Below are 72,089 nucleotides of genomic sequence, written 5' to 3' on the forward strand. Positions count from 1 at the left end.
CAGATCTGAGAAGGACGATCTCACAAGGGTTTCCTCTCCTCTCTCTTTTTCTAGATACCCACTAGTGACTCCCCCTCTCCTCCCCCTGGTTTAACCAAGCCCAGCCTGGTGGTGCCCATCAGTGTGTCAGACCTCACAGCCCGTTCACCATTCGAGGGTGCAGCAGCTGAGTCCCAGTCTCTCTTTTCAGACAACAGTAACTTCAGACATCCTAATCCTCTCCCCGCAGGCCTGCCCCCCTTCCCTAACTCCCCCCGCGGCAGTTCTGATTGGCCCATGACTCCCGAACCACAGAGCCTCTTCACATCAGGTACAATGGAGATTTCATCATGTTTTGATGAGCTTCATTCATCCAAACTTGATGTATTTCTTAAGTGCCTGTTTGGTTGTGCTTTTTGTCTTTTTGTCAAACAATGAGTTGACCTACAGCTGCTTTATTTCATAATACTGCAACCATTTGCATTGTGCACCATAAAGTGAAAGTAATAATGGTTTATAATTAATGAAGGCATTTTCTGCTGTTGCAGTTATTGCAAATCACTGTGGTTAGTAAAACTAACAAAATGCAAAAGAGCAATAAGTCATTACTCATTATGGAATGACAAACCTCTGTCATGTCTGTAGTATTGAGTACTAGGTCTTCATCTAACGATTATTTTCATTGTCGATTTAATCTGTCGTTTATTTTCTCGAATAATCGATAGTTGTCTGGTCTATAAAATGTCAGAAAATGGTGGAACATTAGTCAATTAGTATTCCCCAAAGCCCAAGATGATGTCCTCAAATGTCTTGTAGTGAATTTGCACTTTTTTCCTTTTAAAAAACTTACTTTTACGATTAATCGATTATCAGAATAGTTGACGATTCATTTAATAGTTACTAACTGATTAATTGTGGCAGCTCTGTTGACAAATATGTGTCCGTAAGCTCAAGGTTTTAAAAGATCCTTCTATATTCATCTCTAATAGGAGACAGTTTGAGTGTTTAAGACTTTTTTTCTGAACAAAGTCATAAAAGGCTTTACAAGGATAAAGGGGGGGAAAAAAACACAACAATAAATCCAAAATAAATATAAAAACAACAATAAGATATTTAAACAGAAGAATGAAATCAAAACTTTTTGCTTGCAAGAATGGCAAGGTAAAACCATAAGAAACATATTATGTAATTACAAATGCTTTCATATAGAGGAATGCTTTAAGCCTCCCTGATCTCAGTGGCCCCTTTTTCACCAGCTGATAAGCTGACGAATTAGTCAAAGAAATGCTATGGCTAGTCGACTAAGAATTTCTCACGTTGAGAACAGCCCCAGTAACTTGTCTCTCTTCTTTCGTCACAGACACAATACCAGTGTCTTCTTCCACAGACTGGCAGGCGGCCTTTGGCTTCGGCTCGTCCAGCAAACAGCAGGACGACGATCTGGGCTTCGATCCTTTCGACGTCACTCGCAAGGCCTTGGCTGACCTGATAGAGAAGGAGCTGTCGGTGCAGGATCAGAGCCCCTTATCCCCAGGGCCCTTCTCCCAGGGGAGCAACCATGGTCCCAGCCTACTGCCCCCCAACCCTAACCCCAGCGCCTCTCACCACTTCCCCAGTGGCCTTCCCCGCCTCCCGCAGCTCCACCACAGAGCCATCTACAGCTCCTACAGTTTCCCCGGCAGTCAGAACAGCCAGGCCAGTCAGCAGCAGCCAGCCGCCAGACACCCCTGGATGGGCGTCCCCACACGAAATAACCTCACACACTTGAACCACTCAGCCAGTGCTGCCTCACACAGTAATTTCCTGGACCTGAATCTGCCCCCTCAGCACAACACAGGGCTGGGAGGCATCCCCATCTCAGGTACCAGACACCTGGGTCACTGTGGCACCTTTCTGTGTCCTGTGGAAGCAGTGCATGTTAAAACAGATGAGATTCATTACACAACAATGTTATTTGATGTCATGACATTCTGTATGTACCCTGCTATATAGCATTGTGATACTTGTTTTGATTAACTTTTATTGACCTTGCGGAAGAAACGGACTCACTGGTGGATGCAGTTATGCAGCTGACCACTGGTCTGTGATCAAAACACCCGACGATCTGACGTGTGTTTTTCTCTCCTCCTCTGCAGAGAACAGTGGCTCTATAGAGGGTTTAAATGTGAAAGAATGGCAAGACGGCCTGAGAGCTCTCCTGCCCAACATCAATATCAATTTCGGGGGCCTCCCAAACTCCTCATCCTCCTCATCCTCCTCATCCTCCAACAGTGTTAACCACATCGGTGGGCCAGCGGGGCCAGCAGGTATATCACACAGCCTGAGCTGGGACGGCACAGCCAGTTGGATGGACCCTGCTATCATCACAGGTACAAAGTAACTGAAATGATTAAGGAATTAGTGAGGTGATTGACGGAAAACATCATTTTGATATTCAAGTCATTCATCGAGGGAAAAGAAATCCCAAACATTTGTTTGTTCCAGCTACTATTTTAGACCCTCATAAACTGAATTAGGGCTGCAACTATTAATATTTAAGACAACAATTTCCTAAAGCCCAGCCCACAAAAAGACAAAGAAAATCAGCAAATTCTCACATTGGAGAAGCTGGCACCATCAAATGTTTTTAACATTTGTGAGAAATTACTTAAACAAGTAAATTAATCAACCCATCCTTTTGAGCTATAAATTTAATTTTATAACCAGTGTTTCCCCTATATGCATTCAGGAGCGGCGGTGCGCCGCTGCTGAATCATGACCACTGCTACTAAAATTTCCTACGATCATTAAACTATGCGCTTATGTTTTCAATCGCACACTGTGCAAGCACGGCAACACTCAATGCTTGGCTAGCTTCCTGTCATTGTTCTATACAAAACATCTACATGACAGATGCTGTTATAACAGCAGCGTAACTCCTGTAAGGAATCGGGAGGTGCGTAGCGAGTGTTTGTTTGTCTGAGCGGCAGAAAGTGACGGTGAATCTGAGCGGAGGAAAATATTTTGGCAGTAAATGTACGGTGTCTGTTGCAGTGTGTTAGCTTCTCAAGACCAAGAAAAGTCTGTTGTTTCCCCAACTGCTGGAAAAGTGAAGCCTGTTTGCTCTAGCTAACATTTCCCCCTTCTGACTGCGCAGCTGAGCAGGAAAGCTTCTACAGTAGCCTGCGTCTTTTGGCTGCTATGTAACTTAACATTAGCTCAATTTATAGAAAGGAACTGTTGCTATATTATTACTGCTTACTTTTCCAATGTTGAGAACATCAGGTACAAACTGAGAGTAAACTGGCATAGCCTACAGCTCTGTCCTGTACAGACTGATTCAATTATTTTTCAGATGAGTCTGTAAAAGTGGTTGTTAGGAAAGGAAAGGATGTAGGTGACTGAAGGAGCTGAGGTTAGTAATGCTAATTAGTGATGCTGTGCCATAAATGTTAAATCACTGTCGAGAGCATCATAACCAAACAAATTACTTTACCCAAATTTAATGGTTGTAGTTCCTCCCCAGTAGACTGATTTTTATTTATTATCTGCTCTAGCTTTTCCAGTTCTTTGTTCAGAGATATGGTGAAAATAATGGCCCAATATGATGTGAAATTACATATTTTTCATTGGAAAAATTTTTCTTGGGGAAACCCAAACCCAACCAAACCCCCACACTCCCCTGACCACAACCAACAACAAAACATTAATCTAAACCTCACATTAAACTGGGAAAACTGCCATTTTTTTCTAATGTGCAGCACATGCTCATGGACACAAGAGCAATGTTGCTGAGACATGTTGTGTTGGGGTTTTATATTCAGACAAAACTTTTGCTTCACCTCCACTGCTACAACTCCATCCTAAGGGAAACACTGATAACGTTAAAAATGTTCACTTTGTCCTCTGGGCAAGTGTGATGGGCGTTTTCACTATTTTCTGACCTATTTATCAACTTAAATCATACGTTAAATCTAACAAAAAATAAATTCTCAGTTGCAGCCTCGTTTACACAAGTTCTTCATTCATGACGATAGTAGGAAGCTGAGACAAAATACCAGAAACTTCTTATAATACAAAAGCCATTGGGATTGTAGTAGTAGTTTTGATACTCTATTACATAATTTAGCTGTTTCTGTAAATGCACCTGCATTTCAAGCATTAGTTAATCACAATTTAAAGATCCAGCAGCTCTGCAACTATTATTTTCATTATTGATTAATCTGCCAATAAATCCATTCAATTAATGGATTAATTATTTTGTCTTGAATGTATATGTATTTATATTTATATGATGGTTATTTCCCACCAACAGTCCAGACAACTAAAGACATTTAGTTTACTGCGGCAAAAGGCTGGAACCAGTGAATGTTTTGCTTTAAAAACAGATGCAGATTAATTTTCTCTTGATTGATTAATCCTTTCAGCTCTAAAGTCAGTTATGTGAATCTCATCAAGTTAAATATTAACAGTATTTGTCGGCTTTCAATCAGTTGTTTTGAATAAGTTGAAAAGTAACTTATAGTACAAGAACACCAGATTGTGTCAAAAACACTAAATAAAATTATCACACTATTTGTGTCTACTGCAGTGTCTTATTTGTCACCCAATGTATTTTTGTCATCACTCATCTAATCCATAACCCTCCCCCCAGGCATCCCGGCCTCAACAGGAAACAGTTTAGACTGTCTCCAGGACGACAATCCCCCACACTGGCTCAAGTCCCTGCAGGCGCTCACAGAGATGGACGGACCGGCCGGCTCAGCCGTGCCCACTCCCCAGCCCCTCCACACCAGCCTCCTTGACGCCCACCTCCCCCTCCACCACAGAGCCGCCGGCGGCTGGGCTCCCTACCTGCCCCCTCCCACAGTCAACCCCGCCAGCCAGTTCCACTCCCCTCCACCCGGCTTCCAGAGCGCCTTCAGAAATCCGGGACAGCCCACCACAGAGCTGCTACAGAGTGCCGCTGTGGATCGCCACTGAACACAGACTGCAGCAGACACCCATCCATTCCCCCTCTACCACTTTATACCCACTCATCCTGTACCCTGCCCCCCCTCCCCCAATGCAATACACACCAATCTGCAGAGTATGAAAAATTATTAACAAAGTAACAAACATGCTTTCTTCTTTTTCTCTTCCTCCTTCCTTTTTGTCCAAAGGCCTTTCTGTTTTTGTTTGTGGTACACAAGTTATCAGTACCCTCTCTCTGCAACCATCACCACTCCTTACATTCTGGGCAAAACATGGGATTCATTGTGTAGCTCACTGTTAACGGAGAGCAGAAGAAATAGTATAGCATCGAGCGCCCAGTGGTGACATAAGAGTTTAACTCTACAAACTGGCAAGAAACAAATTAGCTGAAGTGAGGTCTTTTTAAAAAGTAACTAATGATTAAGCATGAACAACATTTGTGTTTTTTGAAAGTTGAAGTCACGGTTAGTTTTCGAGGAATGAAGAAAGCTGTGAATCTGCTCTTGAAGCTTTGCCCCAAAGACCCTCATCCTCCCCACTTTAACAGGAGACTGTGAAACGGTTAACCCTTACAGCTAAGTTGTGAATAAGGTGCAATGAGACAGAGGAAAAAGGAGTTGGTACTTAGCTTTTTTTTTTTTTTTTTTTGTTTTTTTTTTTAAAGAAATGTTTAAAAAAGAAGCTGAGATTTGGTTTGTAGAGCGTGAATGGAGATGACACAGGGGAGTTGAGGGCACAGGCTATGCATGGGCTCCCTGTTAGGTAGGGACACTTGGCCCACATCCCGTTTTTAGTGGAGGGCCCTCACTGGCCCTGTCCTGCTGGAGGGAAAATTTTGCTGAACCTCTGTATCAGAGGATAGAGCACTGCCTAACCGCGGGGAGCCAGGGCTTTGGGAGATCGTGGCACACATCCTGAGCACTAGGGTTAGACTCTTACTCACAGTGCCACTGTGTGGTACCTTCAGTAGCTAGCCCTAACATGGACAGCCACCAAGTAGGATGCAACAGATGAGTAGATGGATGAGGAAATGTCAACAGTACTAATGAGGGTAGCACTAGGGTTAACAGGTCCCTTTGTGCGACCCACGGGGGCTTAAATGAGGCCTTAAAATGGACAGCTGAGATAAAGATGCTCAAGTGACTGGAAAGACAAGTATAGATGCAATGATTGCTGAAAAATATGCAATATTGTATGTGACTTCAGCAACTGTATGTGAGTGTGTGTCACAATGGAAGGCACTGCAAGACAAACCGAGTGCTGTTGTAGTGATTGTAGTAGTGAGCTCTCAGCCTTTTAGGATTTGAGATCGACCTCTCTGACCACCGCCTTTTTTTTTTTCTTTTTGAAGTCTTAATTCTGATCTGTGTTTGCGCTCTCTCTTTCACCCCTCTCTTACCACCCACCCCACCCCACCCCACCCCCCTTCCTCTTGCTGTTCCCTATTTAACAGTATTCACAAAAATGAACAAACTCATCCAGGAGAAACCAACACAGTCATACAGTGAGTTTTAACATGATGTTGCGAGAAAAAAACAAAACAAAATTGAGGCGCTTAAAGGAAGTGAACTGTCCTCTGCAGGTCTGGAAAAATGAACCTTAAATAAAACTGAAAACTCAGCTGGTGTTTGTCTGCTGTTGTGTTCTCAACACCCTGATTCAAACATGTCACCACCATACTGTACATAACTCCTCCTCAGGAAGGTCACTATTAATCACTTTTTTTTTTTTTTTTTTTTTTTTTTTTTTTTTTTTTTGGTCATTCCAATGCCTTCCACTAGGGGGCAGATCACTTTCTGTCAGTGATTAAGCTCTGCAGTCAAACTTGAGTACACACAAGGTTACACAAAATGACACTCTGATACTACAGTTTTTCAGTTACACCAGGTTTTTTTTTTTTCTACTAAACAATTTCAATAGTTCTAAGTGTTTGTTAGTATATAAATGCAGATAAGACATTTTTCAGTGCCATATGTTTGTCTTTTCAGTTGCACTGCTGGGAGCAGAGCATGCGAGGATATTGCAGCCTCTCATTTTGCAGCTATGCACTCTTCCCCAGCCAATGCAGCAGTAGATACCTGCAACAGAGAGTCTTTTTTTTCTTGTCCTTTTGGACTTTAGATAGACACAGGGAAGAACACAGTCACACAGGCTTCACTATTTCTACTGTTAGATTTCTGAATCCCGTGCCATAAAATGTATGAGACTGTCAATAGACATATGAGTAAACTTATCCACAGTTAGTCCTTTTCATTATTAAGTCAGCTGCAGTTTATCTTTTTAATAAATAATTTTGTCCAGGGGTTTTTGAAATTAAATGGCTTTGGGAGGTGATGAATAATGTTGCCATGGACTCCGTTAGCTGTTGCCTACAGGTTGGGCCCCGGGCCCCATTGTTTCAGTCTGTTTGTTTACATTTTGCCAAATTAACGCCACTGAAAGTAAGCTATGAGCAGTACCTGTTTGCAGTATGCCATGGATGTACAGACAACTATCACTGGAATACTTTGATACTGAAGAAAACTTTAAAATGTAATGATTCTCAGGCAGGTTCTGAGAGTTATAAGAAGCATCTTAAAAGTGTATTTATTAATAACATTATAGTGTAGTTATATATAGATATGTAAGGACAGTTATTAAGTAATTTAAAGGATTTGCCAAAAATGATGACTTCCTATGTAGACATATTTTATATTATTAAAACTGTGTGTACTACATTATTACTAGCCTTTATTAAAGTTGGTGTATAGCAATATAATATCCGTTATACATCAGCCTCCACTAATTGTTGCCCACAAAAGGAGTTACAGCTGTTACAAAATAGGCTACATTAATAAACACTTAATTCTCCTGTATATCTGCTTAAAGCTTCATTATAGTGTGTTATAAACCATTCGTTAACTGTAATATACAGATAATAAATGCTAAGTAGGGAGGTTTAAAGTAATGTTAAATCTGTCAGACAAACAGGAAAGAAGCAAATCCTCAAATTGGAGAAAACTACAACCAGGAAATTTGTGGAATTTTATTTTCACTGTTTTTGTTTGTTAACTCTCCAGAGTTCAAGTTAATTTTGGTAAATTCTTCCCGACTTTCTGTGTGTTCAGTTTAACTTTGTTTTGCAAATTTTAAACTGTCCTTACCCCACATGCACAGTATCCTTTTTCAGCACAAACTCAGCTGACTTCTCATTTTATAATTTATCAAAAATACAAGAAAAACGATCATCATCATAACTGAGTAATGTGTGAAAGCCCTACAGCAGCACTTTCAACCTCAGCTTGTCTAAGTTATATTACTAAAAATAAAACATGTTCACAAATGTATTTGATTATCAAAATAGTTAACAATCTTTTTTTTGATTGGTTAATAGTTTCAGCTCCTGGTGTAACTGGACGTGTGGGTGAAACATAGCTGCCCCCATTTGATTTCAGACTCCAGGTGCTGAAGAGGCACTAGCAGAGGAAGGTAAGTGTGTGAATAACGCAGGCAGGCAGCAGATTCAGGGGCAGTGACAATGAGTCAGCAGCAACACAGGAGGGGGGCTGTGCTGAGAGTGTTCCCGACCAAACACATTCATGCAGACACTGCACTGAAACATAATGGCGGTATCTTTGTGATGATGTATACCTGACATATTCAAGAATAGCATCTGTTTATTTTCTACAGCTATAGAAAATGATGTTGGGCTTTTTTTTACTGCTCTAGTGGGAAAAGACAGAACTGCCTAAAAGCGTGCCCGGATTTAATTATTAAGTGCTCTGTGACAGACAGCGTTGCCTATAACGAATGATTAGTTTATTGATTTGCTTGCTTTGCTGAAACTGCATATTCATGCTCATTATCATAAAGAGAAGGGGAGGACTGGGGAGTGAGGGTGAATGATGAAGCAAAAGAGGTTTAAAGTAATTCACCTTTAAATTGGATATTGAAAAAGATATGGGTCAAATAGGAGCAGTAAATTATTCTTTCTGGAAAGCAACAGATTTGGGATTTTTACAGCAGTATGGTGTCTATGTCAAATGTCTAACTTAAGTATGCTGAGTGTCTGCAAATAAATGTCCGCAAACAGCATTTAACGATGGTCAGGTGTTAAGGACAAGCAGAAAAAGCCCTGATTTTTCATTCTCTTTTCCACAGAGCTGTCCTCTGCGGGGGATTCAGTCTGTCAAACTGCTGAAATCTCGCTTTCCTTGCAGCTATAAGGGCATGTGTAGAGGGCACAGTAGCTGCAGTGATATACTGTTAGGAATACGCTGTCTGTACTGAGAGGCGTGGATGGATTATCAGACAACATACAATAACATATCAGAACAGCCCATATACTGAAATAGTCGCATAATGACTACAAACGATGTGTCTCAGTGACATTTTGCAGGTGAACCAGAACTCTCAGGTGCTGCTGTTGCACCTGCACTTCAGTATTGCTGAGCTTCAGCAATACCCACTCAATCAGTACATGCTCTGCTGCAATGCCACAGTCTGTCATACTACCATCTGGCCAGAGATAAAGAACTTTAAAATGAAGAAGAGCTTGCTTCAGCAGGGATTTTGTCTGTGAACTGCCTCGCTGACACTGTTGTGAGCATGAAGATTGTATGTATTGTCTATTTCTGTACGTTGCTGTGAAAACAAATCTCCTTCTGGGTCAACAAAAATCTAAGTCTAATCTAATTTACAAAGACTAGAGAGACTCCAAAGGTGCCCAGCAGTACTACAGGGGAAAGTTGAGAAAAGGTCAACTTTAATCGTCCAATCAGCATCCATAGCAAATTGCACTCATTTTGATTCCCGCATAAACTGAGGCACAGAATTGTTTACTACTTGCTCCAGCACAGACAAAGGACCACAAGTCTTGGGTGTCATTGTATAAAAAAGGTAAACTGCAGAACTATTGTTCAACAACTGTTCTGTTCAGTTCAGTGATCTTAGTCTGTTCTGTCTTATGGAGTTGCCTGTGTTACTTTGTCTAGCTTGTCTGTTCTGGTGTTTTTGAGAAAGACATTTAAATTTTCCAAAAAAGTAATATTTAGAGAGACTCAATACGAGATTGAATGACTGAATAATGTGGATATTTTTTGCAGTGTGCTCTCAACTGACCCACACAAGCCTTTACTGTAAATTCCACCAGCAGTCCAGTTAATGTGTCCTGGGCAGGAAAGCTGACATGCTCCTCCATCATCCAACAAAATGTAATGGCTCTACTGCATGGGGTCTATATGTAGTGCTATACGGACAGAGGTTGATGTCCAACAACGTCTCTGTGTCCCTTCCTGTAAACCTCAATCAAAGGACATGTCCCATGCATGTTCTATATTCCTTGTTTGGCCTTTTATCCAGAAGACATGTTGACTATTTAAGAGTTGTCAATATTTAACCTCAACATCAAAATGCCACAATTGTCATGTAAGGTTATTGTTTTCAAAAGCACTGTGATGCAGACATTTAACAAGCAATACCAAATCAATGGAGTATAGTAGTGTATTGGAGGAGAGACCTTAGATGAGTGACATTCAGGATGTAGGTGAGTTAAATAAATGTGTCTGGGCTTCGAGTATGGATGGTAGAGGAGACGGCTGGCCCATTGAATGAATCTATTATATTTAAAGGAATAGCTCAACATTTTGGGAAATATGTTTTCTTTCTGGGAATTAAATTAGAAGATCCATACCTTCTTAAATCTGTGCGGTAAATATGAAGCTACAGCTAGCAGCCAGTTAGCTTAGCTCAAAGATTAGAAACAGGGATACAGCTAGCCTGGCTCTGTCCACGTGTGACAAAATCAGCTTACCAGCACCTCTGAAGCTCACTAATGAACAGGTTATTTATTGTTTCTTTAATTCGTACAAAAAATGAAGTGTAACAATGGCAAGTTATGTTTACCCACATTTTTAAAAAACATGCCTATTTAAACGTGATTTTTGTGTAAAAAGTTGGTGTTAATCAGCTCTTTACACAGAGCCAGGCTAGCTGTTATCCGGTTTCAAGTCTTTGTGCTAAGCTAAGCGACTGCTGACTCTAGCTTAATATTTAACGCACAGATATCAATAGTTTCATTTAACTCTTGACAAGAAAAGTATTCTTTTAACTACTTTCCCCACCAGTACGCCTGAAGGTATCAACTACTAAACCCCCTTCCAAGCATTACAGTGAACTAGCAAGCACAAACGATGGTCAGGTTGTGTGCATCTCAGCACAGTTCTCATGCCTCCTTTTGTGGTTTTGTTTTTTTCCAGCCTCCTTGAGCGCTGAGCAGTGATGTAATTGAAGCGGGAAGGTCACAGCGCCGGTTTTGTTGATGTTAAGTTTTGAATTTTCTCCCCCAGACAAGCACGCTGACACTGCACACTGGACAGGGGGAGCATGTAAACTGAGATCCACAACGCCTGATACCACAAGGACACATCCAGACTGGGAGCAATATAACAGATTCTACAATGGCTGGATAGATTACATTGCAAAGAAAATGTCTATATTGATAAGCAATTCACTATCAGTATTTAAATCTTAAACTAACTGAACACATCTACCACGTTTTTTAGCAACTGTTGGATGGATTTTCGTGACATTTTGTACAGACAATTGTGGTCCCTAGAGGATGAATTTCAATTTGACAAAATTTCAGTTTGTCCAATACTTTGATTTATAATCACATATTCACAAGATGAATGACTTTCCCATCAGCCTCATCTGCACTTTGTGTTTAAAGCTAATTTGCTAATGTTCGCTAACACACTAAACTAAGATGATGAACATGGTAATCATTATACTTGCTAAACATCACCATGTTAGCATTGTCATTATAAACATGTTAGCATGCTGATGTTAGCATTTAGCATGAAGCAATGCTACACTAATGTACAGCCTCACAGAGCTGCATCAGACTCTTAGTCTTGTCCCACTACTGTTACTTTACATGGATGGGTGGATGAACAGATTGTTTAATTATTACATAGTTTATTGATTTATTGTTTTATGGGCACATGGAGGGATGGCAAGCAAACAGACACATTGATGCTTAATAGTCAATGTTCTCCATCATGCACTATTCCTAGAACATGGTTTGATGGTAGACACTGCACTACATGATGTGTGAGTGTGTCTACGTCAATGGAAATTGGATGAAGTGATAAAAAGATCAGTGGGAAATTCATGATGAACTCATTCCTTCTGATCCTGTCATCACTGGATTGTATCGGTTCTTCCATATGGCCACAGTGATGTAGGGCTGTCAGTGGCCCGAGGTAAAGAGGTACATTTAACTGGCCCGACTTTCACAGAGACCATTTGTGGACTTCCACAAGGACGAGGAAATTATGGACGTGCCCTTAATTATTAAACAAGTGTGTCAGCAGCCCGGCCTGATGGAGGTAATGCAAAAAGGAAGTGGGCCAGAGAGAGGGCCTCGGGGATCAGGGGAGATAAGAGAGGCTGGTGGGCTTGGACCTGGGGGTGGGGGTGGGGGTGTGGTGGTGTTAGACCCAAGGGCTTTGGCTCAAGCATGGGAGATCCAATAATGCTGTCAAAGCTATTTTGCACATTGTTAACATTCAGAACTTACTGGCTGTTAGAGGTTGACTACTTTGCACAGGCATCTCTGTGATTTGGTTTTACATAGCAATAAAGCCAATACCAGAGGACACTTGTGATTTGATATAGAGTATTCATCTGATACCATGCAGGAACAGCTGATTGGGCCACAATGAAAAGGCCCTTGAGAAACTTTTTGGATGACGTCAGCAGGAATGGCATGGCATTTTTGGTCAAGGGATATGGGATGAGTGTCTGTCTTCAAAGAGATCGATTGGGGAATATCAAGTGAGCCAGAGGCCTGACTCAGGCAAACCGGTCATCCTTTGTATGTGTGTATGAGAAACAGAAAGCCAGAGGCAGTGAGGGGATGAGCACATGCTGCCACAGGACAATTGCATGCTGTGACCACTCATTCCTCGATAAGAACACATTTTCTAACAGCTGACAGACAATTTTTCATTCAAGGAAATGTGTTCAGGCAGTTGTAAGATAGAGCATAAGGGGGGGGGGGGGGGCATTAAGCTCGATGGAGGTCTACTACACCACTGACCGACAGTGTCCCAATTAGTCCAACAAGCTGATCAGGGATTACAAAGACAGTGGCTTAAACCACAGTTTCAATTACATGCTTCTCATTTGCATGTGGAGGTTTACACCTAGCTGCATGTGTTGACCTGAGATGTAAGTGAGTAAAGTGGCTTTTGCAAAGGATGATATTCTATATTTTTCAAAACCAACAATTAGCTGATCCTACTAACAAGTATTGCCTGTGTAGGCAAAAGCGTATATATCCTATTCCTCTGTGCCATAGAGCTCCATCCTTGTCCAACATTTTAAAACAAATCAGTGAGCCAAGTCACTGGACAGGATAACATGATGCTTTCTTACCATAAACATGCATGTCGTTAATTTTTTATTTAAGTCCTGCATACACCATCCTGCTGTTGTAAATACGCACTAGAGTGCCAAATCCTCTGCTGAAAATAGTCAGCAGGAAATGCACAATTTACTGAGTAAAACTGTTTGCTGAAAACTGTGTCTAGCTGTTTTAATAAATTATTCAGCCTTTTATAAAAATGAAACTGTAAATTTGTGACTCATTTGTAGATTATGTCTTCGGTAGGAATTAATGGGCTTGGTGGTACCAAGTCAGAAAGTATTTTGTTTGTTTTTTTGTGGAATTTGGTGACAACAAGAAACATACAGAATATCAGCAACCTTGCCCTTTAAACATCACTGACCCACAGGTGGTGCACTCAGTACAAACTAACCCTCTGCAGCAAAACATTGTTCAAAGCCAAAGGACTTTATTTCCAATTCTAGTGTAGATCCTAAATATTCCAGAGATACAAAATATGTCACGTTGCCTGTTGGGAAAATAGGTCTGAAATGATGCAAAAGACATTTAGAATATTTGGGATAACATGTTAGCAAACAGTTGCCTGTCACAGTTACGGAGCTACATTAGCTTAGTCATGTTTCAGTCCAGTATTCACTCTCTTTTACCTCTGTTTTGATCTCAACAAACTCCTGAGGGAAATATCTGACTTCGGTTGTTCCACTGTGTTCACCAGCTACTGGCCAACTGTGGCCAGTAGTTGATGCTGGGCAGGTAGCGTACAGTGGGTTTATATCAGAGCTGTAATGAAAATTGCTGCCTGCTTCTGCCGGGCATGGGGTTGATGAGAGCAGTGAGACTAAACCAAAACAGTAAAGTTTAAATCAAAACAATGAGCTGAAAGACCATAAAATGCTTCTAAGCTGAGGTGAACTGCAGAGTCGGGTGTTAACTCTCTGCGGGTTCATTACTGCAAGCAAAATCTTTCACATTACATAGTGATTTATTCCATTGGTAATGTGAAAATATTGATTGGTGTGGCTTTAAAAAAAACGCTCACTATAAATGGTGATGGATGACATGGAAAAAGTAAACATGAGCACGTAGGCTGTGAGTTGTTTGGATCTTTGAATCCCTATGTGTGCACATGTAAGTACTGAAACAAGAGAGAGAAAACTAACAAAAGCAGGTGTGATATTCTTTGCTGTGACTGAGCTCCTCTTCTGTGTGATGCTCTGTGCTACTACAGTTCAGTGGAGCCTCACAGCACTCAGGAGAGGAGGAAAGAGAGAGAGAGGGAGAGAGAGAGACAAAGCCAGACAGAAAGAGAGAGTATGTGTGTGCAGGAAGAGTGGGACCAGCGCCAACTCACCCCACCCTTACTGCTGCTGCCTGCAGAGTGAGGAGTGCTGCATTTCCTGAGGGCAATGCAGAGGACAAGGAAGAAGAAGCGCATTTCTAGTTAGGGTCACCATACAGAAAAACAGAGCAGGGCTGCAGACACAGACAGCCTGTGGCGGACAGAGAAACTGAGAGGAACAGAGACACAAAGAGAGAGAGAGCTAGAGAAACCAATGGACAGAAAGGGACAGATGAGCTGTAGCATTCAGCGTGATGTCTAATGTTCTCCACAAATATTCAGCTTCACGCCATCAGAAGTGGAAATGAATCATCTCCACACGCCAAAGATTGCGCCCACATCTTTCAGTTTCATGTCTTGATTTGTCCTGTGACAGTTCTAGGATTGGATGAGTTTGTTTGTTGGCTGTTTTAGGGGCTACTGCCCTCGACAGCTGCACGTATTAGATGTACAAAGACCTTTTCATTATGAGGTTTCATCTCACATGTAGTCAAAATCACAATCTCAGAAACAAGTTGTTTGAGAGTATGCTTAAAAGGGTTATTATTCTAAGTAAATAGATGGTTAAACCTTTTTTTAAAGTTTAGTTGAGACAGAAAATTATTCTGCAACTATTTTGATAACTAATTCATATTTTTATAAATTTTTCAAGCAAAACTACCAAACATTCCCTTGCTGTTCTTTGTCTTACGTGATAGTACAATCAGGATGGACAAATAGAGCAATTTGAAGACATTTCCTTTGGCTTTAGGAAATTGAGGTGGGCATTTTTCACTATTTTCTGACGTTTTAGAGATCACTAATAAAAATAATTTTTTGTTGCAGCCCTCATAACCTTATAATTCCACAATAATTCCACACTCAGCAAATGCACAACACCTCAGAGTCATGCTCAGATGGTCTTGATGATGTGTCCATGTGAATACAAGAACAAAGAGAGTGAGGAGGGGAGCTCTTCAGGCCCCTGAGGTGTGTAAAAACTTGGAGGGAATGACAGAGGTAAGCGGGCTTCTCTTGGGACAGGAGGATTAGTGTGGAACCATTACCTTAGCCCTGTGAATCACTGCTAATGGCTTCAGTGAGTACAGAGTTAGGACACATTTCAGATTGAGACCTCGAGTTCTGTAACAACACACACTGCAGCATATTTCTCCTGTTAGCGCAGTGCAGAACAGGCTGTGACAACTTAGTGTACAAGATGGTTTTATTTATGTAGCTTTTTGTGCAGGTCCACATTGCAGATAAACACCCCAAACCCCAAGCCATAATGATCATACACCAGCAGATCCTTAAAAATTTATTGAAGTTAATGTAAATTATAAGTGATAGAAGAAAAACAAAAACAAATAACCCTTGCATAGATCACAGACCATGCCTTTGTCATCATCTGACAAACTGAACACATTGCAGCATAATCCTTTGGAAACATAACATGACAATGACGGCTGGATTGGATAACACAATCAGAGTTTGGTTGGCTTGTGGATGAAAAGAAGAGCAAAAGAGTTCAACAGTCCTTTTTGCGCTTTGCTCCAAAACTTTCCTGCTAACGATTAAATGTGCATTCTTGACAGAAAAAAACAAACTCATGGCCATCACACTTCTAACGTCATATCAACAATCACCTTTGGCGAGTGAGGTACACAACATCCCAACATTTGATCTTGTCAGTGCCTCCTCAGCAGGCAGAAAGCAGTCCGAGACCTTCAGCAAACAAGAATGCCTTAAAACCAATGTAGTACAGAGGAGGGTGTGTGGCACAGGCCCTGCTTAGACATGATGGGCATGGTTCCCACAACACAGTATCACTACAGTCTAGACTGAGATGACAATAGGCAAAATGTCAGTTGAAAGAGCGTTTCAGTCCTAGAATAGAGATAAAGTTTGAGAAACTAGCCCTTAATGTCCTTGCTCACATTCAGAGCCTAGCAAGCACAACCTGAAAATCACAAACAGACGCTGAGTGCGGCTCGGATACCCAACATCGACTTAGTGATGAGGTCAGCGCTAAGGTGCTTTTAAGAAATCCAGCAGAGGACACGTTTCACGACAACTTCTGAACAGGGCCTTCCAGGAAGCCTTGGTACAGATGAAAGCAAGGGTTTCTTTTTTTTTTAATGATGCAACTGTATTATAGTTGATCCACTGTTTGAAAGGCAAAACTCATGCAGTCGACCATGCAGTTTTTTGCGATAAGTAGATTTCTGTAGAGATACATTATAGCAGTAGGTTCAGCAGTGGAGATTGGAAAAATGTGAATATGGTGTTTGAATGAATCCAAACCATATGTTGTTTTTGTTTTTTTTTATAATAGTACACTTCTTGACCATATCATTTAGTGTATAGCAATGGATCATAATACAGTAGTTTCAACATCATGACTTGCCAAAGGGACATATTGTCTTTGATATTCCATTATATGGCATGTTCTTCCTAAATCAGTCATGTTACAGTGACAAAAAATAAAACAGGAAAATAAAAACACACATTAAAATAGTTTTTCATACGTCATTGCAGTATATAGTGGTTACTTTTCTTTATCTTATTGTAGCTAAATTGCATTTTGTTCCCATGACATTTCATGTTTTTTCTCATACTTTAATTAGGTTAATGTCATTCTTTAGATCTTGTCTCTCATGTTTGTTTGCAGAAGCATAACATCTAACAGTAAGCTAAACAAAGGAATATGTAAAACATTTTAGGCACCTTCTCTGACTTTCTCTCACACAGCTGATCAGTCCGACAGACAGAACTGATGATGGATGCTCTCTCTAAGTGAATTATGGGCTCTTCCTTTGGGACTGTGTTGTACGTTCAACTGAACACTTCAGCAGCCTTTGTTCCTGACTGCAAAACAACTCCAGTCCAACCTGGGTGGTTAATGGGGACTGCCACTATTACAAAGCCTATATTTGTATTTTTCACGGGGTTCTCTCAGTAAAATATCAGCCTCCATGTTTGACCCCACTGACCTTACAAAATCACATAACAGAGGGTGAGACATTAGTACATAAACAGCCCTGTTGCAAGTTCTCTGTCAAGTGATAGCAGTTTCTCTTACATTCAAAATACATTTGTTTTCCTATTTTTACAAAAGCATCTAAGAAGCAGGCGATCTGTTATTCTATTGCTGTTAAGAATGCATGTTTCTTTTGTGTAATTGAATGCATAGCACCATCCATACATACCTTTACAGCAAGAGTAGCAGAAGCACTGCTAACATGAGGGATACCATTTGTATTTTCTTCACCTCACTATCGGCTGTTTCCTGCATGACATGTTACACACATCAAGCATCAGTTGTACGAGAAACTTGTGACTAAAGCAAACAATTTCCTGATAGCTGCATTTATGAGACTTCTATAATTACCTTGTATCTCTCTATATAGTAATATAATGTATGGTATTGGGTATTATTTGTGTCCTTCTGCATGAGAGACCATATACAAATTTTAGATCCCTGACACAAATGTGTATCTTTTTTGCTCTCACGTTAAGCTACTGACAACTAGCAAGGCTCTTGAAATTGTACCTCACCTGAGGCAGACACTCTTCAGCAGTACAGTACAAAGATCAGTTCCAAATAAAATGACAAACGTCATTACGATTGGTCGTAACCAACCAGCCACCAAAAACAAAACAGGAGCAAGGATTACAAAATGAAAAAAGTTTTGTCCAAAACAATTAACAAAGGCTTACATCAGCTGATGCTTCAGATAACGTGTGATGGAACAATACATCAATGGTAGTCCTTTACTAGCACCACAAAGGATAGCCATTGCACCAACAGAAATAACTATGACATTCAAGACAAGTACAGGACCTTGTCAGGGGAGTGCTAAATTAAAAAAGAGCATACAGTACAGTACAAAATCTTACTATCATTTGGGTGAATTCATCTCAATGCTGAGTGTAAATTAGTGTACAGTAGCTAGAGATGTTCAAGTACTTATTACAGTTTCCAAATCTATCTGCAGTTAGCCTGTCTGGAACAATATGCTGAGAAGCAATGCACTAGTTATGAGCACAGTGAAAAAGTAAAACAAATTCACAAGCAAAATAATTCAGGCTACAGAACAAAATCCTTGTGCAAAAAGACGGGCGTGTGTGTGTGTGTGTGTGTGTGTGTGTGTGTGTGTGTGTGTGTGTGTGTGTGTGTGTGTGTGTGTGTGTTTATGTGTGTGTGGTGTGTTGAAACACATTCAGGTGTGTTTCTGTGACTCAACAGTAACTTTGATACCACTGATTCAAAGAAACTAACATATAAAACAGTCGATCTCATCCCGTTAAGAGAGTCAAGCAATCTCTACAAATGAATGTTCTGATTGTGCGTAGCTTTAAGTGAAAAAAAGGAGCAGGATTGTACACTATTTGCCTAAGTGCTTGTGTAAAGGCTATGCTTGGGACTCTCACATTCAATGTTGCATGAATGCAGTTTACACTTAAGGTTCCATTTTGCATTATGGTATTGGAAGCCCTGCATTGAAGCTTGCAGCTCTGCAGCAAGTTTGCAATGACCTCACTGAGGTAGAGACCCTGAAAGGATGCATGGTGCACGAAAAAAAAAAACAACAAACATAAATAAAATATGTTTAAGACCTATGGATATTCCCTTTTGAATTGAACTGGTAAACATGCAGAGTACAATACATTGCTGCTTAAGGGCATAATTAAGTGCGTGACAGCATGAAAACTGTGTTGTGCATAACAGCCATGGATCATCTTTTCTTTTTTTGACCACAATCACCTACTGTTTCAACCTTGCTCATCTGGCATTATTAACATCAAAACCAACTGTGTATCAACGCTAGAACAGAAGGTACACCTGCTCAGCTCAACCTCACAAATCCCCTTGTACACAGAGGCACTATCACTGGTCCTGTTGGTGAAAGGATAAAGGCACTAGCAACTAATGTCAGAATAATCCTCTCTAATATGAAGTGAAATTTGGTATTGATCCTTTTTTTTGTAGATTCCAAACCAATATGTATTCAAATTGACGTGTAAATGGATGCATGACTAGCGAAATGTGTAACTTTTCTTGTTCAAAGAAGGTCCATGCACTGCACTATTGACATAATACTGTAATTGGTGCTTATTATGATTATATGCATTTTTGATAATATTTATTCAGTTTCTTTGACTACTTTTTAATTAGAAACTCTGCATCCTCCAAGGTGGGTTTGGATATATTTGATCGCAATTCAGAAACATCCAGAGTTTGATTTCCTTAGTTTCCCTGACAATAGGGCACTGCAGAGTGCCTGAATTGCAACAAGCTGTATACTCGTGTCATGCATTAAATATACCAGGATACAAAAGTACCTTAGTCAGTAGACCATAATGCAGGTTACTTTTTTCATGCTATGATCTCATTTATGTACTGTTCCCTTAAGATTTAACATTCAATGTCTATACTTCTAAATGATTAACATTTCAAATTAAAAACTCATCCAGTGCACTCAGTATGAAAACAGATGAGAACGGGGGATGGAGGTAGATATCCAAAAGAACATCCTTTCCATTGTGTGTGATATGTCTCATGCATGCCGTTATCAAAATGGAAAGTCTCTAATCATGCTCATGTGAAGCTCACTTTATCATTGTGCTGTGTTGCATCTAAAGGGCATGGCATTGAATCACTTGGTGATATCACAATTATAGCATCTGCTAGAAAACAGCAGCATTGCGGATGTCCGTGAAGCGTGTAGATCACCATCTCTTTACATCCAAACAAGAGAGATCAGTCTTCCTCCTATAAGGTGCTTTGCTGAACAGTAGATCCTTTGTAGGGAGAGAGGAGAAAGGAGGAGGGGTGGCGGGGGTCACCTAACATCTTGGCGCTTACCACTTGGCTGCAGATGCTTGCATGTCTCTGCAGACTTTTCTGGTGCATTGTGCAACTTGCTGAAATGTTATCTGTACTCCATGCATAAGATTTTAATTATCACGCGGTCATCTGATAAGACAGTGTGTGCTCTGCGTCCTCCAGGGAACCGTGTGTATGTGTAATAATTGATGTTTTCTTTTTGATGTACCTATATATTTGTAGGATCAGAAGAATTAATTATTCTATCTACCTGTCACATACCCTAAGAGCTTTTTTCTGTTTCCTTTCTATATAGCTGAGCATAGCTGTAGGCCTATTGCCACAGAGCGCTTTGGGGTGGTAGATTAAGCATTCCTAACTGATGGTCTACTCCATATATGACAGTCCCATAGAGATCCCAAAGTTCCTAACTAGTGTCTAAACATCTGTAAGTAGCTTGCTTTTATTTACACAGTTTTGGTTGGCTATAGTGCAATTGCCAGTTCTGAGGTTAGCCTCCCTAAAGTTGTCGATGCTATTGTTTATGTCTCCATCAATCTCCATGTACTCTGACTTGCTGACGGTGGATGAACTACGGCGACTGGAGTTGGTTTCAGAGGGGATGTTGGGATTGCTGACATTGAGCAACTGGGCCTGCTCTTCTCCCTCAGTCTCCCTGTGGTAGAAGTAGTTGAAGTTGGACACAATGACAGGCACTGGGAGCGCAATTGTCAACACTCCAGCAATGGCACACAGAGATCCTACTATCTTGCCTCCTATAGTGACCGGGACCATGTCCCCATAGCCCACAGTTGTCATAGACACAACCGCCCACCAAAATGCATCGGGGATGCTGCCAAAGTAGGATCCTTGCTCCTCTGCCTCAGCAAAGTAGACAGCACTGGAGAACAAGATGACTCCAATGAATAGAAAGAAGATCAGCAATCCAAGCTCTCGCATGCTGGCTTTGAGGGTCTGCCCCAAAATCTGCAGTCCTTTGGAGTGGCGTGACAGTTTGAAGATCCTGAACACCCTGACCAGGCGGATCACCCTGAGTATGGCCAGAGATGTTGCCTGCTCCCCCACTCCCTCTTTTTCTGGGTCTTCAGCCAGCTCTGTGCCGAGTGTAATGAAGTAAGGGATGATAGCCACTATGTCGATTGTGTTCATCATGTTCTTGAAGAAGGCCGGTTTGCTTGGGCACGCCAGAAAGCGTACTATCAACTCAAAGGAGAACCAGATTATACAGAGTGTCTCAATGACAAAGAAGGGGTCAGTGAGGATATTTGGCTTGTAATACATAGTAGTGTTCCCAACTCTCACTATTCGACCTGCTGGGTCCTCTTTCAGCTGTGGTAAAGTCTCTAAACAAAATATGACTATTGAAATCAGGATTACCATCACAGACACTATGGCAATCCCTCTTGCAGGGCCTGAGCTTTCTGGGTGCTCGAAGAGGAGCCAAATCTGACGCTGGAACTCCTTCTCTGGTAAAGGACGCTCTTCCTCCCTGATGAAACCCTCATCCTCACGAAACTTCTCCATGGCATCCACTCCCAGCTCATAAAATTTTATTTCTTCTGAGAACATATCCAAAGGGACATTCACTGGTCTTCTCAGCCGACCCCCAGACTGGTAGTAGTATAGGATGGCATCGAAGCTGGGGCGGTTTCTGTCGAAGAAGTACTCGTTTCTCAGAGGATCAAAGTACCGCATCCGCTTTTTAGGGTTGCCCAGCAAGGTTTCTGGGAACTGGGAGAGAGTTTTCAACTGTGTCTCAAACCGGAGACCAGCTATGTTGATTACCACCCTCTCGCAGCATTCATGGTCATTGTGGTCTGGGGGGTAGGTGTCCTGAGGGTGGCCAGGGACAGCCGAGGTCTCGTCCATGTTATCGCCTGCTACCACGGTCATTTTGGGAGGAGGAGGAGGTAGAGGAGGAAGTCCAGGAGAAGTTGTGTTGGGATGTCGGTTAGTCTGACTGAGTGGGCATTCAGGTTTGGGGGAAATTTTCCACTCCTCAGCTTCCCACACCCCTTAAACTGTTGGAGACGTCCCCAGAAACGAGGGGGCTGGCTGGCTGCTTTGCCTCAGTGCGGCTCCACTGCGGTTCTCGCTGACTTGACCATTGCTGCTCTCCAGTGCATCTGCTGCTGTTGTTACTGCTGCCTCTGTCACCCAGAGAGAGAAAGAGAAAGAGAAAGAGAGAGAAGGAGAGGGAGAGAGGGAGAGGAGGAAATAATGGGATCAAACAGCCCAGATATTTGCTGGCTCAGCATTTTCTGCAGTTTATTTATTTATTTACTTCTCTCAGCCTGCAATTAGTGCAGTTATCCAGTAGTAAAGGTAAAAAACATTACCCCAAGGAGAAATTTATGACATTTCTGTAATATAGGGATTTACAGTGTCTCTGTAGTACTCAGTACTGAGTAAATGATCATTTCTGCATTATCTTAAAATTCCTATTGGTGTTTTTCTGTTGCACTTTCATCTTTACAGATGTTGTCTTTAGTTTAACACTGAAATACCATGGCTCTGTGCATGGTGCATGTGATCTATCCTATGCCACTATAACCAGCCTGAATTATAATGTGACGCATAACATCTGATACTGATATTATACCAAATCATGTTTCTACATGCACAAAGCCTGAAGGCCTATTGCAAAAGATGCAAAAATATAACTGAGAAATAGAAAAACAACACAATAGTTGTCTGTTATTTTTACATCAACAGCAGTTGTTGATAAACAAATAATCTAACCGATATCTATTGTACAACACAGCAGTTTCGAATCTTACCGTGAGTTGCTCTTGAAAGGTCTTGAATGCGTCTTATCCTCGAGTAAAATCATCCAACGGCAGGGCACCAGCGGGTGTCATGTGGCAACTTTACATTGCACCTACCCAGAAAAAAGCTTAGAGCCTTACAGTGTTCATCCCAACAGAGTCCGCCACAAAGCGCCCTCAAACATGTGTAAACGTCTTTAGACGGTGAAGCAAGATGAGGTAAAGCAATGCAGGTGAGTCTAATGAGGAAAGCCTGAGGTGGAAAAGGAGCGAAAAGATAGGATGGCAAAGCTGCAGCGGCGGCACCGTGGTGTGAACAGCTTACAGTATACCGCAGGAGAAAATCTTGCTCTGCAATTCAGGGGGGGAGATACAGTACGGGGCAATAAGCGAGCCGTTGACATTTCCAGACATCGCTGCATCAGCAGGAATCTGCTGCTTTTGCGAGGAGACAAGATGACGGGCAGATGTGTTTCAGCGCGAGAGAGTAGAATAAAAAAATCTAAATGGATAGTTGAGAGACAATCAAGTGCAGCGGCGAGGTCCCAATGTTTCCTCCACAATGTCAAGCAAGTTTTGTTGTGCATTTTACATGCAAGTGCCGGAGAGTTGAGGGAAAGCGAGGAGCGGAGGATAGGGGAGGGAGGGAGGGAAGACAGCAGCAGGAGGAGGAGTTGGAGTGTTTCGACGCAATGCAGACCGGCTCTACTAAAGCACGCCGCCAGAACTTCTCCATACACCACAAAAACAAGAGCGCTTGTGTGCCAGCACTGGCGCAATCAGTCTGCAAACACGGGCAGTGGGTAACAAAACCTCTAAATTTACACTGTGTAACATTTGAGATCGTCTATCATTAACTAGCCCATCATCAATTGGTGGGAGATGAAATCACCTTTTCATTCGATCACTTTTAGGGATTGCACGGGCGTTAGTTGGACGTGTCACGGTTTCAAGTCAGAGGCTATGTGACACCAAATTTCATTTAACAGTTTTCATAATGTTACTAGTGTGTTTGCCCTGCTATATGAAACATCACTTCAAGGGGAGTTTGCATCCAGGATGTGCACATCTCACATCCAATATCTCGTACTTTATGACACTGACTAAGTTATAATGTCTTGTCAGTCTCCACTCATCGCTAAATATGGCTCTAAAAGCCAATCGGTTTTGAGACAAATGCAGGAAATGTGGCATAAAGCAAGTATAACGCTCTGCAGAGGATGGAGGATCCGTTTCAGCACCACGGACAGCGCAGATGATGTATTCCCTTCATGGGAAACGACTACAAATCCCCAACACAAACAAATTCAACTGATTGCAATAAAGTATCATGACAAATAAGCAATAGTATAACCTATATTTGTCCATTGCTTTCTTTGAGGGCCTGTATGTATATGGGTGTTTTTAAGGGGCCTAAAAACACAGTGAGGGGCAGAGCTGAACGTACTCAAAACAACGTATCATCTAACTTTCTAAAAACTCACATTCAACACAAAATCATGTCATCAGACGTCATCAGTATAATTTGTTAAAATGTGCCTCCAGCCAAATAACCCCGCTTAATTTGTCACTATGACTTTTTATTAAGTTAATTGGTTTTGTGGCGAGACAATCCATTGTCTGGTTCTGCGCCTTTCCCCCATCATTCAGCACCACTCCTGATAAAGTGTATTGAACTAATTAATGGGCATGGATTTGAAATGTTCTCACAAACGACGTGCTGTTTGCCTTCTGTGAGTCTGATCTGTAGCATGCTTAGAGTGAAAAATAACGAGTGGCAGGCTACAATTTTCTGATTCATAATTTATTTATAAAAAAAACGATTAAGTTAAGTTAACATACATGTTTAAATTAGAAAAATAAATATTTTATTACACTTAAAATTCACTATGAATCAATGTCATGCAGACGTTGCATCGTAATGTGCTGGGCTATGTTGTTGTCTACAGCGAGCTCCAATAAAGTTTGAATGTTTGTAACAACACAGAGGTAAGTTGCGATTTCAACTTGGCATAATAAGCTGCATAAGAAAATGGAAAATTCAGAATTTCTAAAAAAAACGCAGTATACACAAGCTTTTATACAAATAAAGCGTGGTCATTCATAAAGCCTACACAAAAGAATGTTGTTGTTTCTTCTACTGATTATAGCCTACACACAATTTCCATTAAGTCAGACTGAACCTTTTCCAAGCGTTTCCACCGTGAGGTCTCTGTAGGCTACAACACTGGCAATGCACGAATATCCCATGAGAAATGTATCCAATTTTTTGGGAGAAGAAGAGAATCCCACACACGCTTCACTTAATCGTCTGTGTCCTGCAAGTAAGCAGAAAACAAAACTCACTATGTAAACATGAGGAGGTATGAGAGAGCAGTCAGGCTTCTGGTGAGCTTAGTTAACCATCACAAGCATCCGGATGCATACTGAGTCAAAGTGCATAATCTCAGGGGCTTATTACTAAATCAGACCAGGCCAGCTGCAACAGTGCAGAGATACTCAAGCTGAAGTATTCATTTTGCACACAGTAGAGCCTGAACAGAAGTGTTGTCTGCAGGAGTATTTATCATCCACGGAGTGGCGCTCAGAGCTCACTTGTTCTGGCCACTCTGATCAAATTCACAAGAAGCATTTTCCAAGTTCCAAAGAAAAATAAAAAAAAAAGTCAAAAATGTTTTCTCCGATGTTGCATTTTCAAAATTGTGAGAGTTTTATTTATTTATTTATTTTTAAATAATAGGCTATCATAATTATGAAAAACTATCCTGTGATTACATTAACGAATACTGAACCCCTTATTTTGAAAAACATGCAAAACTCATGATACAGTACCGCAGTACCCTGAGGGATAGAGCCTCAGTTAAATGCTTTACGCTGTACCCGTCTCAAAATAATCTAGACCTGACGACAACCAGTCTCCACAGTGAAGCGCATGGCGAACGCCAGACACACACACAGTGACACACACAGAGACACACACAAAGCCTCTATAAACCCACAGTCTGTCTAACTCTACTGCGAAAGAGAGATTCATGTCTTGGTTTGTGTGTCTGTGTCGGTCTTTCGCCGTGCACTCCTCCTGCACAGAGCTGGTGCGTCATGGGCGCTTTGACGCACAGCTGAGCTCTCCTCATTTAGTTTATTCAAAGCTTTGGTGCTTTGAGAATAGGCTACATGCTTTTCTTAACAGAAGAAAGGCAAAGTTGGTTCGTGCTTCTCGTTTCCCTGTGTAAACACCACTTAAGAGCTTCTTTTTATTTGCCTTAACTGAGAAAATAACTAGAAAACTCCAAAATGATTTTCTCTTTGGTTATTGTTGTCATATGGCTCAGTTACTGCTGATGGTATTTCAAATATTCCAAAAGTATTGCATGTACCCCAGGGGTTCCCAAATGTTTTCATGTGGGGCTCACTAGTGCACAGTTCCCCACCAACTGATTTTATTTAGCCTGCATATCAGAAAGTAAAAAATGTTGCAGCAGTGGGAGGAATCATGATCGCTTGTCATTTAGTGCATTAAATTGCAATGAAATTAAGCCAATGGTCATTTTAGTGGGGGTTATAGCATGAATATCTGAGGCTCCACATTTGGGAACCACTGTAGGAAGGGGCCTAAATTGTATGTCCAATGGAAGACAACTCACCAGAAATAAAAGCAACCTCCAACTGTTTTATACATCTGTCAGTTTCCCTGTGTATGTCTCCGGTGGGTCTACGTTTGGAAGTGTCAAGGTTTCCAAGTCGTCGCTTTCCTGATAGGACTCAGTCTTGGAGAGCGACTGGTTACTTTTGTTTGAATCACATTCACCAAAGGAGAGCTGCTGCTGTCCGCAAGTCACGTGTATGTACTGAACATTTTCCTCGTCCTCGTTCTCTCGGTGGTAGAAATAATTGAAATTTGACACTATAACTGGGACAGGTAAAGCTATGGTTAGCACTCCGGCAATGGCACACAAAGATCCAACAACTTTCCCCCAGATGGTGGAGGGATACATGTCTCCATATCCAACGGTGGTCATTGTCACCACAGCCCACCAAAACGCATCAGGTATACTTGAAAATCCAGAGTCGGGGTCTTCTGCTTCTGCAAAATAAACAGAACTGGAGAACAAAACAACTCCAATAATTAGGAAGAATATGAGCAGTCCCAGCTCCCTGAGGCTTGCGTGAAGCGTTTGGCCGAGAATCTGGAGACCCTTGGAGTGTCTAGAAAGTTTAAAAATCCTGAAAACACGGACCAGACGGATGACCCTCAGTATGGCCAATGACGCAGCCTGCTGACTGCTGCCCTGATGCTCTGCGAGATCAAGGCCCAGGGTGATAAAATAAGGAGCTATGGCCACAACGTCGATCAGGTTCATGATGTTTTTAAAGAAAGCTGCTTTACTGGGACAGGAGAGGAATCTCATGGTGAATTCAAAAGAGAACCACACAATGCAAAGTGTCTCCACCATGAAAAACGGATCTGTGAACGGACTGTGCGCTTTGCCGTGAGCACTCCCATTGGCGGGATTGTCGTACACTACAGAGACTTCCCTAAACTCGGGTAACGTCTCCAAGCAGAATATAATAATAGATATTAAAATAACCATGACTGACACAATGGCAATTATCCGTGCAGGTCCTGAACTCTCTGGATACTCAAACAGGAGCCAAAACTGGCGTTGAAACTCGTTAGTAGGCAGCGGGCGTTCCTCTTCCCTCGCCAAGCCCTCATCGTCTTGGAAACTCTCTATGGTCTCTTCCTCAAGTTCATAAAACTTAATTTCTTCAAGGAAAATATCCACAGGTACGCTTACGGGCCTCCGAAGCCGCCCTCCTGACTGGTAATAATAGAGAATAGCATCAAAGCTCGGCCTGTTCCTGTCAAAGAAGTACTCATTTCTCAGCGGGTCAAAGAAGCGCATCCTTTTACGCGGATCTCCCAAAAGCGTGGTCGGAAAGCGGGAGAGTGTTTTTAACTGCGTCTCAAAACGCAGACCCGAGATGTTGATGACCACCCTTTCGCTGCACTCCTGGTCCGCTGGTTCCAAGTCAGCAGCATCTTGTAACAAAGGAGTTACGACCACAGTGTCGTCGTGGTTCTCCTGGGACACCACAGTCATCTTTTTACCCCTCCGAGGGTAAATCCGCCACTCACCTCCTTGGTGCGTTCCTCTTGCCCTTTTGCCTGTGTGTCCTCCCAACTCTCTTTCTCATGCAGCCGCCTGAGATTCAGGCAAAGTTCCCTTTTTGCTCCCCAAGTCCCAACAGTTTTAGTTGCAGTTATCCAAAATCGTTGTGCTGTTGTTGATTTACACCGTCCTTTTGTCAGATTAGTGCCTCTGAACTGTCAACTTTCAATGGTGCAGACAGATCTCCACTTGCATAAGCTATACCGATGGCTATCATATTCACACCATTTTAAACTCCAAAGCCCTCCCCAAGTTGGAAGACCAGATGACACTTGCTGCTGCTGCTGCTGCTGTCCCTCTCACACTCACTGTGGCAGTGCGGTGATTTCAAAGTAAACGTGCAGCCTTCCAAATGTAATCTTTTAAGTTTTAATCACAAGTTAATGTTTAAATGATCCAGCACCAGTCTTGTTTTGTTCAGAGCAAGGTCCAATGAGATTCCCAGATCCAGAGTCAACTCAGAAAGGGAGCCTCTCACCCTGCAGGTCCCTCATTCATGAAATCATGGGGCTATTCTTGTCACAAGGGGAACCTCCAGCCCGTGTCTACTTTGGGTCATAGCCCACAGTTTTCAAAACCAAGAGTACAGACAAAGGTGACAAATAGATCCATCTGCAGCTATTAAATGTGCCTTGAAATAAATAAGACAAAATAACATGAATGCTTTGAAGCACAGAGCCTCATAACCACGGGCCCTCCTGGACCCAGCCAGTGGAAACTGCTGGCTTGACTGACACTTGAGTAGCCAGAGAAGATAGCGTCTTCAGGAAGCCACAGCCAAAATAACACTCACCGTTCATAGCACTTACACGGCTCAATTGTACAACTTGGAACACGGAGACCCCCAGAAGACAAGTGACCATAGTCACAGGGTCACTGAGATACTGAGGTGTAAAAAAAAAGAAACCTCAGCTGCAAGTACTTCCACTCTTATTAGTTCCTTATCAGACCCTGCAAATCCTCTGCAGTCAGGATAAAACGAGTGTTTTATCCAACACAAACTTAAAGTCTACTTTCTTTCACATTAGAGTTGAATAATTCTGTTACTCTAAGTTTAAAATATGTGGCCGGGTGTATAGAGTGAAGTTATGTGCAGTGCAGCATTGTGATCTATTTATAGCTTAGTTTTGTTCCACTTTTATTGCCTTCATTAAGCTGTATTGTTATGTCAGTCACTGCCGTTGTAGACACAGGAGCACAACAATAATAGCACAGGGGTGCTAATCAGTGTTACTAAAACCAACCTGGAAAGGTTGGCATTATTACGTAGATGCGGACAATATTTGATGCGGGTATAACATTCCATCGCAAACCTTTATGTCAGAGTGTTTGTTTTTTAAGTCAGGTTAACAAGCACGGGTTCCCAGAGGAGCATCATTTTGTTGGCCTTCCCATTATTGAACAAAGGGTTGGATTTCAGAGTCAAATGTCAGTGTCAGGACACGGTGCCGCCTGCTGCTAATGTGTTAGCATATAGCTTTCACCAAATGACTGTCTGGGTCAAGCCAAGGTGTCAGGCCTTGAGCATATCCAAGGAAACAAACAATAACAAACAAGCTGAGGAATGGACACATGGCTATATATATATATATATATATATATATATATATATATATCAGACAATAAAAAAAACATTTAAGCTTCATATAACTATCAACATCTGCAATAACCTCCATGTGTCACCTTAATTCTTAATTAAGTGTTATTTCTCTTTCATCTTTGTGGGATCAAAAATCTTATTTAAGCATATTAACTCTTGATTATTTAATATAATAACATGTATACTGGGTTGTCATGCGTGTTTGTGGTGGGTTGTGCCATCTATAAAAAAAATCCATACATTTTTATGTGAATATAGACATGCATGTATGTGCATACTTAACAGTGACTGCATGTAATGAGACATAGTCTGGGAGACACACCACAAAGCCTGCAGGGTGCATGAATGTTGACAGCAAGGAACTTCCCATTGAAGGGCTCAACCTATGAATGCAGGAGACCCCCACTGTAACAGGATACTGTGGATTCACTCACACCGAGAAAACATCTGCTTTCTCAGAATTTGTCCCAAAACATGTTTTGTGAAAATAAGTGATCTCGACTAACATTTATATCATCATGATTTAATAACTATGATAATATGATGATGAATACATTTAACAATCTCTAATTGTCACAATAGTATGATGAATACATTAGTTATGACTGGATTCTTTTTTAATTTCATAATAGATAATTATGATGCCAATATTAGATAATTATATATTTCAAATTGTGCTATAATGCATCGTTTGAGGAATGCTCAGATATCTGGAAACAGTTAATTTATTTCTTTTAAAGGAGACAACATTTATTTGCATTTTCATAAATTGCTCTTCATCCTCTTAAACTTGTCTTTGTCTAAATATAGACAGAATGAGGTTTCTTCCTAACCAATTACACACATGAGGTAATCACAGTAGCAACTTGTGTGAGTGGCTGTCCTTGGCTTTCCTCCTTCCGAACCCCTATGCCAAGTATTTACAAAGTGTGCGTGAGTGTGTATTTCTGTAAGTGTGTATCCGGCGTCGCTATTAGTACGATCGGTGAATGAATGTGTGCGTGTGAGAGTTTGTTATAAATTGAAAGAGGGGTTTTAAGAAGGTCAGCCGTGCTAGTCAACAGCTCCTTTGGATCACGTCGTTCTAGTTCCAACTACTCTGCTCGAAATCAAATAGGGGGCATTTGACCCAGTCTGACGTATGCTCTGTAGGGCTGGGGATGACAGCGTCTCAGACATGGAATGACTCTATAAAGGTAGCGCTGTATCTGGGAAGCCACTGATTCACGCTGCTTTACTTTTTAAGTCTACTGACTTTCTACAACACACGCCTTTGGTGTGAGAGACCCGGGTTCAGTTCCCCACTGTGACCCATACACCATTGTGTTCCTGAGCAAGACACTTAACCCCTAGTTGCTCCAGAGGTGTGCGACCTCTGACATGTATAGCAATTGTAAGTCACTTTGGAGCGTCAGGTTAATGTAATTACTTCTATACAGCTACTGGTTCAAAATGGGTTTGCACAAAAGAATAGTACTGTATGTAACATGAGATGATATAAATCCATCTACCACCAGAGATTTTTCCATAATGTTTAACTGTGGTAACTATCACACAAATATCTCTGGATGTATCAGAGCTCTTCTGTGGACATGTACATATGTTACTCAGTGAGTCTACTCACGCAGCGAGACTGCTTTATGACAGTATTGAATTTTACATGATTTTTGCATTAATGTGATGAAATTCTTTGATTCAACAGATAATTTATCCATTAAAAAATTTCTCAACTGATTATTCAGAAGAATCTTGACATCATGACATGTGCAGATGAGATAAATTAAGGAAAAACAGGCCTGCAGCTTCAGTGCTCCTTGCCAAATCTGTGAAACTGAACTTGGACTGATAGACACCGTTTTTCCACAAGATATTCCCTCAATTATTTACACTACCTTTATTTAATCAGGTAGTTTCTTATGCAAGTATACTTGTACTTATACTTATGTATCTCTTTTGCAAGAGAGACCTCTTGAGAGTACAGCAGATGGAAAGAAAAACAAACATAGCCAGACCATAAAGACCATAGTATTTTAGTCATCATTTCATATTCACCAAAACATTCAGTGAGCCCTTGTACAGGAAGCATCTTCATTTGATATGTTTCTCCACTCATTTATTAATGTTTTCCATTTAATTTGCCCTTGACTGTATATGGATATTGTGCACCAGCTGCATGCACTGCATCACATTTTCTCCACTTAAATGCACCCTAGAGTTTTTTTAATCTATATTCCTTACCTCCAGTCAAACCTGGGTTAAATTTGGTTGATAAACGAAAGTTTTTAGACAGCTGTTGTTGAAATGCTGTCAAAACAATGGTTATAAGTAACCCAAACATCTATCAACATTTATCTTTTAACAGAATGTGGTTGAAAATGTAATATTTCCCGTCTAGCCAGTACTGAATTTACAGATACCAATATCTATATTTAACAGTTTTTTAAAAATCCAAAATTGATATCAGCTGATTTTGTTTATAAATGCATGGCATTAACAAATGTTAAAATCTTAAATTTTGACCTTGATACACTATATTGCCAAAGGTTTTGGGACGCCTGACTTTAAATGTACATGAAGGTTAATTACATCCCATTCTTAATCTGTAGGGTTTAATATGGAGTTGGCCCACCATATGCAGCCACAACAACTTCAACTCTGCTGTGAAGGCTGTTCACAAAGTTTAGGAGTGTGTTCATGGGAGTTTTTAAACCATTCTTCTAGAAATCCATTGTGAGGTCAGGCACAGATGTTGACGAGAAGGCCTGGCTTGCAGTCTCCGCTCTAATTCATCCCAAAGGTTTTGGGTCAGGACTTAGTGCAGGCCAGTCAAGTTCCAATCCAAACTCGCTCATCCATGTCTTTATGGACCTTGTTATTATTATTTTATTATTAAGTGTTTATTTCATATATATATGTAAAACAGAAACATCCGACAAGAAAATGCAATCAAATTGCAAATCAAAATGATTAAATAACACAATAATAAATTAATTAATAATAATAATAGTTACAGCCAAAGAAATTTTTTGAGACGCTTGTCAATTTCTTTACATATTCAAAAAAGAGATGGAAGAAGAAAAAAAACTTGCTCTTGTGCACTGATGTCATGTTGGAACAGGAAGGGGCCATCCCAAAACTGTTTCCACAAAGTTGGAAGCATGAAATTGTACAATTTCCTCTTACTGGAACTAAGGGGCCATGCCCAACCCAACTCGTCTATCGGATTGCCAGACAGAGAAGCGTGATTCGTCACTCCAGAGAGCGCGTCTCCACTGCCCTAGTGGCGGCGTGCTTTACACCAATGCATCGCTTCCACTTTGTTATAATACCACTAACAATTGACCGTGGAATATATTAGCCTTCGTCAATTTATCAGATAAATAATTCAGTGACAATAATAGCATCTTATCATAAAGATGACTTTGTAAGGGTTACCTTATACATTTTAGTCTTCACTCATCAGTCAGTGTATATGGCTGAGATATGAGGAGTGTGTGCAGCTGCATCTAATTAATAGTGTGAAAGTTTCTGACTAATAGAGCCTAAGCTGTGTTTATGCCGTCCGCATCACCCGATCTGCAAGTGAGCGGAGCACACAGTCTCCTCACCCTTAGGTGTCTGAACCCAGGGCTTCCACTATAGCAAGTGGATACCCCAGCCAAGCTCCTTGCCAGTTCCTGGGTTTTGATAGCCACCAATTTTAGCCTGCTGTCATCTGAAGTTGATGTTCATGTTTTTGCTGATAGGTAACCAGGCATGTAGCGAGAGATGAAACTAGATACCTCAGATCCGGAGGGTAGGGCTCCTTGGAATTACCTCTGCATGTCCCATACCACGCCTACCTTGGATTATCATTGCACTCCTTGATCGAGCCTTTCCCTTTTTTAGTAGAGAGTGTCGTCCAAAATCCAGACCGGGGGCAACTGTGGGGAGATCAGTTCACAGGAGAACCACACGTGGGTTATTAATCAAGGATGACTTCAAAGGTTGCAGAGTTAAATTTTTATTGGTAACTTTATGTTTATATGATTCTAATCTCTCTCTCTCTCTCTCTCACTCTCGCTCTCTCTCTCTCTCTCTCTCTCTCTCGCTCTCTCGCTCTCTCTCTAAGCATTTGGTTTCATATCCACCTCCAGGCTGAGTGAGCTCCTGTTGATTTCTATCAGTATAATTTATTTAAGCCCTCTTCATTCTCAGTGGGCGGTGCCTCTACCAGAATATTATAACAATTTAACATTTAACAGTACACAGTATCCTGACTACAGCTGAAACACTCAATTAATTACTCAATTAACTGACATTTCTCAGATTTTATAGTATTATAGAGTAAACGAATATAGATACAATCATTTTTATAAATAATAATCCTTAGTTGCTGCCCTAACCCCTACACCCTTACGCTGCTTTGGATCAGACACTGATCAGAGCTAAAGTCAAAAAAAAGATATAAAAATAAATTACACCACCCTTTAAATAACATGGTGCTAATCTGCACATGAATGTTTTTCCAACGCCACTTGTGGAGGGGTTTCCCTGTTGGATGAAAACTGTTTAGTTTAAGAAACCCAGTCAGACCAAAGCGACCTAGTGATGTTGGTGCCTCTTACACCTGCACCAGCAAAGGGTTGTGCCAAATTGATAATGTCAAACACAGGAACTCCTTCTCTACAGATAGAATGAAATAGATTTCCATGCTCTACTATACAACCTGTCTGGCTTCTTCACTTGGCATGCTGCTGAAGACTCTACCGCCAAATCATCAAAAAACATTCTGCTGTGCAAATAATTTCAAGAATCATTTGAAGTGAGTGCAGGTTTCCCTTTTTGGGATTATTTTCTTTATAGGATGAACCATATTTACACTGGCACTTACAGGGCCTCACTTGTTCAGAAGCTCAAAGGTTTACTCAGTGTTAACTCAAACATTTTCCTCTTTTGCACCTCACCTGCCATGTCCTTTACATGTTACAGTGAGGTCTACAACGTAAACAGACTGCTGAACCGTAACATTAGGTCAGGCCGAGGCCGACCCTGAGCATCTGGACTGCAAGATGCTGCCATGTGTCTGATAGCATTTCTAAATCCATAGCTTCCTTGAAATCTTCTAACTTGTGCCTGCTCATTAATAAGTATTTCATTGCATCCTCATACTCACAAACAAGGCCAATTCAGAGCATGGGGGCTGATTTCCCTCCTTGTTTAGAATTTTGCTTTTTTTTCTCAATTGTTGCTGCTGGAGACATGTTTGTTCATTTTTGTTGTGTTTGCATTGTGCATCTAATGTTAACATGGCAGTATGTTTTTGACTGCAGAGGACTTGTGGGTTCCTCATATAGCCACTGGTTAACTGGTTTTGGGATGATGACAGCACATTCTGAGTTGAAATGATTACGGGTTCTTCAACTACTGTAAATACAGCACAATAAACTAGGCCTATAGATTCATATTAAGAATTTATACACATGTCTGTGTCTGCATAGATTATGTATTTTCAGCTTTCACCAGAGCTGTAATTGAATCCAGCTCAAAAAGCAACCCTCTGCTGTGGAACCTTAGAGACTCCTATAAATAAACAGGCAACACTCCTTCAACACTTGCCTATATGGCACATGGAATGATTAGCTCATGGCAAGAGCCCTCTGATCTTGCAGTGTGTAGCCACAACTATTTTCTGTCAGCTATGTGCATTGCTTAGCTCTTGGAGCGTGTCAAGAATGTGGTCTCTTAGGAATTCACAAAATTGAGTTAGCCTACACTGTACGTTGCCACACATGGATGTTGTAACAGGGTAATTTGTAAAGAAACACTAATCCTAACCTTTATGTAAACGGAATATGTAGGTAGGTTAATATGGGTTCAATATTACTGTATAATACCACAAAATAAGAGGTTTAACTCAACCAGTGGTGGTGGTGTACTGAAAGGTGGAGTAAGTGATTCTGGAGAAATCCAACAGCATGACAAATACCATGATGTAGACCAGGTGTTTTGTGAGGTGGGCCTCCCCAGGGGGGCTCCAAACAGTTTCAGGGGAGGCTCAGTGAATGGAAGTGAAACAATATTACATTACTTATTGCATTAGTTATCAAAAGATGATCACATAGTATACAGTAGTTTTGGGGTATTATTTTCTCCCCATCAGAGTCAGAAACTAATAAATGCCTTAGGAGTGACCTTTTTTTAAACTATTTGGTGAAATCAGGAATTATGTCAAACAGCAATATTAGGCCAATGGCTAAAATGCTGAGTGTCTTTGGGATCTGATAATATAATCATTATCTGGGCGTTTCCCTAGCTTTGTCTGAGGAGAGGCCCGCAGTCTCTGACTTTGAAAACCCCTGATATAGACTGAACAATGACACAGCAAGTTATGTAAGTAACGTTAGCTTAGTTGTGGGTTAGCCTACTGTGGCTACAGTTGCTGCTGCAAAGCTATCATTCAGAGAGGATGACATGGTTCCAGAGCAAGCACACCAGCTCCATACAGTGATACTCGCAACTCTCCTGCTACTATAGCTAACATTACAACAACAGCATGTCTTGGCAAACAAGAATAGTGTTCTGTATTCTGTTCGAATAGGCTAGAAAATAATGTTGAAATAACCCCCCAAAATTACATATTTACTTCAGAAAGCATAGGAGTCTGAGGTTTTATTAAAGAGGTGGTATTATTCTCATTTTCAGGTTCATAATCTTATTGAGGGGTTGTAGCAGAACAGGTTTACATGGTTTAATTTTTAAAAAAACACCATATTTTTTGTCATACTGCACATTGCTGTAGCTCCTCTTTTCACCCTGTGTGCTGAAGGAGTGTCGGACTAGCCGCTTGACGAGCATTATGACGCGCATTTTGCTGTGTCATCGCAGTGATCAAAGGGAAATGGCTGGACTACAAAGCCATTTTCAGGCACATGCACAAAAAAGATATATAACTCAATAAAGGAGAGGGGAAGCTAAAAAGCATAATACCACCTCTTTAAGCAATATTCGACCACTAAGAGTCAGACATCTGACACACTGCCTTGATGTGGTATCATTTGCTTATAGTTGTCATGTAATCTGTTAGCAAACAATTGCCTACTTAGCTACATACTTAAACCTTAAGCTCCTGGCCACTTGATGAATATTGTCCGATATTCACTTACCTTTTAGTTTTTTCTGCAACTCCTAATAATAATATCTAGGTTTTTGGGGTGCACTTAACAGCCACTTCTTTCTTGACGTTTTGCAGCTACTGGTAATGTAGAGTCTATTGGCAGACCGAAGAGCAAAAATACATACATATGATACATACTAAAAGAGACCAGAGGTAAGAGGTAGGTTGTAATGCGTACAATAAGGATAATTTGAACATTCTGTCAACATTCATGGAAACTTAATAAATAGCCATTGACCCTTCTCAAGTATAAATCCAGCTGTTAATGGCTGCTGCTAACTCAATAATTAACATTATTCTCCGTTATGTAACCTTTACTATATTTGTGTATTCCCCAGTTTTAATTGGGTGAAACAGCAACCCTCTGGAAAGCAATTCGATTGTTTGGTATTGTGCAACAATGTAAGTAGCAAATAATTTCAAGTCTACCACAAAGAGGCCAGGTGAAGGTGGCAGCCCTTCGTTCATTATGAGAGAAAAAGTTAATGGTCGACGGTACTGTGGCTTTCTAAATAACTAATGAAACCACTAAAAATTGACTATCAGCTTAATATAAATAAAACAACCAGTTACAACTTAGTTTTGTCAACTAATGTCGTTATAACGTCGTTGGGACTGGTGTTCTTCAGATGTCTGTAGGTGAAGCAAACACTCCCTCTCCTCTCTCTCTGCTGGCTTCCTTGCTTTCCTTTGGCATAATGTCTTGTCTGTATGGCATAATGTTACTGTGCAACAGTTGGGACAATTTAGTACAGTAAAAGTAGCAAGCGCAGTGTAGCAATAGTAAAGTACCATAAGTAAAAGTCCTTAATTCAACATTTTACATTTTTATTTTAAAAGTACAGACGTATAGAAATCAACATATACTTAAATTACCCAAAGTAAAAGTAGGCTACTCATTATGCTGTCTGACACATTATATTGTTGGATTATACTCATTGACACACTCATGTGTAAGCATTTCTAATATTGCTGCTTGGCTAATGGTGGAGCTAATTGTTACTAACCTAAACTGCTGGTTAGCTTAATCTATAATACATAATTGTTTATTAGTCTATAAAAGTAACCAGCAACTACTTGTCAAATAAATGTGGCGGAGTTTGAAGAACATTATTTCACTCTGAAATGTAGTGGAGTAGAAGTATAAAGTAGCATAAAATTGAAATACTCAAGTAGTAGATAGTAGATACACTGAGTTACATTCTGCCACTGCTGTGCAATTGCTAATGTGGTTATGTTGCTTGTAGTTGGTCAAATGTAAGTTACCTCGTTTTGCCTTAATGTTTGTGATAACTAATAGTCATCACTGATGAAGTTTGTTATTGTGTGCTGTTTGCACACTATACTCAGCACTATGGACAGGGCTTTCAAATCTCAAATTCACTTAATTCATATTATTAGTTGTCAATGCAGTGGTCTAGTCTAGTTGTCACATGTTGGAATGTTTTAATCATTTGCTTGATTTCAAGATGTGATTTATAATACATAGTCTTTATTGTCTCTAGAGGAAATTGGTATATATAATAGGCTATTTTGCATATCATGTCATGTATTTGATATATACAAATAGAGAAGTGCGTCCCTGAAGTTGGCCGAGCATGGTGTTCAGAGCCAAATTGGCAAAGGGGCCAAGACTCTTACAAACACTTGCGCTTTTCCATTTCAGGGTCAATGTTTAATGGCATTTTTGTAATTCACTGCACTGCAGGTGATTTCCACAGTTTTTACCAACCATAGGAATAGGAAACTGTAACTTTTAAAAACATATTTTGTGGCATCAGTGTTGTTGCAGTCCTCTTGCAGTACAGGACCTTGCAGACACAAACGTATGTAGTTGTACCAATTTGTAAAGTCAGGTGCAGGTATTTAAATCTTAAACACTTTTTTTTTTTTTACATTTAATGCATTCATTAGAAGGAGAGGAACACTATTATATGGTAATTTCCCTAAATGCATACTGTTTAGCTTTTAGAAGACAGTGCGTAGGTAGAGCCAACATTATGTCTATAAAACCATAAAAACAAATTGACTCTTTACATTGAGCAGGTTTGTGATTATGCTGTACCAACATTCTTGAAACAGACTAGATTGTACACTCTTGCTTATCCGATGATACTGTATATGATAATGATAAACAAGAAAATGTGGTGGCTGTCATGTTTATACACTTGTAGATGTGTCTGGAAAGGCTGCTTCTAGTACATAGATGCATAGTGACCATGGCAGGGAGTTTTGAGTGACAGGGTAATTGAATTACATTCTGGCAGCAGCTCCAGCGTGGATGTTCTGGAAATAGGCCCTCCAACCATTAAAGAAATTGTTTAACTGTGGGCTTTGCTGGGTTTTCCTGACTCAAAGGTTTTGCTGGTAAAAGACTGTCATAGTATCAACGTAATAAAACTCTCCTGAGGAACATGCTGACTCGAGAAACTGAGGGTGTGCAGGCCCAAAGAACAGAATATTTTGTACCTGATAGTTCGATGGAAATGTGAGGATGATATGTCACCAGGGGACATCAGAGATAGTAACTGCATTCCTTTATTTTAATTAGGGCTGAACAATTAATCCTTTTCAAATCGAAATTGCGATTTGAAAGAACGCGATTAGCTAATCGTGAAGATGGCGATTAAGATGTAGGTAAATTATTTTTAAACAGTCGTGCAGTTACAGAAGTATGTCGTTGTCATCCTTGTGTGACAGATCTGCCAATCACAAGTGCCATGCGCCTCCTGTTACGGTCCTACTCACCAATCAGAGCGGGCACAGGATGTGTACATTTTACAACAACAAAAGAAACTAGATGGAAACGTGTGTTATAATGGCACCAGCGTGCAGTTTTGCATTTATTTAGAAAATCGACCTGATTCTCTATGCCTTTCTGTCTGACTTCCTGCCCAGTAGTCTTCTCTGTGCTGCTTGACGCGACTTCTGTCAAAAATAGACCTGCAGTGAATGTTGAACTTTAGCTAAACTTTAGAAAACAATTGCAAATCGAATCACAATCGCAATATCTGGCAGAAAAATCGCAATTAGATGTTTTCCCCCAAATTGTTCAGCCCTAATTTTAATTAGTATAAAAGGTATGCAGGGAATTTACACACCAAGCCATTACGAGTGGCTCTGTCAAAACAGAAACAGCAACAAGAGCATTCAGACCCAAGAAGGATTGTTATTACCTGATTATGAGTTGAGTTAAACAGAATAAATAGTAAAACTAGACAAAATATCAGCCTTTCCCAAAGCTAATCTTATGTTATCAGTTGAGTTTCAAGAAATGTTTATTCACAAGTTGAGGGTTAGAAAGCTATAGGGGAAAACCGTGGATGTAGACTATGTCCTGTTAAAGGTTTCTGAATGGACGTTTTGAAGCCCAGTTTTGGGTTCAGTGCTGACAGCCGCGTTAGACTGTAGTTGATAGTTAGGAGGTGCCTGCCAACAAAGCAAAAGCCCCCAAAACAAACTTACTTTTAAGCCTTTTACATTTATGTTTGTTCATTTGGCAGATGCTTTTTTCCAAAGCGACTTACATTTGAGAAACAACATACAAACATCAGTAAAGTAAAAAATCTACATGTGACAATAGATACTAAGAGCAGGAATAAATGCTAGTAAGAGCTATTAGCACATACGGCATTAATGATACCTAGGAGAAGAAGTAAGAGATGAAGAGTTTTAGGGTAGTGCCGGATCGAGGTGGCAGAGCCCCTGCCTCTGATTGATTTTCTATGAGAAGCAGGCTAGTTTCATTTTGTTTTGTCCAACCAACAATCCAAAAAAGATCTTCCATTCACTTTCATAGAAGACCGAAAATACCATAAAATTGCCACACATAAGAAGCTGGAACTAGTAAGCTTTATGTGATTTTTGCTTTAAAAAATTAGGCCTATTCATATATTTCTTGATTTTTAAAATGCTTGTCATTCAAAATTATTTCAATTGGTTAAATGACTACTCAATCTGCTGTACATTAAGTATATTATCTTTGTTCTGACATAGAATATTATTTAAAAGCATCTTCTGCATTGATGTATATTACATGTATCAAATCTGCAACAACAATTGAAGCAAACACAAAACTTAATTTCGATTGACAAACACGGATCTGCCCACAAGCAGCTGTTTCTGCGTGATGTTGTTGTCTCCTAGCAAACTCTGGTTACCTCATCACATTGAGTCTCCAGTAGAGCTGAAACAATTAATTATTAGATGATAATCAGTTAATTATTTTAGTAATTTCCAGCAAAATTGCTGAACATTACGTGGTTCTAGCTTCTCGCTTGTGAGCATTTGCTGCTTTTCTTTGTCGTATGTGATTAAAATGAATATGTTTTGTTTTGTCACCTTGGGCTATGGAAAATTGTGATGAACATTTTTCACTATTTTACGCATTTTCCACTATATTAAATTTTAAAGTAAGCAGTTAATTGGCTAATACATAAAATAATGGGCAGATCAATCAATCATGACAATAATTGTTAGTTGTAGCCCTAGTCTTTGGGATGGTGGTTATTATTTGGTTAATCTTTGCTTAGTGGTTGGCTCGAGTGCTAATGGTAGCTTGTGATTGTCAGAGGATGTGGTGCATTAACAGTGGACATGTTAAGCTGAGCAAAATATTGACATTTGTAAAATTCAACTAATAGTCTGTTGATAATGAACTGATAATTAGCAGTGTACAGTCCAAATTAGGTGACTGAAAAACATGGTAAGTGGGCATGAGAACTAATTAACTAAGGGACTAAGGGCAGGCAACTGAAAATCGAGGGTGCATTTCGCAGAGCAATTTGCTTTTCTTTAATTGTTTATGGATACTCCTGATTTGTTCCGAGGTTGCAGAGCAATCTCTACACTCTGACATACATTCAGTAGTTTTACTTGAAGCGCTTCAGCATGTGCTCTTTATTACTTCATCATATCTGACATGCTGATGGTCTACATATGACGGTCTGTATATGAGTCAGGCCAGCTGCCCTTGCAGTACACTAAATAGAAGGCCAAAAGTCAGGGGGTGAGCTGACTGAGGGAGGGGCAGGTTGTCTCCTATTACAGCAGTGGCCACCAGAGCTCAGCCAGACTCATCATTCCCTTCCACAGTCCCTTTGCTTTCTCTATAACTACAACACCTGCTGCATGGCCCTCTGCTTACTCGTCTCCCACTACAAACTTTTGGCCTGTAGCTGCATGGGAAAAAAGGGAACACAGGTGTTTTTATCTGATGTGTGAAGAGAATTAAGCTGCTGGCATTACTGTTGATCCACCCAGCAGAAAGCTAACAGATACTTGATTGGAATTAAGCAAATATTTTAAAGAAGCAGTCATCCCTAAAACCCTCAACATTAGTGTTGGTAATGCGCCTTCCATTTGTGGGTTTTGGGTTTTTTTCTTCCATTGTGTAATAAGATCGGGATTAACCCCATGTCAATATCTGACTGGATAGTGTTATGACACATCAGGATACAGCCAGTGCAGCAACAGTGCAGAAAAAGTATTGAATTGTATTTGAATTGTAACAGTAGTTGGAAAAAATATAAGTAAAATAAAACAGTAACACACCTGTATTTACAAAATCACAGCCCAGTGAAAGTACAACTGTATGAAACGATTACCGGTTTAACGGTAAACCATGGTAAAATTCCCGACGTTTATTATTACCGTACACATTTTAATTACCATGATAACCGGGTACGGTTAACCGCGCTATTATAATCTCACGGCAAACACTGTCCAGCGTCTACCAGAAGCAGGCGCGCACGCGCAGAATGCAACGTGGGTTTGTTTGGGTCAATGACTACATGGCGGAAGACAACGCTGCGGAGATTTATAGTGAACGCAGGGTGAGTTAATTTGTAGATTTGGTTTGTCTGTCTGACTTGCTAACAGCGTGCAAACTGAAGCTTTGAGTGTTAGCTGCTCTTGTAGAAACGCTACTCTTGTTGTGTGCGTCGTGTGTCGGCAGAGTCTATTCGTCCACTGCACATGATAACACGTTATGCAGTTTAGTAAACCAACCAGCATATCTAGAAACGCTACAGACTCCTCTGTATTTATGTCAGGTTTTGGGCTCTGCAGTTACTATCACTGTCTTCTAAAGTCTTGTAATTGTAACGGGGTCATTGTATTACCTATATAATATAAAATATAAAATCTTGATAATGCACACTTGGAATAATTTCATATGTTTACAAAAGGTATTTGCTGTTATTTTATTGTTCTAAATAGAACACCTGATTTTAAATGTACAGTTGACATGAAATAGAAATAAAATAAATGGAGAACCACTTCACTCTGGAGTAGGAATATGTTAGTAAACTTTTTTACTGTAAATTAGCATGTCAGATAGACCTGCTATCCTGTCCAGGATTTTGTCTTGGTGTTACTGGTGAAGAGACAGCCTGACTGCTCCCCATACCTACTCAAAAATAATGAATAAAAAGTTTCAGTTTCTTGCTATAAAAATAACATTCTCCTGTGTCATTCAGGACACTGTTAAAGGACTACAGCATAAATTACAATCAATCATTACTACATTATTTTTGTTAAGTTATCAAGCTACAATTTTCTCAGAAGACTAAAAACATGTCTTAAGATAGATGTTTGCAATGAAGAAGAAATGATCCTGTGACAAAAGTGGTGCACAAGTGGCATACAGATACTACACAAAATGCATCTTATAAGGCTTATTGTCATTTTACTAGGATCTGAAACAAAACAAAAAGTGGGCCAAAACAGTAAGTGAAGTGTAGGGCACAGACACATTTGATACATCTGAAGCAATGAAAAGTAACAAATCAACAGGACTATGATGTGTTTTCCAGTTCTGCATTATTAATGTGGTAGTAATGGAATAATTACAATGGGCTTACATCATTTCAGCCTCAGTTATTATTTTTTTCTAATCATCTTATTTGTACATTTGTACCTCAAATATGGAAAGGAAATCTGAAAGTAATTACAAAACATACATTTTATTGCTCACAAAAGTAGTTGAATTTTATTAACACTAACTTCTGAAAAGTCCCTGAATGTCACCATCCCATTGCTTGCTGTTTGAACAAATGAGGTGTATTTAAAAGCTGTCTGTGGAGACGCTGACGACCTGCGGCTGCACTCTGTTCCTGTTACAGTTAAAGAGCCAGGCCGCCCTCCTGTGGCAGTAGCGCTTTGACAGCAGCACATAGAGTACAGGGTTGATACAGGGGTGCAGGTACTGCAGCACTGTACAGATAAAGTAAAACGTCTCCCATGCCTGTCCATGGCGATACCGCCCCAGGTACACACACAGCTCCAGCACATAACCAGGCAGCCAGCACATTGAGAAAGTAGCAGCAGCCAAGAACACCATGACAGAGGCACGGCGGGTGTTCCTGGCACTGGACAATGACATTACAGGACTCTTGTGGAGAAAGAGAGCCAGCCGGACATAGTTGAAGGCGATGATTAGCATTGGAATAAAGTAGAAAAGTACAAACTGGCTTAGGACCACTTGGTAGTGGTGCTCATGAATGGTTGGAAGGCAGAAAGTGAAGTTTGCCAGGCTTGAGCCCACGCTGTCTTTGGTGGCAAACATACGCAGCGGCAGGCTGATGAAGAAGCTGAGAGCCCAGACCAGGATAAACATGAGGATGACCAGGTCCAGGGTGGGCGGCTGATACGGGTTGGTGATGATCATGGCACGGGTCATGGATACGGCACACAATGAGTAGGTGCTGGCGGCCAGGCTGAAGGCCAGCAAGAACTGGTAGACCTTGCAGGAGATGTCCCCCAGAGGCCAGGAGTGGCTGACGGCAGAGTGCAAGGTGAAGGGGATGAGTACGAGGGTGAGGAAGTCGGCCAAAGTCATGCTGAATAGGAGGATGTCGAGGCGGTTCTTACGTAACGAGTTGTACTTAGCAAACAGAGAGAAGACCAGCAGGTTGGCACAGAGCCCAATGCCCAGGATCACTCCACAGGTGCAGGCAAAGATCAGCCCATAGGTATTGGGAACAGCCATATTATCCCCGATTTGACATCACCTTATAAATAAAATATATTCATCATTTATATTTAGGAGATTAGTTGATTGACAGATTGACAGTGACTTTTTTTTGTAATCTCTTAAATGTTCAGTCATCTTTCAAGCAAAAGCTGGTTCAAGCTTTTCAGGATTTTATGCTTGTCTTTGTTGGTTATGTAAAATTAACATCTTTATGTTTTTGACTATTGGTTAAACAAAACAACACATTTTAAATATTTTAAATTGGGCTCTGGAAGAAACATTTGATTATATAATATATAATAATAAGTTGCTGCCCTATTAATGTTATTCCTAGAGAAAGAGGAAAGTTACATTTCAATTAATATTCATTTACAATCACTACAAATCTAAATTGTTTCTAGTTTGGTCTAAATGCATTTTTTGATTAAGCAAATATCATCTGAAAGTGATTTAACACTTCAACACAATGTTCTGCGTCTGCTAAAACACAAAATGTCTTTTCATTAACATTTTGACAGCTACTCTTAACTGCTGTGTTTTAGCTGATAGTGTAACGTACTGGAATAGGTGTTTGTCTTATCAGAATTCATTGCATTTTAAAATGGTGTCAGATTCAACAATTATCCATCATTGTGATGTACTCACCATCGTCGTTCCTCAAAGCAGTATCGTCAGGCTCATGAGTGAATTATCATTATTATGTAAAGTGGAGAATTCTCTTTCAGTGTTATCCATCCTGTTAAACTAGACTGAAGCAGGGAGTGGTGGCAGCCTTCCAGGCTTCATTACAAAGTGTGATTGTTGAATGTGGAGGGAAGAAAGGCAAACATCACTTGGGTCAAATTGATTCTGGATGACTAGGTTTAAAGAGAAACGGCCTCACACCAGCTGCTGAAAGAACAGGGACATACTATACATGCCTGTTTTGTTATTATTATAAGTCGATGTATGTGTATATTTCGGTTTTGTTTTTAGAAACAGTCTGATCTAATCTGTGCGTCTACAGTATATCAGTTTATATCAGACTTTGTGAAGTATAGAAATACCTCATTGACTGAGTCTGGGTCACTGACCTTTCCTGACCTCTCTCCATGAAGATGGTTTTGAGATTGCATTCATACTGTATGAAATATAATTAAAAAATAGCACTCTCCAAAGAACAAAGAACAGTCCATTGATGCTGTTCTCTGTTCCTATCCCTTCTCTGGAGATATTAATGTCTCTCTCCATTGCTTGATTGATTTCTTCAGCTGCAGGCTCCTGACGGCGGCTTTATCAAGCTTTCCACAGCATTTATGACTCTGTGTCAGCTAATGGCCTACGGTGTACACTGCTGCTCTTAGCACAGGATATAGCTGATGCTGATGCATTTGCTAACCCTTCCATTACCAGTGCCGTTCAGTCAGCGGCTGTTAAAACTGCCAAGTTCTCAAGTGTGACATTAACAGCTTTGTTGTGTTCTACCCGTGCTAAAAAGTCAACAGAAACATTGATGTTTCCTTTTTCAAGCTCATCAACTTTATAGTAAATTTTACTTTATAGTAACCTTTTTATTTCCTTTCTACGAGCAGAAAACCCCTGCTCCACCTCTAAAGCAAGGTTAAAGGTCATGATAAAATGTACAAACCAGCACTACAAAAACTGAAAGGGACTCAATGATTTGCTGAAAGACACTTCAGCAGGACAGATGCATATTGTGATTGAACTCAGGCCCTTGGTCTTTAAATCACCCTGTTTTCTACCCTTTTCTACGTTTAGCCACTGATTCCTTAAGAAGAGGTGGTGTGCATAGAGATCTACTCCATATCAACTTAATTTATTAAAGATTTTAGGGATAAAATAGGTAACTCAAGGTATAGGTAGGTATAGGTATTCTCAAATGTGAGGATTTGCTTCTTTATTTGTCTTATGTAATTGAATACTGAATATATTTGGGGTTTTTTTGTTATCTGGACACAACAAGCAGTTGAAAGAGGTCACCTTGGGCTCTCTGAAATATCCACATCAGGTTTCAGAATTAAAATAGGTAGCTGACTATGCTGCTGGTTAATGTGATTTGCAATCAATCGATTGTTGTAGTACACTGATTTATGCATATTGCTCCTGATACAACCAACACTTAGTACACACGCAATCAAAGGGCAGTAAAAAGTAATTTTGCTCTATAAGATGTCATAAAATAGTGAATTGGCCCATCATAATTTTCCAAAGCCCAAGGTGATGTCTTCAAATGTCTCGATTTGTTTGACAAAACAAAATCCAGATATAGTCAATTTAATATCATAAAAGACAATAAAAAAGCAAACCCTCATATTTTAGTAGTTAGAATGAGGTAATGTTTAGCCTTTCTCCTTGAAAAGTGACTTAAAGGCTCAACCGCTAATCAAAATAGTAACTGATTGATTTCATGCTGATCGAATACTTGACTAATCATTTTAGCTTTACCTGTCATAAATGATTAGTTGCACATTTGAGCCACATGGCCAGTGAACAAAGACACTATAATCAAAATAATTTCAAATGGCTACACTTTTTAATGTTGGATTAACTGGAAACATATACAGTATGCCCTCAGTGCAAGTGAAGAACATTAAGTGAGTCTGACAGCCCTATGACTTGGGCTCACTCTATAAAAGATCATGTAAAATCGTGAGAGTGATTTTGATGGAGCATCCAATAGGTTACAGGTCCATGGGGGATCTAAGGTGGGAAATGAAAGCAGGACCATCAAAAAGAAACATCAAATTAAAACTCAACCACAAAAGAACATGTACAGGATATAACTAAAGTGCATTATGGAATTTAGTCAGCAGCACCGCGATACATTCACAAAATAAATACACACTTTCAAAGTGAAATAAATTATGGCAGAACAGTTCGAACAGATGTATTCAGTGAACAGTTTGTATCTAACTGTAAGTCCACAATAGTCAACAAATACAGAGCCAAACAAAAGTAGACCACTCAGCCTCCAAATTTTGTGAAGTTACATTATATTCAGGAAATAAATAGTTCCTCATATGATCTGCTTGTGCTCACAGCTGGATAGAGATGACAATATATGGCATCGTTTTAATGTAAATCAGGGTCACAGCGGCCTACAGATTTTCCAAATAAATATGGATCTATGAAGATGTTTTAAGATAGTTCGTGAAACTTCAGGAAGTATGAGATTGAAAATACAAACATAGTAAGATATTATAATAACAAGCACAATCTCAGGGCCATAATATGAAGTGACTGAGTCAGCAATGGGTCGAGTCTCTCAGATCACAGTCTAGTTGAACCTATTCAGTGTCTTAGTGCAGTACCATATAAAGGCTATTGGTAGTCTCTTAGCCTGGGTACTACGTCCTTCATGGCTCCTTTGTTGTGACAGACCGTGCCCGCCTCCGCTTCTTGTCGCTCTCTCTACGTCGGCCTAACCTCACCTTTTTTTTTCTCTTGGTGGCCACTTTAAGTGGCTGGTCCTTATAAGCCAGAGCCTTGTTGGTCTCCTGGGGCAGGTTAGGGCCCTCTCTGTCCAGCCTGAACCTTTCAGGGATGTTCTTGGTGCCCCCTGGGGGCTTCTCGTGTGGGACATTCCCACTGAAGGGTTGGCTCTGGGTTTTGCTCTGCACAGGTGGAGCTTGCTCTCCGGCTGTGTGCACCTCCTCCAGCAGTGTTTGCAGCCAAATACGACGCTTGAAATCCTGCAAGGAGCGGCTCTTGTCATGCATCAGCTGGGCGTGGCTCACTGACCTCCTCCTTAAAGCATGAAAGTGAAGAGACAGAGTCAAATCAACAAGGAAGATTACATAAAAGCATCCTTAAATGCATGAGAAAGGACCAGTACCCAGTTCACTTTTCTTTAAGTCTGTCAGAATTGTGTTAGATTTATGTTGTTGAGTTAACACCAACAATCTCACAATTGTCCCTTTTGTTTGTAATTTCATGTTGCACCACAGTGTTGAGTTTATGTGTGTTTAAAAATGGAGACAGCTGAAATTCAGTCAGGCACCAGGAAATCTCAATACAGTAGGTGGCAGCATAAACAAGTTTCTAAGAGCCATCACTAATCTGAGCTCAAGACCCAAGGAAGAGGCACAGTTGAAACACAGAAAACCTCCTCTACCTTAATTTAATCTTAATCTTTAAATCCAAAAAAGCAATTTTTCAAAAAATGTTGCTTCCCATGTTTAATTATTAACTAGTTCTTAATTGTTAATGTTCCAGGTTTGCATAAAATTGAATTACTATTCTAAGGTTATCAAAATAACTCACATTCTGTCACTAAGTACATCAACTGGTTTCCCATCAAGAGTCACTGGGGAGCACAGCAAGAACACAGCCAGACTCCACTGATGAAGCATGAATATTGAGCACATCCTTGAGCCTAAGATCTGAAGAACACAAGAAATACTATGTCAATCACTTCAAAGAATTAAGTTAAACTTTGTGTTATAATTTTCTTCAAAATTGTTTATCTACTATTCATTAGTTTATGTCAGTAGCAGCGTAGACAGCTGGAAAATGACACTGTTCCTGAGTATGTGACAACCTCAGATGGCATTATTTAGTAGAATAAACAGTTTTTTAAAGTAAAAAAGAAACTTAGACTTACATAGTGTGAATTTTTACAGTGAAGATCCACAGCAAGGCAAGTTCTTAAGTGATGATCCTCGTTGAAAAAATGTATTGGCAAATAATAAGAAAAAATTATTCAGAATCCAGATCCATTGGTGTGAAGGCAGCCTGGGGAAGTCCCCTGTCAGTCTGCTCCATTCATTTGCCTCCCAACAGTGCGCGCTGAGCTATTTATTTCTCCCCCAGCGTCGCAGTTAAAAGAGAGATAAAGATGGAAAGAGCAGCAGCAGCAGCAGCCCATCAGCTGCAGAGCTGCCACTCCACTCAGTCTTGCGATAATCTCATGAAGAGTAACAATGAAGCATCTTCTCTGGTGGCCGGAGCCGGAGAGCAGAGCTGAGAGGGTTTTTCAGTCCAGCACTGTGAGCGAGCTGTGTGAGTCTGTCTGAGAGAGACAGAGAGAAAGTCAAGCAGCTCTTTGGGTGAAGATGCAGGCACTACCTTAGCCCCTACCCATGAAGTCCAGTCCTAACACCCTCCCCAACCTCCCCACCCTCGCATCTCTCCCTCCCCCCAACCCTTCACACACACCTGCTGTGACAAGAAGGTGGCGCCCACACAACATCCAAACCACCACACAACAAAGTATACTCAACATCAGCTTGGAAAAAAATAAATTTTTTAATCAGTTTCAACTGATTATTGCTGTACTTTGTAAATAAAGTCTACAGATAGTTTCATCATAAAGAGGTCAGAAATGACAGGTGTTCACCAATGTAGGTAATCATGGGTTACCAAGCAGAGTGTAAAAGGGGAGGGGCAGTGTTACTCCAAAATAAACAGCCAGGCCTAACCACTTTCCCAAGGGAGAATGACCATAACCTCAGAGAAACCCAACCCACAGCCTCTCACTGCAGACCATTCAAGTCACCTCCACTCTGCCTCAGCAAACCAGCAAACCAGCTCACCACTGAATGGTTACAGTGGCCTATGAGGTATCTCTCTCTATTCTGCTAATAAAGAAAGTGGAGAGCTTTGCGTTGAGGCAGCCATATACAATCCCAGGTTCATGGTGTGTGTTTAGGTGATGAAACCAGACTGAAGCATCCAGCCACAATTTCACTGAAAATGTAATAAATACAAGCATTAAAGGTCAGTTGTCTAATGCAAGAGGTAGCTGTGGCTAAAAGTTCATGTATTTTTAGCATCACTTTGATTGACAGAGCACTACATGCCCACATGTAGTAGTAAATGCAACAAGGACAGGGCAGTTTTTTAGATATCTTGTAATGCTGTACAGCTGAACATGGTTCTTCTCTTTAAAAATCACTTAAATTACTTAATTTGTGATTTTGCATATACATGCTAATTATTGGATATAGTATTTCCATTTAGACATGTTGGACTTTTTCATTGAACTAGGAACTAAAATGTGATGTGTGTGATGTACAACATAAGTTAAGTTTATATCAAGACCTCATGAGGAAATCCTTGGTTTCCAACCAAGTAGGCATATCAGGTGTGTTTTAACAGGAAGCTTACTGTACTGTAGGTAGGCAATATGTGTAGGCCTATACTCTATGGTAAACATAGTACGAGACAGATGCATCCTCCTTGTTGCCCACAACAAAATTACATAGACCTGCTACAAGTTTTGAAAGCTCTGCCTATTTTCCTATACAGCTTCCCTGAACTCCTAGTCAGATGTGCACTGAACCTTGTGGCAAGCGCAGCTTAAATCGCATTGTGTTTGAAAGGGCCTTAAGAGTCTACAGCAGCCCTATTCAATTGGCGGCCCGCGGGCCAAATCCGGCCCCAAAGCGACCTCCCTGTGGCCAAACCAGCATACATAATCTGAGATATACAACAAAAGTAAACTACATGTATAGTGTATGGAAGCAGCTAAAGAGTGAACTATATTGTTTCCTTCTCATCTTTGTTGAGAGTTCACATGTGTTGTACTCATCCCCGGTACAGCGCAGCGTCCGACCTGCTGCCTCTCCCCTCCTCTGTGTGTCTGCAGAGTGTCTCCACTCCACATACACACACACATGCAAGCGCACACGGAGTGAAGTCAGCCAACTGAGTAGTGGACATTACCGTCGTTGACGACAACTACGCTTGTTAAGTAGGTAGTGCAATTAAACCTTCGCAAGTAAAAAGCCAATACTTTACCAACACACCGGTTTAATAAGCATAAACACGCAAAACACAATGTTATAATCTGTTCAGTCTCTCATCCACCGCAGCTGTGTTTTGGTTTTACACAGGCACAGCGCTAGTTCAGCTAATAGTTTATTGTCAAAAACAAGCTAAAGTGAAAGCTGTCTGTCTTTAGTAACTATTTAGCTTAGTTTGCCAGTACCTTAAAATATGGCACATTATAAACTCAGCTGCTGGAGACAGACCAGCCCTCCTCTCTACCTGCAGCAGCAGAAAGAGGAAGAGAAGGACAAGAGGGTCTGAGTTGTTGATTCTTTCTAAACTTCACTCAGTATTTTGATGTCAGGCTATGTCACATAGGCTATGATTTATTTGACATTTTAGATTTGTTCCTAGTGAGATATTAGTGACTTTGCTGTTGTAAATCCTGTTGCTGCTCTAGAAACTACATTTAGCCTAGTTAATAAAAAATATTAAAAGTTTTTTTCAAATAATATATTTTTTCAAAGGCAATTATTTAGTAATAAATAGGACTGATAAGAGCATAGTTAAAGAACTGGACCAATAAGAAGTACCAATACAAGTGTGTCAATAAAATCCTAATAATACCTATCCCAACTCGTGAGAAAATGTAGCCCGTCTCCATGTCCTGGTTTTAAAATCCGGCCCAATTGAATTTGTAATTGAATAGCCCAGGTCTACAGCTATGCTAGCGGCTCTGTGAGGGTGTACTTAGGCACAGCTGTGCTTTGAGCTAAATCCTAGCTTCAGAACTCTCACAATGACAATTCTAACAAGCCTTTGTTAAGAAAGTAAAATGTTTACCATGTGCACCATCTGAGTTAACATTAGCATTTTAACATTTGCTCATTTTTACTAAACAGAATATACAGCTGTGGCTGACAGGAATTTCTAGTGCAGTATTTGGTCAATTTAAGTTTTGACCTGATGGTGACGTCAGATGAAATGAGTAGGGATCACAAAAGTTGTTACAGTTCAAGGCAATCTGTCATATAGTTGTGAAGACATCTCACTCTGAACCACAAATTTGAACCACATGGTGGTAATAGATAAAAAGTCAGAGGATCACCAAATCAATAGGATTCATATACTGGGGACTTTGAATTTCTGTATATTTCATCACAATTTGTCCTTTACTTGTTGAGATATTTCAGTATGAATAAAAGTACTGAAGTACTGACATGCACATTTATGTTATAAATGCAGCTGCAAGAACAAAACTTATGTGAAAATGTTTGATTTTAAAGTGAACATATTGTAATTAAAACTATTCTAAGTATCTATTAACTCCCCACTACTCTGCCAGTAGTTCCTGTTCCTATCTGTGAGATGTCTCTTTTTTCTGACTCACTCTGTGAGTGTTTTGTCAGAGTGATTGTTGTTTGCAATGCTGTCTGGGCTGAGAGATGTTTTCTCTACTCTGCTCTGTGCTGGACTGCTTGTGTGTAACCATCATCTCTGCTTCTCACAGCAGAAGGTTTTGTTTACAAGTTTTGTGGTGAATAACAGGTAATGTACTCTCTGTGCCATCTGTGTGCATATATTAATAATAATGAAATTAATTTATAGGGCACTCAGAAAAATAGAGTACAAAGACATGAAATAACAGTGAATGATAAAAATACATGAGGGGCAAAATGAAAATAAGAATTGATGTGCTGTGATGCGCTATTGCTTCGCCTGGCTACAATTACTGCTGCCATGATCACTGGAAAGTCTGGGTGTGACACCCCTTATCAATGCTCTTCAGTTACCCCCAGCTCTCTGAAGATGCTATTAATTTGACTCTAACTGTGTGTGGCTGATGTTTGTGAATTGGAGTTTATTTGCAGTGAGGCTCATTTGCATAGAAAGGGGTAAATTTTGCGCCAAATAGCTCCAGAGCACCAAGATACCATATGTGTGGCAGCACAGTTAAGGTTGCATTTCACCCTTTTGCGGAAATTTTTGTCTTACTTCTGCAGGTTTAGTGGGCGCAAAAGGTCCCAATCCTTTGTGTGAATTTCGCCCCTTAGACTTTTTTCACTTTAAGTTCTTTCAGATTTTTGAGACTTCTAAATCTCTTTATTGCTTTCATTGCAATCATTTTGATTATTTTATTAGCCATGGAAAGCTCAGTATTGCATACCAACTATTTACCTGCTATTCTAAAATATATTAAAATAATTATTATTAACCAGTACTTGATCACTCTTTTTTATACGTGTATTGTGTTGTCATCATTAAACTGACTTTCAAATGACTAAAATCTTACATAAATTTAGAAACAGAAAAATGTTAAGAAAAGTGATACTGCAATGTTCCTCTTTCCACTGTAACATTTATACAATATGGATACACTGCATCTTGCCTTATTTGTTTGTGTTTTAAGATGAATGCCGTCCATTCGAACTCCTGAGTCATTTATGTGGTCACTGTACCTGCTCACACTGTTTTACTGGATGGAATAACTTGCATTTCTCTTCATGAATAAAACCCATAAATTACTTCTGTGAGAAGTGATGATTAGTAGAATCACTTCAGGCTAGACTGTAGACCAGTTGGTGGTAAATTACTTAATAGAGGGCTCAGTATTTTACAAGCAGGCATGATTCAATTCAGCAAGGGGTCCAGAGGGTTTTGGGGCTGGGACAAATATATGGCTATATGGCAAAACTCAGCTTTCCTCTGTTTCCAGTGAGTCTGCCCCAAACTTCCAACACTTTAGGTACTACTTTTGGTAGGGGAAAAAATACCTCATTTGATTCCATTCTGCAAAGAGTTTACCTGCAAAAAAATATGAAAAAAATCCCATTTCCTGGCAGACGGCAGTGTATGGAACGAGAGCCTGGAAAGCTGCTTTTGATTCATGCTAAATTGAACTCTCAACACAGAACAGTATTCCTGTCCGTTTTTCATTCTTTTCACACTGCACCTACTTCACATTAATACATACAGACCTTATACACACCCACCCATCCTATTTCTAAAGAATTTGTACCCTCATGTTCCAAGCATCCAACTCATACACACTCATTTCATGGAGAAAGTGTTCAGCAACTATTGTTGGATATGTTGTACCCATTCAATGTATTGGCCCACCCTGTTATGTCATAAGTCCTGGCTTTAGTTGCAGCAACAGTTCCTGCTTTTGTTGTGGCATTACATTCAGAGTCACTATGTACTTGGCATGTACATTCAGTTCTGTCTGTGCCAAAAAGTTCACTGTTAATTACTCAGTCACACTCTGGTCCTCTCACCGTTCTCTATTATTATGGCACCACGCCCCTTTAACTCTGAACACTGTCCCAGTTTAAGTGAAATTTGAACATAATGGCAAAGTGAAGACATGTACACTAAAAACATCCAATAACCTTTTTTTTTTAAATGTCAGTGCAGTTTCGGTTGAACATGACATTCAAACAACTTATATAACCCTTCAAATGTCATCTGTAGCCATATACTTAGCTGCAAAGAACAGAGTCAGAGGTTTTACAGTGTATTCGATAATGGTCCCTTTATGATGCAGTCAGGGCTTTGATAGCTTGGCCATTTGTTCACATGAGAACTTCAGGTTTGTTGTCCTGGAAAACCTCACTTGAAAAATGACTTCTGCAGAGTTACTTTTCCCTCTTAATGGTTTTTTAACGGTGAGTTACTGTACTGGCCGTTTCGGTTAGTTCATTTGAGGCTTTCTGTATAATGTTGTATTGTGGGCTTTGGGAGAGTTTTTTTCTAATCATTCACACCTACCAATCATAGCTGTCATGCCAGGAATGATCTTTATTCCTCTTTTACCTTCTTCTGGTTCAGCTATTTTCAACAGCTCTGCTACTTAGGCAGTGTTTTTATTAATAAAAGCTCAGGATGTCTGTTTTCTTTTCGGTTGGTGGTTTATTGGTGTTTAAAATGTGTCACTTTTTAAGAGCAGGGTTTGCTACATTAAACCTGGACACCATACAGTGACATCAGTTGAAGAATAGAGCACTTCATCAAATTTACTTTGGGAGACAGCAAAATAATGCATTCAAATACAGTAAACATTTAGCCTTTAACTGCAGTTGATATGCAGTGAATGTCAACTGACTTTGGTTAAATAGTGATTTATTTGGTTAGATGGAAAACTCTGGAAATCAATTGTCTAATCACTCTAAGTATGTGATAGGTATATGTGATTTTCAGGTTTTCAGACCACCTGTCATCACATGATCAAAGTTTCATACTTACTTGTAGTCTTGTAATGACAGCTGAGATATCTTTATGACAACTGAACAAACTCCATCTGCCAAGAAAGACAGTGAGATTGAAAGCTTCATAAAAAGCTAGCAAGAAGGTTTTGAGTTAGGATTTTTGGCTAAAAAGTATATTTTACATTTACTAATAAAATATTTATGAAACTTATACAAATATATAAATGGTTAAAGAAAGTCATGATAACATATTCTACATTTGTATTGTGACTATGATTCAATATATGACAAATAACAGCAGCAAATCCTCACATTTGAGCAGCTGTCACCAGTGAATATTAGGCACTTTTGCTTGAAAAATTATTGAAACAATGAATTGATAGCAAAATAGTTAACAGCCAATTAATTAGTTATATTACTTAATTATATTGTTTAAAGTATTCATAAAGAAAATTTCGCCCGATGTAAGCTGGGATTGGCTCCAGCCCCCTGCGACCCTGTATGCAGGATAAGCGGTTGACGATGGATGGATGGATGGATGGATAAAGAAAATCGTCAAAAATCCATGAGTTGCGTTGTTTATGATCCATCAATGACCAACCTGGATCCCAATGATACTGTGGATGTAGCTTAGTTATTGAGATAATGTATTTCTCACACCTAAAACAATAATGTTTAGTACCACATTTTACATTTCCACACCCATTGTATTATTACATACATTTAAATGTACAGGTTTGAGTTGATGTTTCCAACAGTAAATGCAGACTTTTAGGTTTTGAGCCACAATGCACAATGGACAGTTTAGTCAGGATGTCAGAGTAGGGTCACTGCTCCACACTTTAAGACGCATACATCCTGAACATTACCTAATTCCTGCTCAGGGTTACCCAAACACGCCCTCCTCCGTCACGCATTTACTTGATCTGAAAGTAGCTGCAAGATGTTTCTGTTTATGTTTCTGCTGCTTGATATATGATAATCCTCCCCAGGTAGCATTTTGTGGCTGATTTCTTATTTACAACTGGATTTTTTAAAATGTTAATCATAAATGTCAAGCTCATGGAGACAGTGAGTCGGCGAGGTCCTACTAGGACAAAAGCATGTTGTCCAAACTCAGTCTAGTGCGCAGGTACATTAAATCATTATTTTTCAGACAGGAAATATCTGCCATTGGACATTTTGCCTGTAAAATGTATTTCTAAGATGAAATGATTCCTGCCTGGTACAGCTCTACTCTCATCGTAGCTGGAGTCTTTTTACACTCATCTATTAAATGTTAGAGCTTGTTTCTAGTGAAAAAACGTAAATGTTGTTCATCTAACAATTAAGCTGTGTGTTTGATCATGTCGACGATTCAGAGCGATTCAAAAAGCAGAAAAACAAGTCCAAAGCTTGAGTCTTTGACCTGGCCTTATGAGGTGCCCACCACATTAGCATTTCTCTCTTGGCAGATGTTGATGGTGGGGTGTCTGACTATAGCCAGCCTCTCTGCAGAGGCCCTGTGCTCCAGGCTCTGGGGAACGGGATGGGGAGGGCTCCTTACTCACACCCCACCCCATCCCCCAAACCCAAACCACAAGCTGCCCCGTGTCTGATGCCCCCCTTTCACTGTCCTGACCTCAGAGGCAGACCCCAAGCCAGATGGACGCAGCCTGAAACCCCACACAGTCACCACACAGCCACCACCAATGGCTGCCACCCTCCTGCCCCTGACCTATCACCCAAAACATTACCATAAACTTCAGCCTGGCTGCCAAGCAACACACACAGCAGAACTTACAGTCAGACTCTGCACTGCTCGTCCATGTAAAGATAGCTCTGTCTGAGGGGAGAAAGTGGAGCTGGTGGAGAGGGGTTAGCGCCCTCAGTTATGATGGCATTTTACACGCGACATAAAACCTACTGTGGTGTTTTATGTTTTGTGGCTTGTGGTGATTCCGTGGCATTGCCTGTGGAACAGACTCCTGCCCGATGCAGCGTCCGCTGTTCAGTATTTGAGGCTGATGAAAAATGTGTCCGCCTGTGTGTGTGTGAGAACCCTTTTGAAACATGCCACAAGTCTGCATGCTCCATGTGTTTTGTTTTTTTTTTACTCAACAAATCGTGCCATTTCGCATTGCCTCAGTCTCGGCGAAAATTGAAGAATCAATAGAGGTCTGATTGAGAAGACCACACACACATGGTGTTACGGTAATAACGGGCTGAGTCTGTTTGTTTGCATAAGTGAAGAGCAGGCTCAAATCGTTAATGAGTGCTTTGCGTCCAGCGTGCAACCACAGCTAAGCCAATAGGTCAACAAGGTTGGCCAGACTAACCACTGTGGGTGGGTGTGTGTGAGTGTGTGAGAGAGAGAGAGACAGAGAGAGAGAGAGAGAGGCTGTGTGGACATGTTTTCTGCATGTCCTTGAAAAGTAAAAATAAATGTTTACATGCAAAGACTGAAGTAACATCAGAGTTTTTGAGACTTCTCTTGTTTTCCTTTACTCTTACATCATATATAAGTACTCGTTGTAATGTTTCTATATTTAACACCCTTCTATATTTACTTGTGCTCTGACACACAGATACTGTTTTGTTTTCCCAGTGAAAAAAAAATATATATATATATCTGAGACCTTTCAGTGAATATTTAAACACTGAAGAAAAAAATGCTTTAGTTAAAATTTCCAAATCGTTATAATGCACGGTGCAAGCCAAGTGCACTTCACAGACTCAAAGCTGATCCATTTACTGTAAATGAGCTTGTCTCTGTTGGTTTCCTGACCAATTACTGTACAGTGAACTTAGGTCCTGTATTTATTTATCCATATGTTATTTTAAATGGACTGCACTCAATGTACAGGCCTTGTTGAGCAGTCTTGTCCTCCCAGCCTACCCTGGGACATGCTAGCAGTGCTTGGCAGACAGACACGGATGCTGAAGGCAGCCTCTGGACAACTTTATCCTGCGTAGAGCGAGGCCACCCGCTTGGTGCTCACCAGGGCACAGTGACTGGCACGGCGTTCCCCGGCCTCCGTTTTTACCTCTCAGTTTTCTGCTTCTCCAAAAGAACTGGAGAACATTGTACACTTTTTAAAGCTGTGTGACCATGAAAGGATATCAACGCAAACCAGAGAATAGTTGGGATACAAAAAAAACCACTCCAATGAAAGGATTATTGAGTGAATTATATACATTTAACATGAGTTAAGTACGACAACAGTAAAAGTAATTTAAACGAAAAGTAAAAATTATATTTAGTAAAGACTAAATGGGTTTTAGCTTCCTCATTTAAGACTGGAGCTGAAACAACAGTCACAACAACAGATGATTAATAGATTACCTGATCGACACAAAAATAAACAGCAACTATTTTGATGATAGAATAGTCGTTTTTCAAGCAAAAATGCCAAATGTTTCCTTGTTCCAGTTTCTCAAATGTGATGGTTGGCTGCCTTTTTTTGTCTTACAGTGTGTAATAGCAATATGAGGTTTTTTGGGGTTCTGGGCTGTTGGTCAGAAAAAACAATCAATTTCATGACATCATCTTGGGCTTAAGGAAATAGTGATGGACATTTTTTAATATTTTGGGAATATACAGGTGAAACCAAAAGACAAGAAAAAAAATAACGAGATGAAACTGGGTCACTGCAGCAGCAAATGGGATACACAAATCAAAACACAGTGCAAATAAAGTTTTATGACTGTAGCAAAAGCAAATTTCAGAAGGAGCCACTTCATTGTTAGACTCACTCGTGCTAAATAGAGAAGGGATATGTCATGTTTGATAAGTTATTATTAATTGGTAGGGTTCAGTATGTGGTCTTGTTTAGCAGAACTCTGTTTATAAAATGAACTGTTAAATCTGCAATATTCAAAGATGGGACTTGTTATTTTATTGAAAATGTGTTCCAGTTGGTTTATAGAGCTAAAATAGTGAAATGTGGTGAACACTGACATCATGCTCTTTTACAGAAGGCCACATCTTTTGTTACTAAAAATTTCACCAAACACAGACAGACAGACATTTAAAATGACATGAGCTCGGTCAGTAATTTTTCCTGTGAAACACAATAAATGAGAGCAGCACTAAAAACGTGAGAGAGGACACTTCATGGATACAGTATGTACATCTCTTCAGATCGACACTAAAAATCAAGAGACTTGACAAGGAAAAAATAAGAACCATGTCCACTGTGAGGCATAATAGTTTGTGCAGCAAATATTTTCAGATTAATTTCTGTAAACAAGTACTTATTTTTGATAATTGAAATAGTGTAGCTATATCTGAAAATAAAGTAAAATGTCTGTTAAAAACAGACACTAAACAAAAATATAATATAGGCCTATCATATCTAATTAAAATCAGACTGATACTAAAATCAAGAAAGGAAAAATAAAAATACAATTTCTGCCTCCTCTGTGATTGAAAGGTCTGGCAGTGAAGTGGCATATCTTTCTAATAAAGGCAGAAATCTGTGTGTGTATGTCTGTCTGTTTGTATTTCAATTATGTCAAGAACCAATCATCCAGTCGACCTCACATATGGCGGGTGTGTGGCTGCAGACCCAAGAGGGTTGCAGTGTCGCATTTGGCGCAATTTGGGGTACACTAACAGGGGCGGGGCTTATATGCTCCAATGTGGTAGTTAATTGTTGAAAAGGAGTTATCGTTACCACGCAGGTTTGATAAACTTTATAAACGAACGTTAGAAGTTCTAAGGAAGCGCTGAATATCCAGCAGTATCTCGGCCATTGTCGTGTTGTTTCAGCTGTCTTATCAATGCTATAGGTGAAATTAATATGAGACGCACATTTTGAACAAGCACTTCACTATCTAAAAAGCGCAAGGAGGCGTCAGCAGTAATATAGTTGAATTTTACATTGAGAATTGTAACTTACATCTTTGTATACATCTGTAAAATTGTAACACTACAAGGATTGTGGTAGTATTGGGCAGGCTCAAGAACATGTACAGTAAATGGACACAACATATAGGTCAAACATCAGATTTTGTCCATGGAGCTGAGAAACTACACTAAGGTTGTGATCAGTTTGATTGTATTTCAACAAAGGCCACAGTATCAGATTCATGGATTGGTCCTTTAATATAGTTAGTAATGTTCCCTTTAAATCTTTACGATGTTCTGGTCTTGCGTTGACCTTTTAGTTGATGAAACTGGTTCTGTAATTCTGTGTGTTTCAGAAAAGTTCATACAGAGAAAAATATCCCCACCCTCTGAGCAAAAACTCTAAAATAACTTTTTCTTTCATAAATTGAAAACACGTGCTCAGCCTTGATGATGTAAATGTTCAAAAGTGTTAATTCACTAATGAACAGTGAGTCCATTAGACATTTGATTACATACCCTGGGCAGGAGATAAATCAACACTGAGTGTAATTCAAACATGGACTCTGGCCAGGTGGCTTTATTTTCTGTCCGACTGTGGTTTTCCAACAGTCTAAATCCATGAAACGGATTTGCTCACAACAGCCAACATATTTCTCCAATCTGCATCCCCTTGTAAAGCAAAGGAAGGAAGGCAGAGCTCATAACTGTTTGTTTTGTGCTGCCTACGGTCTCACAACCCTGTAACATAAGGCTAGGCTTTCATTGCTTTCTCCACTGCATGAGCAAAAGGCAATTAGCTTTTAAAAGTTTGTTTCGTAAGAGTTGTAAATAAAGCTGCTCTGATTCAGACCTAGAACCCCTTTCTCTCAGATGGGGTATGGGTTGTGTGGGTGGCTTTGGAAATACTGAGGCATGCTGAATATGTTTATATTACACTGTCCCCGAGGAGAGTTGAGCTTTGTGGTGCAGATGGATTACAGGGGGAAAAGAGCTGTTGTAGACCTTTTAAGTTCAGTGTTAATGGTGGGAGTGAAGTGGCTGTGTAGGTGTGATGTGTTTATTTCATAGGTCGCTGGCATTTCTGTCCACAACAATTAAGGGACAGGGGCAGTTTAAAGCTGCATTGATATCACATGACTACTTGTATGTAAAAATGATAATGTAATTTATGTGACCTGTCCAGCACCAAACAGCAGACAGACAAAATTAGTGACTAGCGGGTGGTGAACATAATAGAGCATTTAACAGCTAAAAAGTCAGACATTTCCCTTAAAAGAATTATTTGACATTTTGCGAAATATACTTATTCTCTCTTTTGCCGAGAGTAGATGAGAACATTTATACCATTTTCATGTCTTTCTAATGATTAATAAAGAACTTGCCAGCAGTTAGTTAGCAGTAGTTAGCTTAGCTTAGCTGAAAGACTGAAATACCCTGTCTCCGAAAGTAACAAAATCCACCTGTGAGCTCTAAAGTTCACTAATTAAGACTTTTTAAGCCATGATAGTCTTGCACATGGCCCGCCGTATAAACATTTGTTGTCTTTACACACAATTATTATGGAATAAACAAATGACATATAATGTATTAATTCATAGTTTTCAGTCACGTGACATGCGCAGTGACCTGGAGGCCAAAACAACACACCAAGATAGCGGCGCACCGGACTCCCTCATAGAGACGCCGCAAAAGCAGTTAAATTTTATTTGGATCACCTCTCAACTCAAGATAGATATGGACACAAACTACAAATGTTGGGCACTTCATGTCCAATCCATTTACAGCAACCGCTGCCGTATTTCCACTGTTATAAACCGTCAGGTTCCTGTCAGTGCTCGACTGTGGTAATGTTTACATTTACCTTGAAGAGAATCCCTCACCTAACACAGCCCAGGCTTGTCTTCTCGTTGATTAGTGCATCCGAAAACACAACAATCATCCAGCATTTTGGCAACGCAAAAGTAACAAACTCAAATTAAGTGTATCACTTGCTTTCTGGTTGGCAGGCAGCAGAAAATAACGTCTTTTTTGCCCTCCAAGGGAGTGTTTTCTTTGGAATGTGACGTCACCTGAAAACTATGAATTGTAAACTTTAGACATTCTGGAAGGAGGATTTTGTTATCTTTTGACAAAGCCAGACTGGCTGTTTCCCCGTATCCAAGTTTTAAGCTAAGCTAATCTATCTGTAGCTTAATATTTAGGCTTCTGTACTGATAGGAAAGTGGTATCAATCTTCTCATCTAACTCGGCAAGAAAATTAAGTGTATTCCCCAAAATGTGAAACTATTACTTCAAGGAGTTGGTGGAGACCAAAACAAAGCCAAAAGAGAGTGAATATCGCCCTTGAGTTCGTCAGTTGGCCAAAAGCACAGCTCAAATAAATGGTAATGTAGCTCCTCATCTACTTGATGTGTAAATATCTATTTGCTAATATGTTCAACAGAACAACTTGAAACAACACATCCTCATATCTAAACAAAATAAATATGTAGATTGTCAATTGTCCCAAAACAACATATATAACTGTTTATTCCCCAAAACAACAAATCTGACCATTGGAAAGTACCAGTGCAGCGACAGGCTACCAGACCAGAAGTATTTTACGTACTGCAAGTCATGGTCACATGATGTTAAACACATGGTAAATAATGTGTAACAGTTGCAGTTTGGTTCGGTTTAGGCAACAAAAATACATGGTTAGGTTTAAGAAAACATCATGGTTTGGGTTAAAATAAGGATTTGCGTAACTCATATGACTTAACTCACGTAATAAAAGTCACCTATGTAACGGTATTTAACTTAAAACTTTAAATAACGTGTGTTTGGATTCACACTGGTTTCTAACCTTTGTCTCCTAGACTAAAGTCCTGAATTTCTTTAACCTATCCATTTACCCAAGCCACATCTATATGCTAATTTTGGTGCTCTTTATAGTACGTCAATTGACTTTCACCCATGCTGCCATCATACGGCCACTAGAGGTTGCGGCTAAACAATAAACAGAAATAAGGGTCATAATAAGCTGCTGCATAATCAAGTTATATGGCTGTTTTTTTTCTGGTGAGGACGGGCTGACTTTATAAGGTGATAATACAATATGTGATTGTTATGTTTGCTGCCCCCAAAGGGACAAAAAAAAGTATTTTGACAAAACAAAGTCTAGAAAAGGATGAAAGTACATGGGGGGGCAAAAGCAGTAAAAGATGTTGATAGATTAATTTTAACACCTCCACAGCTGTAGATATGTGTTCTCAATCAGGACTTTTCGTGTAAGAGCACACCGGCCAGGGACGTGCACAGGGGGGTTGCTCTGGTTGCCCGGGCAACTGCCCGTTTGCCTTTCCTGACTCAAGTCGCCTTCCGAGAAAACAAAATAAAATAAAAAAATAATCGCGATCGCAAAGCCTCATTCACTTCCATTCAGTAGGGGAAGAGCAAACTCTGTTTAAGTGGCTGCACTGCTGCAGCGCTGCCTGCACGTCAGTCGATTCTGTTCCCTACCGGAATTCCTGTTTCCTTCCTTTATGCAATCATACTACAACAAATCATGCGTAGTTTTGCCCAGTTACCATACGTGATACGTACCAACAGAAGTGAATACGAGCTAGAAGCGCAACTGAATGTACGGGAAGCCAAAAGGTTAAAAAAGGATTGTATTTTTTTCCGAAATCTAAGCGTTTTTTTATTTAATATTTTATTAGAAGCGAGTTTTCCCCATCTGTCAATTCAATCTAGATTATTTATTTTCAAATAAAAAAAAAAAGGAAAAAAAATAAAAAATAATAATGATTAAAAAAACAATAAACAATAATATAAGGAACTCTTTTTCTCATATGTATTTTGGTGACATTTATATTGTTAATACATTTTGGATACTGTGTTTAGTGCCTTTTTTCAGGTCAGAGCAACTGCCCTTCAAAATTCCTGTGCACGTCCCTGACACCGGCTCTCTTCTACAGTAATGAACCACAGCGAGAGCAGTCCTGTGCTGTTTGGATGGGAGTGTGTGTGTGTGTGGGCGGGCATGCCTGAGGTTGCTGAGCTTCGGCGTTCTCCTCAACATTAATAAGGACTTCCTTCCTACCAGACAGAGTCAAACACCTGATCACTTACCAAGGAGGACATGCCCACGCATCCCTCATAGCTGGCAGCTTTCAGCCACTAATAAGGATCGGCCTGTGTTCTTTAGCTGCCCATCAATCAAAATGTTCACATGCCGGACTTCCATACACAAATCATGTTTTCTCTCCGTACTCCACCCGTAATGTGTGCAAGTGTGTTTACGTGTAAGTTCAGAGTTAGATATCATGGGTGGTAACTATATCAAGGGAGACAGAGCAAGAACTAATCCCTCTCTCTCTCACACACAAACACACACCACTTCAGAAATTACAAGTTTTTCTCCAATGGCAATAACATTTGGCTTCTTTTAAAAATGTCCAGCCAAGATACACCTGGTGAAATGTGCATTTTCATGATGTGCATAACCTCTTGTTTTTCCTTCTTAAATACCAGGTTTTGAAATGGTTTTTCCATAATTGAATTAGAGTGGCTAGTCACAACTGACTCAAGAACACCTCGACAGAGTTTTCAGCCCAGATGCTGTCAAAGAATCACTTGGCTGAAGTGATACCAAGAGTTGCTGAACAGAAAATTGTCGTATTTATAGGGCTCAAGATTTGTGTCAGAATTACCTCAGAGGTCTCAAGCGCAAAATGATGATTAAATTATCACTTTTCCCTTGATATTACATATGAAATCTCTACTGCAGTCCACACATGTTGGCTGTCATGAATCTGGCTATGTTCAGATTAGAGTTTCATGGTTCACATTTTGTAAATATACCTCCCACGAAGGTAATTTTTCAGTAGTAAGGGCTACTCTAGTCAGTTTGTGCTTAGCACAGCTAGCAGGGAACAAAATATCTTTCAAACTTAATCAAATCCTGTCCTTCACTCCTTCCGCTACAGAGTAAATTAGTGGTTTAGATATGATTATAAAGAACCAGTATCATCTGGCCTTCATGTTCTGTAAACAACAATATAAAATTAATGCAATACAAACAGTTACAGTGATTATACTTGTCCTATGTTGCAAAACAGACACACTTTATAACACTGTCAAGCTTAAGATTCTTTGGCTTTGTATTGTACCATTTACATGTTAACATAACTGTTATATAACAACCTATTTTAAGGTAACATTTAGCTGACGCTTTTATCCAAAGCGACTTACAATTGCTATATGTGTCAGAGGTCGCGCGCCTCTGGAACAAGTTCCTTGCTCAGGGACACATTGGTGTCTCACAGTGGATTTGAACCCAGGTCTCTCACACCAAAGGCATGTGTCTTATCTACTGTGCCATCACCACTCCTCAGGTAACACAGTACATTTACTGTGGTACTGTACTTAAGCACAATTGTAGGTGTTGATATTTTACTTGAATACCGTATTTCCATTTTTTTACCATAAAAATCAACTGATGTACGCTGTGCATAATGAAAGTATTTCACATAAAGTAGCTTTGTATCAATCTGTTGTTAGCACACATCATTCCATTAATTATTAGCATTTGTTTTTACTGCTCTGTCCAGGATTTTGATCTAAAATTAAGAGTCACTGCTGTGGTCAATATGTTATTAACATTTGAGCTTTTATTGTTTCTGTTGATTTCTGTCTGTTGCTTCTCCTGCTAAATACACAGTTTTTGTGGTATTTGTTCTAAATAATGCACTGTCCTCCAGTAGTACAAAAATCACTTCTTTTCTGGTGTTTCTCATTAAAGACCATTTCCTTACCTCAGTAAGCAGCAGTGTGGCAAACTGGACATTATGCTGTGAAAATGGAGTAGAGCTTCAAAGCCATACAAAGCTTAATGTATGTCAAATCCCTTCCATTTTTAACACGGAGCAGCCACCATTGGGACGGGTGCAGCTCAGGTGGTAGAGCTCATAAATCGTAGTGTTGATAGTTTGATACCCGGCTCTACCTGTCTACCTGTCAAAGTTGTCTGCCAAACGAATGTGATATAATGTCATGTAACATAGTCATCCTAAGTCTGACATTTGGCCTGCATTTAGGAAAAGCATTCAGTACCTTAAGTGAGGCTGATATTTCCTGTTCTCCACCTCTAAGAGCTGATAAATCAATATTACAGCAAAATAGAAACTTTTTTCCAGCAGATAACTCTCTGTCCAGAGAAACCTGGGCATTTTGTCACTTTGGAAAGCATTACAGATGACAAATATGACAAATAATTCCCTTTAGCTGTTTTAAGTTGCATAGTTAGATATGCCCTATTTGCCCCATGCTTGGTACTTCTACTCTATATGTTCAAGCTGAAACCACAAAACTCAGTGGCACTATCATAGACAAACAAAATAAATCTTTATCGCGCTCCATTTCCATAATGCAGTTTCTTTTTGAATATCCCTCTGTGTGGGTTTTCCACAGTACAAGTCTGAACAAATTCAAGCCCGGCTATTCTACAGTGCTAAGGTCCTCAGCTCTGTTTGATTAGGGCAACACACAGGAGGTCCACTGCCACGGTGTTTTCTTTACCTGGGCCCATAACTCTTAAAAACACACAAACACTTGGGTTGTAAATGACCTGTTCATCACACAGTGACAGGAGAGGTGATTCTGGACTCTTGGTGGGCCAGGTGTGCAGATCAGGACAGCTGTGCTGTGCCAAGACCTGTTGGCATTGCGACGCAGGACCATGGAAAGTTCTGGAATCTGTCGCTGCTGGCAGGGCCGAGCTCCTGAACGGGACTGGTGTTGGCTTTGCCTCCAGCTGTTTCTTTACAGACATGCTGAACGCCAGCAACAGCCAGGGGCCAAGATCAGCCCAGCGAGTCTGGCCACACACAGGCCACTTACACACACACACACATATATATATATATATATATATATATATATATATACACCCCCACAGTTATACAAGCACACACAAACAAAAAACAAGCATTTTCTGCAATAATACTGTCTCTGCCAGAGTAACAAAATGCAACATATTTTCACTGTTTTCTTCATAGTCCCATTTTCTTATCATATTATATTAGTATCATTATTCATTGAGTATTTTTGTGTATATATGTGTGTTTGTAGGTAGAAGTCATACATTTAAACAGCAGGCCAATCAGCTTTGCAGCACTGAGACCTTTCTGTGACTAATTATTTTACAGATGTTACTTTTTTCGATGAAAAATATATCCTTCCAGTTCTTAACTAATTATAATGCAAAAAATATATCCTTCCAGTTCTTAACTAATTATAATGCAACAATGTAATACACAATACTGTCCCCAGCTTAGTACTATCAGGGGTGCTTGAAACCTCTGATTGGGGAACCTTTGAAGGTGATGTCAGTGAATAATTGCTCTGTTGAAACAACCCCACCACAGAAAAATAAACTTTCCATCTTTTGTTTTCTTTGTGTGGTTGACGGTAATTCATTGAGTAAAGAGAAATGAGAGGGAATTCTTTTGAGGCTTTTGTTTGCTAATTCATTACGTTCTTGAGACCGGGAAAAGTGGCTGCGGAAATTAAAATTTATTGAAATCTATTTCAGTGGTAAAGTTGGCTGTGTTTCTTGGAGTATCTAGCCCTTTTTTCTTTTTTTACTCGCACACTGAGTTTTGGTCAATGGGGAGGTGACCTGCTTTTGTGGCTGGAATGTGTAGGTTTGTGGCCGGTGGAAACCTACAGTTAGAGGAACTGGTCATAATGGCAAAGTATAGACTGATCAGCAGTCTTTCATGTTTAAAATGAAAACACTGATTCTTATTCCTGCGGAAAAGTTGCAAGACTGCCAGTTTTGACTCGATGATAGGGTATTGCAGCATGAAGTGTATCCATCAAAAGCATCAGCAAGGGTTTCATCTTTTACATTAGATTCATTCAACAATAGTAAGGAAGGAATCCACCATAGAGGAAGATAAAATTTTACTATTATTACTATTTACTTCCAGCCTCCTCAGTTGTCCATCATGCTTTTCAGCTGCAAGACATGTTGTGTACTGACCCAACTCTCATGCTCTTTAAACCGGAAAAAACACTGTCATCATATCAGTGTAACTGTCTGTCCAAAGCAGAATTCATAACATTTTAAGGTACTCTGGGAAATGTAGGCCATCACTAAAGGAAGAATTAAATGATAGTAGGTAGTTTAAAGTGAGCTTATGTAACTTTTGCAGATACTGTGTTCATGTTATCTCAGAGTTAACTTTATTACTGTTTAAGAGCTCCTGAGCCAATTGTAAGTATTAGTATGTGTGCCTATTGGGCACATTTTAACAATTAATTGATCTAGTGAAATAAAGCCAATTCTTTTTCTTACTGTATTGACTGTGTTGTTTCCACCTCAAGCTGCTAGTGTTGCAGCACTGCTGTCCCTAATGACAGCCGAGCATTATAATGTGCGCATTTCAATGCATATGTGAGAGTGAAAATGAGAGCCTGTGAATGTGAAAAAATGATTTGGTTGCACCGGTTGTGACACTGGGGATGGCTGAATTTGCAACCAATGATGTTTTCAGTCAACGGCGAAGCTGCGGTATCAGTTGCTACAAGCTAAAAAAAAAAATGCTCATTTAAGAGTTATTTCTGAAAGTTGACGCTTTTTTCTCCTTGTCCCCTTTTATTATTTCTGGCTACTGCACAGGTAGGTGATATCGCATTCTTAATCCCGCCTACAAAGCTTTGATTGGCTAAGCTGATATTATGCCGTCAATAAACACTACGCCAGACATTCTTTGAATCGCTGAAAAAATGGCTATTCAAAGGTCTGGAAACAGGCTAATTTTGCAGGTTTCATTAAGTCAAAAACTATGCAATCATAACACTTAAGCAAAAGGAAATGCATTGTTAAATTGTGGTGACCTCCTGAACACACCTTCAGAAACTGTTTTTGCTGTTTTTCTCCTTTGCATTGTGTCACCAGCAGGTTCCATGTGTGCAAAGTTTCGCTTAAAGCTCTGTCCATCGTCCAGCAGCTCAATAGCCTGCTGAGATGAAGTATGACCTGACCGACTGAAAGACTTCCTCTTTGCTGTCCCTCTCACTGGGCACAGAGTGGGTGGATATGGTTAGCAGCAGTCATAACAGGCATTTTTCAAAACGAGCTTCATCTGATGACAAGCTCGGACATATTGAATGCCCAACAGTGTTTTCCAGTCCAAGTCTCTGATGATGCTGTCCAACAAAGACTTTGCTCTCCAACTATTTAGAGGCAGGAAATAGAAAAAAAATGTTTTTGGAAATGGAACAGACATCATCCAGGACGGCAATGTTATAAGCATCTTACACACCGCTGGACATGCACGGTTTCCTCAAGCTGCTACAACAATTTTCACTGAATTTACCCCAAATCATTATGTTGTCACTTCAATTTGAGTCTCACATATGGCATTATAGGTCTTAAAGCATGTGGTTACTACACTTATTACTTTACCAGAGAGTGTCCATCAACTTACAAAGCTTCACCAATAACCTAATTTCCATTTACTGTCCATTGTTGATTTTGTAAGTACATCTTTGCTTTCCATATCCGTAGTGACTGGCAGCACAACCCACCCATCTGGTGTCATTTTGACACCCGAGGTAGCCATCTTGTAAGTCAGAAAAAGTAAGAGCTATAGAAAGGTGACAACAGTTTCCCTCCTAGTTTACCTCCCTGCACCACACTGAGTCTGACAAGCTGCTGAAAAATAAGGCCGAGTCACATTTCAGCCTCAAAAGAATGTGCAGGGGCTGTGAGTAACCCTGTGGTCTGCCTCGGCATGTTTGGTCTGGCTCTTCATAATATCATGTAGTGTGCCATTGAGGATTGAGGGCATGAACACCAAAGAGAAGTGCCGAGGGCGTTTCTACTTTGGACCAAAATCGATGCCAAAACCTAATAGTAGCACTGTAATCAGTCTTCCCCCTAATATTAGCACCATGGCTTTTTTCTCCAGGGTGGCGGTTGGTGTGTTTGGCTCAGTGCATCCTCTTTGACCTTAAATTCAGTCCTGCGGCTTTAAAAAGCACCTCTTGGCATAATCAGCAGTCAGCACATTAATAAGATTCGACATTTACCGTGTATATGATTATTTTACCTGAATTTAATACAGAAGATACCAGATGATACCAATGATTTTCAAAAACAACCTCAATTTCAGTACTAATCCTTCTTAAAAGAAAAAACGGATTACTGAATTGATCCATTATGCCTCTCAGCATGTCAGATATATTAACTTCTTGAGCTACCTTGGCCACATGGTTTTATCATTTGAACTCCGTTCAGGAAATCTCATGGAACTGGGTTCACTTTTATCAAAACCATAAGTGCTGGCGCTGGCGGGCTGAAGCAGGTACTGAGAAAGAGTCCAGTTACACAGAGAAATAGATTGTGTGTCCTAAAATGAATGGACATGAACTTTAAGATAACTTGGTCACTGCTCTTCAAATCATGGCTGATATTCAATATCACCCCCACTGGCAATTGTTGCACCTCTTACCCTGCAGGGTTGCTTCTACTATTGCACCTGTGCTGAATTTGGAGGAAAACTCATATCCTTGCCCAAAAGAGAAAAGCCTGTCAATTAAACTAGAAGCCGGTCTCTGGTCAATCAAGCCACCCAGTATGCGCTCTCACTGTGAATTAAAATTAAAATTGATATCCCCAGCAAGGCCAATATTTTTTTTTCTGCCACTAAACGCCGGCGATTTATCATTCAAACATCCCAGGGTTTTGTGTAGGTACTTTTGGACCTCAGGTTCAGTGGGTTTGATGCTCAGCCAGGGACAATATCGAATCCATGCCAAGAGTCCAAGCTGTGAACGCTTGTCTGAGAGTTACCGTAAATCCTTCTGCTCGCACCGCTAAGAAGCTCAGAAAGCCACAGCCCTGCTATTTGCCACCCCTGTGGTCCTTACAGGTAGCCGCTGAGACTCCCCAAATTATGCTCTTCGTGTATAGGGGAGCAATGCAAGAACAGAGCTCAATGGATAAAGGCCTACCTGTTGCCCCTTATTTTCCTCAGTGGATAAGGACTGGGGCTGTCAGTTTTCCTATGCGTTGATTAATCTGGCACTTTATTGGATATGATCCTGATGATTAATAGCATATCATCCTGGAAAGTTTGCCCTCTGATAAAAACATTCAGATTTCAGACATTTCCTG

At 40.2% G+C, this 72,089-nt stretch overlaps 5 protein-coding genes across 5 annotated transcripts in view; 1 reads left to right on the forward strand and 4 right to left on the reverse strand.

The window, feature by feature from the left end:
• cnot4a (CCR4-NOT transcription complex, subunit 4a) overlaps positions 1-6,552 on the forward strand; it is an 11,719-nt gene extending 5,167 nt beyond the window's left edge. Inside the window, exons 10-13 of the mRNA XM_038706050.1 lie at positions 55-310; positions 1,340-1,840; positions 2,115-2,348; positions 4,613-6,552. Coding sequence (XP_038561978.1) covers positions 55-310; positions 1,340-1,840; positions 2,115-2,348; positions 4,613-4,941 — 1,320 coding nt within the window. The 3' untranslated portion in view covers positions 4,942-6,552. The remainder of the gene's footprint in view (positions 1-54; positions 311-1,339; positions 1,841-2,114; positions 2,349-4,612) is intronic.
• Positions 6,553-15,896: 9,344 nt separating this feature from the next.
• Positions 15,897-23,853, reverse strand: kcna1a (potassium voltage-gated channel, shaker-related subfamily, member 1a). Its single transcript, XM_038704984.1, has 2 exons — positions 23,274-23,853; positions 15,897-22,643 (listed from the first exon to the last, which is right to left on the reverse strand). Exon 2 carries the CDS (start codon positions 22,384-22,386, stop codon positions 20,911-20,913), a length of 1,476 nt encoding a protein of 491 aa, XP_038560912.1. The 5' UTR covers positions 22,387-22,643; positions 23,274-23,853; the 3' UTR covers positions 15,897-20,910.
• Positions 23,854-25,104: 1,251 nt separating this feature from the next.
• LOC119893139 (shaker-related potassium channel tsha2-like) lies at positions 25,105-28,584 on the reverse strand. Its single transcript, XM_038705096.1, has 2 exons — positions 26,906-28,584; positions 25,105-25,579 (listed from the first exon to the last, which is right to left on the reverse strand). The coding sequence occupies exon 1, from the start codon at positions 28,364-28,366 to the stop codon at positions 26,933-26,935; it is 1,434 nt and encodes a 477-aa protein (XP_038561024.1). The 5' UTR covers positions 28,367-28,584; the 3' UTR covers positions 25,105-25,579; positions 26,906-26,932.
• A 15,673-nt stretch (positions 28,585-44,257) lies between these two features.
• On the reverse strand, positions 44,258-45,192 carry LOC119893758 (galanin receptor 2a). Its single transcript, XM_038706091.1, has one exon. It carries the CDS (start codon positions 45,179-45,181, stop codon positions 44,258-44,260), a length of 924 nt encoding a protein of 307 aa, XP_038562019.1. The 5' UTR covers positions 45,182-45,192.
• A 2,485-nt stretch (positions 45,193-47,677) lies between these two features.
• Positions 47,678-50,192, reverse strand: LOC119893344 (parathyroid hormone-related protein-like). The gene is made up of 3 exons (XM_038705435.1): positions 49,770-50,192; positions 49,430-49,548; positions 47,678-48,913 (listed from the first exon to the last, which is right to left on the reverse strand). The coding sequence occupies exons 2-3, from the start codon at positions 49,531-49,533 to the stop codon at positions 48,523-48,525; spliced, it is 495 nt and encodes a 164-aa protein (XP_038561363.1). The 5' UTR covers positions 49,534-49,548; positions 49,770-50,192; the 3' UTR covers positions 47,678-48,522.
• Between the last annotated feature and the right edge of the window lie 21,897 nt (positions 50,193-72,089).

The sequence above is a fragment of the Micropterus salmoides genome, unplaced genomic scaffold (genome assembly GCF_014851395.1).
Source record: "Micropterus salmoides isolate LMB-PRFRI ecotype aquatic unplaced genomic scaffold, ASM1485139v1 Ms_hic_scaffold_8, whole genome shotgun sequence".
Classification (NCBI taxonomy): domain Eukaryota; kingdom Metazoa; phylum Chordata; class Actinopteri; order Centrarchiformes; family Centrarchidae; genus Micropterus; species Micropterus salmoides.

Bases quoted from the DNA above. Each gene is read 5' to 3' on its own strand.
- kcna1a (XM_038704984.1), bottom strand. From the start codon at position 22,386: ATGACCGTGGTAGCAGGCGATAACATGGACGAGACCTCGGCTGTCCCT.
- LOC119893139 (XM_038705096.1), bottom strand. From the start codon at position 28,366: ATGACTGTGGTGTCCCAGGAGAACCACGACGACACTGTGGTCGTAACT.
- LOC119893344 (XM_038705435.1), bottom strand. From the start codon at position 49,533: ATGTGCTCAATATTCATGCTTCATCAGTGGAGTCTGGCTGTGTTCTTG. The intron at 48,914-49,429 runs GTGAGTTATTTT...TCATGCTTTAAG, and splicing joins GATGTACTTAGTGACAGAAT to GAGGAGGTCAGTGAGCCACG.
- LOC119893758 (XM_038706091.1), bottom strand. From the start codon at position 45,181: ATGGCTGTTCCCAATACCTATGGGCTGATCTTTGCCTGCACCTGTGGA.